At 35.6% G+C, this 72,089-nt stretch overlaps 5 protein-coding genes and 1 non-coding gene across 14 annotated transcripts; 2 read left to right on the forward strand and 4 right to left on the reverse strand.

The window, feature by feature from the left end:
• The first annotated feature begins 12,815 nt into the window (after positions 1-12,815).
• LOC110889857 (probable receptor-like protein kinase At1g49730) lies at positions 12,816-19,603 on the forward strand. 6 transcript variants are annotated; one of them, XM_035985626.1, is made up of 10 exons: positions 13,008-13,140; positions 14,069-14,123; positions 14,842-15,390; positions 15,513-15,806; positions 16,259-16,520; positions 17,509-17,561; positions 17,631-17,698; positions 17,811-17,900; positions 18,801-18,885; positions 18,974-19,574. In XM_035985626.1, the coding sequence occupies exons 3-10, from the start codon at positions 15,054-15,056 to the stop codon at positions 19,489-19,491; spliced, it is 1,707 nt and encodes a 568-aa protein (XP_035841519.1). In that variant the 5' UTR covers positions 13,008-13,140; positions 14,069-14,123; positions 14,842-15,053; the 3' UTR covers positions 19,492-19,574. The 6 variants fall into 6 exon arrangements, with proteins under 6 accessions (XP_021993123.1, XP_021993125.1, XP_021993124.1 ...); XM_022137431.2 differs by lacking the exon at positions 14,069-14,123 and having other exon boundaries at positions 12,816-13,140; positions 14,839-15,390; positions 16,250-16,520; positions 18,974-19,603; XM_022137433.2 differs by lacking the exon at positions 14,069-14,123 and having other exon boundaries at positions 12,816-13,140; positions 14,839-15,390.
• A 6,759-nt stretch (positions 19,604-26,362) lies between these two features.
• LOC110889855 lies at positions 26,363-29,170 on the forward strand. 2 transcript variants are annotated; one of them, XM_022137429.2, is made up of 2 exons: positions 26,363-26,495; positions 27,227-29,170. In XM_022137429.2, the coding sequence occupies exon 2, from the start codon at positions 27,254-27,256 to the stop codon at positions 28,622-28,624; it is 1,371 nt and encodes a 456-aa protein (XP_021993121.1). In that variant the 5' UTR covers positions 26,363-26,495; positions 27,227-27,253; the 3' UTR covers positions 28,625-29,170. The 2 variants fall into 2 exon arrangements, with proteins under 2 accessions (XP_021993121.1, XP_035841520.1); XM_035985627.1 differs by lacking the exon at positions 26,363-26,495 and adding an exon at positions 26,582-26,602.
• LOC110889856 (thioredoxin M3, chloroplastic) lies at positions 29,084-31,260 on the reverse strand. Its single transcript, XM_022137430.2, has 2 exons — positions 30,980-31,260; positions 29,084-29,673 (listed from the first exon to the last, which is right to left on the reverse strand). Exons 1-2 carry the CDS (start codon positions 31,161-31,163, stop codon positions 29,348-29,350), a joined length of 510 nt encoding a protein of 169 aa, XP_021993122.1. The 5' UTR covers positions 31,164-31,260; the 3' UTR covers positions 29,084-29,347.
• A 107-nt stretch (positions 31,261-31,367) lies between these two features.
• Positions 31,368-31,440, reverse strand: TRNAR-UCU. The gene has a single exon. It is a non-coding gene; the product is annotated as a tRNA-Arg (tRNA).
• Positions 31,441-31,969: 529 nt separating this feature from the next.
• On the reverse strand, positions 31,970-40,027 carry LOC110889854 (methylcrotonoyl-CoA carboxylase beta chain, mitochondrial). Its single transcript, XM_022137428.2, has 10 exons — positions 39,706-40,027; positions 38,490-38,609; positions 36,046-36,480; positions 34,924-35,014; positions 34,035-34,276; positions 33,769-33,933; positions 33,298-33,372; positions 33,051-33,182; positions 32,872-32,928; positions 31,970-32,285 (listed from the first exon to the last, which is right to left on the reverse strand). Exons 1-10 carry the CDS (start codon positions 39,928-39,930, stop codon positions 32,082-32,084), a joined length of 1,746 nt encoding a protein of 581 aa, XP_021993120.1. The 5' UTR covers positions 39,931-40,027; the 3' UTR covers positions 31,970-32,081.
• An 8,809-nt stretch (positions 40,028-48,836) lies between these two features.
• Positions 48,837-52,205, reverse strand: LOC110889853 (ABSCISIC ACID-INSENSITIVE 5-like protein 7). 3 transcript variants are annotated; one of them, XM_022137425.2, is made up of 6 exons: positions 52,111-52,205; positions 50,190-51,319; positions 49,856-49,927; positions 49,728-49,757; positions 49,140-49,210; positions 48,837-48,994 (listed from the first exon to the last, which is right to left on the reverse strand). In XM_022137425.2, the coding sequence occupies exons 2-6, from the start codon at positions 51,264-51,266 to the stop codon at positions 48,973-48,975; spliced, it is 1,272 nt and encodes a 423-aa protein (XP_021993117.1). In that variant the 5' UTR covers positions 51,267-51,319; positions 52,111-52,205; the 3' UTR covers positions 48,837-48,972. The 3 variants fall into 3 exon arrangements, with proteins under 3 accessions (XP_021993117.1, XP_021993119.1, XP_021993118.1); XM_022137427.2 differs by having other exon boundaries at positions 48,837-49,210; XM_022137426.2 differs by having other exon boundaries at positions 50,190-52,191.
• Between the last annotated feature and the right edge of the window lie 19,884 nt (positions 52,206-72,089).

The raw sequence follows: 72,089 nt of genomic DNA on the forward strand, positions 1-72,089 counted from the left end.
GAAGAGTCTAGTCCTTAATTAGAGATTTATTAGAGACATAAACTCTAATAAAAACTAATAAATTGACATAAAAACTCTACTTAAGAGTTTATGTTTCATATGAATAGTCTAGTAAATAATTATAATTTCAATAAATTATAATCTCACTAAATTAATATCCATTCATAATATCTAAATTTCCAACAATCCCCCACATGAATGGAGATTGATCAAAACACATAAAGTTTCCAATGGAACCTCGACAGTTGAGTATTGTCGGATAAGTAGGTGTCCCTTTGAACTTTCTGTTGTGAAGCATACTTAGCCTCCTAGCAGTTTGTAGACACGATGTCCTTGAACAAACCCCCATTTGTGTAGACGACAATACACTTCACACAATACTCTCCTTAGCCGGGTCATCCCCTCATAGTCGTGTCCAATAATGGTCGTGGAACACTTTCCTAGTTCTGCGAGAGCTCTAGGAATTGTGCCCCCAATTCCATTCGAAGCGACCCCACTTCTCTCTAACATAGGTGATTCTCCTTAAATCATTAAAAGCATCGTGGTTATCATGATTACGCAAAATCATTTACTACTTAATATGCTTAACCTCATAATTTGTCACTGAATTTCATAGGAATGAACTAGGACGTATTTAAACACCCTTTTATCATTTAGGGAGTGTATATATATAATCATATATACTATCTTGTGCATATCAGCTATGCCCCCATAGTGACAACCCTTAGGCATATGAATTCGTTGTCCTATTGAACTTAGATCTTGGGATCTCCAGTTAACTAAGGTAGGTTTCCTTCACACACCCTTTTCCATGGGCTTTAGTCTCATTCCACAACTTGATCTCTAATAAACCCTTAGGTTGTTGGATCCATAACATTATCTTTGTCTTTGACAAGTCGCTAAAGATAACTTTACAGTTGAGATCAATTGTCATGACGTGTTCGTAACTCGAAAGTTAACATTGCCTATTGTCAACTTCTAAGACTATAACTTCAGTGGCCACCTAAATCTGGTTATAATATTTGTCTTAGAATGATACATTTATCATTTAAGGCAAACACATCTCCATTATGCTCTACGACATTTGTGTCCTCCACTTAGTCATCTATTTGCAAAGTTAGATTGGATTACAAAATCCTTATTGCCAAAACAAATGCAAGACACCCCCACATTGAAGTGTTATTGAATAACATCTAGATGGGTTAATGAGAACCATTTCTAGATACCCTTATAGGGTTGTTTCTTAAATGGATCCTCCCCCACATTTCTTGATTTGATCAACATTTCCATAACACCACTTATGGCGACATTTATACACATATGATTGAACAAGATCAACCTCATTGTATCAGTGAATTCAACTCATATTGCATTAGCTTACATAAGCTTCTGAGCTGACCAAAGCAACACATGCCATTGTCATAAGTTTGTCACCACTTAGAATAATTCTAATTTAACATCTAGAATAAGCTTAGACAATGAGTTCTCCTCATTAGCTTTTCGAACAAACTCTTAAAAAGTTACATGTCTTTTCCTTATAATGAATGAAAATTCTCCCTCAATGTTGTCTATACACAAATTCTTTGTTTTTTTTTTGTTCATACACATTTGAATGTTTAGAGTTAATTAGTCTCCGTTAAGACCCATAATTAACCAAGTACTAGTCTAGCATGCTTTAGACTACAATACTTTAGCATGTGAACAGAAGATGCATCATTCTGATTCTTCACAGCCCTAAGGATATCATAATATCACTTTGCAACATTCATCCCTTGTTAAGACAAAATAATGAGACTTATTCATAATCCTAAAACATCAATATTTAGGAAGGTCTCACAAATTATTGTATATAACATAGCTAAATTTCATCATTCATTTAAGGAACATAACTTGTTTACCTTTGATCTCCAACAATCTACCATTGACTCATAAGTACTTAAAGATAAGTCTTAATCCAAGTCACTTGGTGAACACATTCATCAACAACAAGATGAATGTTTCTCGTCTACAATCACTATTATGTGTGAGATAGAGTCAACTAGATCGACACTCAATAACATGACATTCATAATTTTGCCATAAGTGATTTGCACACAATTATTGTTATTCATTAGGAGATATGTATATTTAGGATGCTCTCCAAAACGAAGGTAAAATCTCCATATAGTTCTAACAATAATCAAGTGGTAGACGCATCTACTTATAAATCTCACAAGATTTATTAAAGGTATACAATAACATATAGTACTTTTACTTTCATATGTTAGAATTCACACTTGTGAATTTTCCAGTGACTTCTAATGAAGTATGTCGACATGAATTTCGTTAGTGTATTTTATCTCAATACACTCACCACGTTCTTTCATTGTTCATTCATGATGTGGTTATACATTTGATGTTTCGTCTTTGACTTTTAGTCAATGTAACAACTCTCAAGTTGTTTATGCCCAAGTATTTTCATGTACTATCCGTTTAAAAACCATATTCTTTTAAACAATGTATTACCGACATTATAATTATTTTCCAAAAAAATAATTTATACGTCACAACCATTAATGATTTATTTCTTTGTAAAAAAATTGCATGTGTTATCTGAAGATATTGAACGCAAACAATAAAATACATTGGAAACTAAATCATAAGTGTCAATCACTTTTGGAATTTAAACGGAAGCATAGACAATATGTAGATATCAAATAGCAAAGTGCTTTTATCTTCAACACTTTGTAATCTGACTGAAATCTTCTCAACAATATCGTCCCATGGCATGTCATGAGGTACTCCCTCAATAAGACTCCATGCACTTGTAAGTACAAGTTCCACATTTCATCTTGAAACTTTAAACTTGGACAATTATGCTCAAAACAACACCAAGTTGTTACAAATACTACATTTAAGTAGTAAACTTGAATAATTAAATTTGTTCACAACAACACCAAGTTGTTTTTCACCAAATAACATTTTCTAACAAGCATGTTAGACAAAAAAAATGTTATAACAAGCATATTATAGAATCGAACGTTTACATAAAACGTTTTCCAAAGATATAGTTTATAAAATAAACCATTTCTCATCATTTTTAATGCACATATAGACAATTAAATGTTTACATAAAACATTTCTGTTTATTATGAACAATCTCTAACCTCGTATTCGTGATACACATTATCTAACACACGTGTTAGAAAATTTAAGTCATTTTATATATACAAAATATGGCCAAATTAAGGCATTACATGTCATCATTAAAACTCATCAAATGTCATCAATAAAACTCTACTCAAGAGTTTCACATATGAAGAGTTAAGAGTCTTAACAATTATAGACTTAAACTCTAATAAAACTCATCTAATGTCATCATTAAAACTCTACTCAAGAGTTTCACCATATGAAGAGTTAAGAGTCTCAATAATTATAGACTTAAACTCTAATAAAACTCATCAAATGTCATCATTAAAACTCTACTCAAGAGTTTCACCATACGAAGAGTTTAATTATTAATTAAAATTTCACTCAAATGGATTTAGAAATCACAAATTAAGGTTGGTGATAAATCCCACACAACTACACCGTCACTTTATGGTGATTTGCATCTTGAAGCCAATCAAACATCAACTTCAATGTATGACCTTTTGTTTCTAAACCATACAAAGAAGAATATAAGTGTTTATATCATTAAAATCAATGCTACAACAAATTACTTATATCAAATGATTACATAAAACATTTCAAAGCATTTGCATTTAACCATTTTTAACAATCATGTTAAAATGAAAGAAAATTCTAACGCGCACGTTAGAAATATTAACATTTCCACAAAATGTTAATTCGACTTGCTATAAACACATATATGGTTCAAATAAATAAGTCATTTCCAATACACACGTTAGAAAATAAACAATTAAAAAATTGTCCAAACTAACACTTTCCATGAATGTTTCTAACACACATGTTAGAATACAAAAGATTACAAAAATCATTTTCAAATTTAACAGTTTTATAACCGTTTCTAACACTTTTGTTAGAAGTAAACAATTACAAAAATTGTTATAAAGTTTATCAATAAATAAGTTATAACAAGCTCGTTAGAAATAAACGATTACAAAAACCATCATAATGATTACAAGAACCGTCATAAAACTTATTAGTTTGTATAAATAACCCAATTCTAACACGCTCGTGTAGAAATAAATGATTGCAAAAATCATTATAAGGCTTATTAGTTTATATAAAATAAAATTATTTTTAACACTCATTTTTTAAACCATATTATATAAATAATATGATCATTTCTAACAAGCATGTTAGAACATGAAACGTTTACAAAAAAACGTATTGCTTATAAAAATAAAGCCGGTCTAACGCACACGTTTGAGAAATTAACGTTTACAAAAAACGTATGGTTTACACTATTAAACCCCATCTAACACAAAGTTAGAAAAATTAACGATTTCCAAAATCGTTTCAAAACCAAACGTTTGAACCAAAACTATTCGTTTTGTACCACGGTATAGGATTTAAGATTGTATCTCAATCTCAATAAATCCAAACACAACAAGTTGTACTACTAACATATTTCCCAAAAAAAAATATATATATATAAGATCATAATCTCTAAAAAATATTTTTTTTTATTATAAATTTTTTCGTGAACCCAAAATCCTTATAAATAAGGTTTTAAGATTGTAGCCACAATCTCACGAAATCTGTTTTAAGTTTGTAGGACATGGGTCACAATTTTATAATAAAAATTATATAAATAAATATAAAAAATTGTAAAGATACTCTCTTTACATAATTTTGGGAAATTGTAGTACATGAACCGTGTACAAATTCAAACGAAAATAAATATGAACTACAACATATTTAATAAAACAATCGATTCAAACCAATATCTTCAAAAGATAAAGTTTTCTACTTGATCTTTAACGGTGTCTACTTGTATGGTTCGTTGTCTTTTCAGTCCGTTGTGTAGGCTTCAACGAGGTCTTGAACCACGTCTTCTTGTACAATAATTTCCTACAAAAAGAACAAACAAATGTTGACGGTTGTGGTTGAGGCACGTGTTCAACACGCTTCCTTTAAAACAGATTTCACGTCTCTACTAAAGACGACGTGTCTGTCACCCAGGGTACAACAGCCGAAGCAGTTTGTATTGCCGGAGAAGGCCACGCGCCCGAGGTTACACCGGATAAAAACATAGTGTTAGACCTTTTGGAAATTAAGAATAGAATTGTAGTTGAATCATGTAGAGAAACTTATCTCTATATGTTCCCAACATATGGGTCATCAAGTACTTTTTCTTTAAGAAATCTTCATGCATAACTTTATGTCTACTTCTTGTATTCTTACTCTTGTAGTTTTATGTATATAAAAAACATCAAGTTAGGCACATAGCCTACTTTTAATACAAAAGACATGGGGTAGAGAAAAATCTCACATAATTAGAGATTTATTAGAGACATAAACTCTAATAAAAAACTAATAAATTGACATAAAAACTCTACTTAAGAGTTTATGTTACATATGAAGAGTCTAGTCCTTAATTAGAGATTTATTAGAGACATAAACTCTAATAAAAACTAATAAATTGACATAAAAACTCTACTTAAGAGTTTATGTTTCATATGAATAGTCTAGTAAATAATTATAATCTCACTAAATTAATATCCATTCATAATATCTAAATTTCCAACAAGATTTTCCAAACATTCTGTAGTTATAGTATGTTTAATATTTTTTAAACAACAAACAAAATGTAAAAGGGCACATTATAAAAACATCTTTCCAAATCTTATGGTTCTATTCTTTTAAAAATGTTTGCTAGAGTAAAATTTATGATTTAGTTAATTCCTAGTTAAAAAAAATGAGCTTTCACCATTTAAAAACTAAAATAATACAGTAGAGATATAGATACAAATTTATAAGATAAAACACTATATGTTTTAAATTTTAAAAATTGTTTTCAACTTCGTTTTTTGCCACCCTTTTTCGTAGAATGTTTGTTATAGCATCTATACTAGCATGTGACGAAATATTCATTCTAAAGTGAGTCAAACTCATGTTAAAAATAGCACATATATCTAGTCATTTTTTACTTTGTCAAATCTATACTATATAATAAAAGAAACCTGTTTTGGGACACTTGTCATTCTCTCATTTAATTGATTAAAATTATTAATAATACTAATAATAATAATAATATTTAATCTAAATTAATACAAATTTTTATTATTAATAATATTTAATTAGATCTAAAATCTAATCTAATACAAATTTTTATTATCAATAATATTTAATCAAATCTAATAAGAATTCATACGAATTATGATTATGATTATTATTATTATGTTTTAAAATAAGTCGTATAGTTCTTATTAGTAGATGGATTATTGAATTAGATAAAGATTAGGAATTAGAGTTTTATATCAAATAAAGTACTTTGGAGCAAGTTATATGCAGTACAATTATATATTAGATTTTATTATAAATAGAGGTTGAGGTGGTAATCTATCTATACTTTATTATATAATAAAAGAAACCTATTTTTGGACACTTGTCATAATATCATTTAATTGATTAAAATTATTAATAATACTAATAATAATAAAAATATTTAATCTAAATTAATACAAATTTTTATTATTAATAATATTTAATCAAATCTAAAATCTAATCTAACACAAATTTTGATTATCAATAATATTTAATCAAATCTAATAAGAATTCATACGAATTCCAAAGTTGATATTAACTTTCAAATAATTAAAAAAAAATCCACCTAACATCACAAATGTTTCTGTTAAATTCGATTAATTAATTTGTTCAACAATCACTATTATCTTTATCCTTCAGTACGGTTAACCGATTTATCATCATACAACCTCCCACCTATTCAATCATATGATTTTTCAATCTTATATTAACTAAATAAATAAAGATTAATATTCAATCTTATCCTACTTTAAATATAAAAAAATCCGTTAGTTCAGATTAATATTCAATCTTATCCTACTTTAAATATAAAAAAATCCATTAGTTTTTTTTAAATATATATTTTTATTATTTGGTATATAAAATCATATTTATTCAACCCACGTAATAGACGGGGGTTTTTAAAAATATAATTTTTTTATTATTTTGTAAACGATATTACATTTATTCAACCCGTGTAATACAATATGGTTTTAAAGATATAATTTTTTTTATTATTTGGTATGTAATATTACATTTATTCAACCCGTACAATACATATGGTTCTTATAGATATAACTTATTTTATTATTTAATATATAAAATTACATTTTTCAACCCGTGCAATAAAGGAGACTTTTAAAAAGATAATATTTTATTATTTGGTATATAAAATTCATTTATTCAACCCGTGTAATACATGGGGTTATAACCTAGTAATATCTATACAAAATCTGAATACTCATTTTAAAGTGAGTCAAGCTCATGCTAATAAATAACATATATCTAGTTATTTTTTACTTTGTCAAATAATATCAATACAAAATCGAAATATTCACATAGGTTGTTGGAGTTTTATAGTATAACTAATATTTAATCATTGAATCTTGTTAGACCCTAACACGTTTTAACCAAAAGAAACGCAGTGGAAATACAGACCTAAAAATTTCTTTCTTTATTAACTGTTTGACATACTTGAAGGTTCATTTATAAAGTGTCGAACGCTTTCTTGGAAAGAATTACGACATCCATTCTTAATTAAAGTATCAAATGTAATATATAAATGCAAACTACATTACCACTCTCCCCATATAATCCTTGCTCTTTGACTCGATCTACACCCGCTTGTCCATGATGGCGATAGAGAAAATCTGTGCAAATCATGCGGTCACCATATACAACCAACCCATTAGTGATTGGTAACATCATACAAAATTAAATACATATATTTAAAGACCATATAACATTTTAACTACATAATTATATTTCATTCAATTATCCTCTTGAATTCACTTGCTCCAAATCCGACATCAATTCCTCAAGGGCCCAACATTCTTATACCTGCATTACATTTCTTTCCCAACGGAACACGATTAATAACACATAATCTCAACATATTGAAAATTCACATCTTCGCATAAACACGTATCATTGGTATACATCCATTCAACTACAACACGTGTATACATTTTCTTAAAACCAATTACATACATACCAGTCCCATACATTTATATCACACATATAAGATCACGTTACTTACGTCAACTTTAATTGCATATATACAACACACATACAAGTCTCGATTGACTTGTTTACATTCGATTATCATACTTATTCATGCATAGAACTATCCACCTATAACATTCCTATGAACAAGTTCTATCCCTTCATGTGTGTAGTACATACTAATGCATTGTTCAACAAGATTCAAATCACACACACACATATATATATAACCCTTGCGAGCCCGAAATCATTATTCGTATTCGTACGACATAATTAAGTTTTTACGACCTTTTTGTAGGTTATGCTACTTTCCGGAAGTTTATCGGGGCTTTTGCATAAGCCTTAGGGGATACGAAGGTTCGGGACGCATAATACACCCAAAAACCAAGATTTTTTTTGTTTGTTGCCCATACCCGTTGTAATCTACGACCCACCTGCTGTAGCTTATGGTAGGGACTTTCAGCGAAAACAGAAACCCTCTGCCGTAAGTTACAGCCGGATGTCGTAGCTTACGGCCAGTTGCTACTGCTGGTCTGCAGCTTGTTTTGACCCGTTTCGAGTTTCTTGTTCGATTAGGTCGCCCCGAGACTTCCAAACACGTCTTTTTCTAATATCTTATTTGTTTTTACTTTTTTCCAAACCTTCCCCCTAACGTTACCCAATCCCCATACTCTCAATCTTAATATCTTTCTACTAAAAGTTATGACCCGTTTACCCTTATATTGAGGTTTTACTGGTTTAACATCATACCAACCATTTCAATAGATATTACCTTAACATTTCTCATTTATTTGTACATTCCACCTTGATTTTGATTATTCAAACATATATATATATATATATATATAGAGAGAGAGAGAGAGAGGAAGGTTAACGTACATTATGGCTTAACGTAGATCACATACGACAGGTAATTACGCACATTCATTTTAAAATCACGCACGTTATAACTCAAAAATCCAAAATCACGCATGTTGAAACACAATAATCACGCATATTGAAAACAGTAATCACGCATGTTATAGAACAAATCACGCACGTTGTCGTACGTGAAGTACGTTAAGCCGTAATGTACGATATATATATATATATATATATATATCTTCATATACTTAAATACGAAGTGAGTGCGGAAGTCACTTATTCTAAGCGCCTGTATTCGTGATCGCTTCCTCGCCTCCTCTTGACACGTTAGCCTTCTGTGCTTGCGTCCTTGACATGATGCTTATCCTTACATGTGTCCATATTTACATTCTTGTTAACATTCATGATATTACATTTTACCAAATCATAACTAATTCATATCTTGCATTTTACTTTCAATAATCAATCCTAACAAGAACAAGGCGTAGACTTATCATACCATCAAGTATAACATATAATGACCCATCATGCATCGCTCGATCCTCCTATTCTTACAATCATATTAGGAATTCTAATAATGTTATTCTCATACTCGTTGACTTTTCATAAGGTCAACGGTCAAGTATACAACTTCTAACTTAGGAACATATTTCCATATCGATGTAGTCGATCATACTAATGGCACTATAAACATTTCATGCTCATGTAGTAAAATACATACAACCATGTAATCACCTAGTTACATATACACACCAAACATATTCGATTTCGTTCATACTAGTAATTCTCATAACTTCATAACTAACACCAACATCATTCGAATTTACTCTTTTTCTAGGATTCTTATATGCTCCACATCTATTTCTTAAATCACATTTAAGACAATCAAACAATCCACATGTGTGCATTACATCACTCAAGCATATAGAACAACTCCTAAAACATACTTCTACTCAATCACACATTAGATACATTAACACATGGATTTCATCAAGAACACATTTCTCATGATAATTTACTATTAAATACATTATGTCTACATTCTATACATATTCATCCACTACTTGCATACGTTTTCACATATTTTTGTCATTTAGACATTTCATCAAATACTTGGCGTGCGTACTACGATCTAAGAATAATGTACAAACAATTCGTGCCTAATCTTCCTAGTTCATACATAACTCATCAAGTTTATTACTTACAACAAGTACCATTCTTATCATAACACTAAACATATCAAACACCACATTTCTTTCAATCCATCTAACAAGAATCCACCACACACAACATAATACATCACCATTAAACAAGAATTGGACATGGATGATATATCTATGTCACCACCTTCACCATAACAAATGGGTTTCGCCTCAAAACATCAATTTACTTGAAATCATGCATAATGTAAGTTCTATTTTGGTGATTCTAATGCACCTACATGCTTAACTCCATACAATTTCAAAGATTGATTACATACTCTTTTTTTTTTTTTTTTGTAATATTACCAAATCAAAATCTACAACATACCTTATGATTGTTACTACTAGATGGTTTGAATTCCTCAATCATGCAAGTATTTGGCTTCAAATCCTTCTTCAATTTCATCAATTTATGGGGTTTTGGGGAAGAACCCCTTTTTCCTCATATGTGTGTATATGTTGACACATATTAACATCCAGTTAAAAATGCTGAATTTTATTACGTTCTCCCATTTGTCACTTTAGGTCCTTTTAATTTTTGTGTCTTTGATTATTTACAACTAACACCGCCATTTCATTTATACTTAATCCTTATGTATTTAACTAAGTTAAATAACTTAGTACATTTCACACCCTACATAAGAAAGCATATTTTTGGAGGCGTTACAAATCTATACTATAATACATTTTATAGTTTCTAGTATAATCAAATAAATATAACACAATTATTCAATAATAGTAGAACCGATAAATTTAAATCTTAAAATGATTACATAAGTTTATTGATTTATTTTATTATACTTCTTTGCAATGATCATGTGTACACTAAGCTATCATCTATTTGTACATTTTAATCCGCACGTCAATATTGACCAAGACAAACATCGAAACGTTGACAAAAATGAGCAGGTCGTCATAGTACTTTCGATTGTTTTATAACGTCACAGTTTAAAAGATATGACAAGAATACATAAAAGAATTATAGTGGATATGAAAAAGTGTAAGTACTACCTAATTATCCATAATTTTATTAAAATTAATGGATTAAAGTGTAATAAGATGAGAAGATTAAAATGTAATTAGTGTTTAAAAGACTAATTTACCCTTATTTTAGGGTTGTACCTTACATATTAAGAAGAAAAAAGTTCTTACTTTTTTTTGTATCCTAAAATGCCTCTCTTTCTTACATCATCTACTTATACCTCTTAATTCACACCTCAATACTAATCAAGACAACTATTAAAACGTTGACAAAAATGAGTAGGCCGTCACGGTACTTTTGGGGGGAGGGGGGGGGGTTGTAACTAATTACCCATAATTGTATTAAAACTTAGAAATTTAAGTGCAATAATAAGATGAATACTAAAATATAATTATTGTTTAATGCATTATATTATAATCTATACTATATAATAAAAGAAACCATTTTTAGGACACTTGTCATCATATTAGGCCATGTATCTTATGGATAATTATTATTTAGTTTAATCTCTTCTAATTAATTATAGATAATCATCCTATTAAATATTATTTAGTTTAATCTTTTATAGATAATTATTATTTAGTTTAATTTTAATTTAATCTCTTCTAGAAAAAAATTCATAATTATTTATTAACAAAACATATTTTTTAATAAAATATCTAACCATAAATTTTAAAATTCGTTTGACGAAAAGGGAACACACTCAAATATCTTATTTATTATGGAGATTTTAATTATTGTCTATTAGTTTATTATAATATAATTAGGTTCAATATATGTTTTCTCATATTATTATTATTAAATTAAATATATAACTTGATTGTTCGTACTTAGGTCCTTAATTGGTTTGTCATATTATTATAACTAAATATATAACTTGATTGTTATTACTAACCACCTATAGTGTTCGTTTATTTTTGAAAAGTTAGAGATTAAATTCAAAATTTTGATAAATCACAGGGATCATCCATATACTTTACTCAACATATTATTTTCATAATTTATTACTATCTAACTTTATATATATATAACAAAATGTTGCAATACGTCGCTAAAATCAAGCTAAAAATCTAATAATTATGTAAATATTTTTTGGATTCAAATTATTTTCGGTAATGTACGAATTATAATTGTAACTTTTTATTTCTTATTAAATATAATGTAGTACGTAAATACAATAATAAGTATTATATAATATAATATATTTTTTTTGTATCATTTTCAACGATTACATGTTTCTTTGATGAATTTTGTAATAGTAACATACATTATCTTTATATTAACGCATTTATGTCAATTTGGTATATAAACGTCTCCATCTTTTGTTTGCATTTACAAGGAATATTTATTATATAGTTTAGATTGTTCACCCCGTGTGTTACACGGGAAACTAATCTAGTTATAATATATATTTAAACATAACGACAAATAATTTATACTTAAACATAACGACAAAAATAATATAAAATAAGTTACATGTTACTGTAATAAAATCCTAAGAAAATAAAATAATAAGGGGGCAAGGGTAAAAGTGTAAATTCGCGAGTGTAACAAACCAACACACAAATGCCTTCTTTCTCCTCCTGCATATCAAGACCCGGGGAGAAAACGGTCAAAGCATACCTCGCTGCACACACACGCATAGCGGGTTTTGCTAACCTACGCATCCACGATTCCACTCCCTTCTCCACTATCCTACGCACTCACGATTCCATTTTCTTCTCTTCTTCTTCTTCTTCATCTCACTCACTACCTTACGCATTCACGATTCCATTCATATCTTCTTCTTCATCTAATCCTCAACAACAATGGTGCGATACAGCTGGATACTACTATTACAGTTACTGCTGTTGCTTGTCGTTACGCGTCTCTCTTCTGCAATGGCAGCTTCAGGTGAATCCTGTTACGAATTTTGTTATTATTCAGAATATTATTCGATTATATTACGAATTTGCACTTGATTGATATTCATACTGTTCGCTTTGCTTGTTTTTGATCAATTTCGGAAACGATAGATTATGTTTTTGTTCATGTAGCGTTTTAGCTCTAATTATTTCTGATTTTTGATTATTTGAGTAGTTAGATATGAATGTTCGTCGTTATTTGTTAGAGTGCGTAGATTTAGTATTAGGAATCAATGCGCATGTTAGCAAATTGTAATCAGTTGCAAACCGGTGAAAAGTTGTGTAGATTACTCGGTAGTGCTTCAGTTAGGGTTTTGAGTCGGTTATAGTGGTTGAATCTGGAAATCTGTGGACTGTAGAGCAAGTTTTGGTGTTAGAGAAGATGCCGGAAAGATCAGATAGTTGTACCGTACAAGTTATTATTTCTGACTGCTGATTATTTGAGTTGTCTAGCTGTGAATGTTCGTCATTATTTGTTAAAATGCGTAGATTTAGTATTAGGAATCATTGCGCATGCTAGCAAGTTATAATCAGTTAGAAAAAGGTGAAAAAAGTGTGTAGATTACTCCGTTGCGTTTCATTTAGGGTTTTGAGTCGGTTATCTGTGGACTTGTGGAGTAAGTTTTGGTGTTAGAGAAGATGCTGGAAAGATCAGAGAGTTGTACAGTACAAGTTGTGATGCGGTTGAGTAAGTTTTGGTGTTGGAGAAGATGCTGGAAAGATCAGAGAGTTGTACAGTACAAGTTGTGATGCGGTTTTGAAATTAGTTGTAAGTTTGAAGTTTTTTGCCCTAGAATTTATGGATATGTGTTTGTGGTTGGTGGTTTAATAGAACAATTTGGTTCGCAATATTGTTTCTCCAATTCACTCTACTTTTATGAATACCTAAACTGATGCATTAATTATTCTCTTTGTAGTAGTAGTACTATGGTGTAGTGGTTGGGGAAAGACGTGGTGTTCCTTGTGACCGAGGTTCGACTCCTACTCTCCCTATTATTTTTTGTGGCATCCAGGTGAAGGGCGAATACTGGTGGCGCCAGTTTGTCTTGGATGGGAGGCAAGGTTTTACCGATTATTCCACTGTCGTGCCTTCGGGCGGATGGAGGTCGGGTTTCCGCGCATCTGGGATAGCCAAGGGGCTAGCGGTGGTCGAGTAGTCGACCTTGGCCACAACGCCGGGTGTCACGGTGGTTGGCACGTCGTTCCTTGCCGTTCAAAAAAAAAAAACTTCATATATGAGCATTAAATACATGTAGATTAGTCAAAGTTGAAATTAATGTTATGACATAGAATGAGCTCAGTACCTCATAAATGGTAGCTCTCAGTTCTGAAGAGTAAAGTCCCTTTACAAACATGTAGAATGAGTGTTTTTGGGCCAACATAGAAACATATACATGGTGAAACCACTGATATATTATAGAGTACAGCAAAGAGACTCTATAAGTTGAAGAAGCAACATGACTTAATTTCCTGATCCTGAAAATGAAAATTGATGACATGAGTTACAGAACAGAATTATAAAATTGTTTCTCTATCCCAATAGATATCTTATGAAAGTTGTTGCATCTGTTAAATGCTGTATCTATAACTTCTTTTGGTGATTGATTTACTTTCTATTTGCATCTTTATGTGTTTAATTTTTTAAACTTGTTTTATAATTATTTGCTCCTTTTTTCAATCATTAAAGCAGGTTGCCCATTAGATCTAAGTGGCTCTAATATTACACGAGCTGCCGTAATTTGTTCGGAACCAGAATCTAGAGCAAGTTGCTGTCGTTATATCAACGCCCTTATTGCAGTATCTATTGCTCGTTATGCAAACACAACTAACAGCCTAGGTGTTTCTCCCGAAATATCCAATACATGTCTCCAAAATATATCCCAAACTTTAGAACTATATGGAATGACAAAACGAGCTTCAGCATTTTGTGGATTTGGGACGAAAATTTCCGCTAATTACGAGTGCCTTGGAATGACAACAGTCAACGAGATGCAGCAATCTCCCAATTTTTCCAACGTGACTCTATATTGCAGCGCACCGTTAGGAGAAGAACGTTGTAAAAAGTGTATAAATGCTGGAATTTTGTTTTTGAGAAATTTAGTGAAAGCGGGGGATAATATGACATTGAGCATTTGTAGGGATGCAACGTTTGTTGCTGTTGCTAGCCAAGTTGATGATGTTGCGGCTGTTGACCTTGCTAACTGTTTTTTTGGAGTTCAAGGACTCAGTAGCACTCCTGGTAAGGCTGTATATGGAGAAACTTTCATGAAACTTTTTTTAAACCTTTTTATATTTGACCTTTTTTTTATTTTGTTGGTAAATAATTGTAATGTTAACTGTATTTGTTGCATCTATTTGCAGTTATTACAGGATCATCTCCCCCTAACTTTTCACCTGCTTCATCTCCAAGCCCGTCTGTTTCTGTAGGCCCAAGTCAATACTCTTTGACCATACCTAGAACTACTAGACACCATTCCTACCATCTGTCATTGGTTCCTGTTGTTGGCATTGCAGTTACAGCACTAGCCACTATGATGCTGGTATTAATGGTTTTCCTTATTCGCAGAAAAAGCAAACAACTTAAAGAACATGAGATGACGACCGATAAAACCTCAATGGAAAGATATTCTCAGCCAACAAAGAAGTTCCAAGAAGGTAACTGACTAAAACAAGTGCAGTTTGTAAAAGGATACTTTTTAGATCAAGTCAAAATGGGTGGGTTGGGCTGGGCTGGGCTGGGCTGGGCTGGGCTGACCCATTAAACCTTTTTTGTCCTTTTTTCTTGTATTTTACAAATAATTGATGTTTTAAATAATTGACCCATAAACCCTTTTTTGTCCTCTTTTTCTGAAAAACTTTAATCAATAACACATGACACTTCATCAGATATTTTGTCTTTTCAAAATATTTAAGGGTATATTCGTCATCCAAATATTATTTTGGCCAAAATCGATAAATATTAGCGATACCAGTTACATACCTGGTTGGCGTATTAAGAAGTTGCATTACACTAGTTGCCTTTATTGTTACAGTAATAAACTAATTTTTGTCTCGCTCTCTCTTTCATTTTTTACGACCTTTTATAAAAGAGTTAGAAGTTTATGCAGGTCCATCATCTATGTTAACAAAGTTCAGTTATAAAGAAACTAAAAAAGCAACCAACAATTTTAGTACGATTATTGGACAAGGGGGATTTGGGACTGTATATAAAGCTCAATTTAGTGATGGTTCAATAGTAGCAGTAAAACATATGGATAAAGTTTCTGAACAAGCTGTAGAAGAATTCTGCAGAGAAATTTTGCTTCTTGCTAGGCTTCATCATCGTCATCTTGTTGCCTTAAAAGGATTTTGCATTGAAAAACACGAAAGGTCATTCATACCCATACGTCACCATACGTTTTTTTTTCTTTTTTATGATTTTTTTCTTCTGCCTATAATTAATTTTGAGGTGGTGATTTTGACCCATTACTCATGTATGGGTCGACTTGGTAGTGTTTTATCTCAAACAGGTCAAATAAAATTTGTTGAAAGGGGAACATGTCAAACGGGTTAAATGTCATCCAATGTCTATTTTAATGCGTACAACTGTGTAAATTCTTTTATTAAAAGATTTATATTGTAATTGTAACAATATGTTTTTTAACTAGAGTAAAATGCCATTTTCGTGGCATTTTTGTGACTTTAGTCCAAAGGTTTGTTTTTTCGCATCTAGATCCAGAAGGTTTGAAATCTTGCCATTTTCATCCGGCTTGTTAACTCCATCCATTTTTCTCCGTTAAGTCAGGGGTATTTCCGTTTTTTTTGCTACCTTAAAGGGCAATTCGGTCTTTTTCAGGGGTATTCGGTCTTTTTACATAAAGGGAAAAAGACTAAGTTGCCCTTTAAGTTTGCAAAAAGATGGAAATACCCCTGACTTAACGGAGAAATATGGATGGAGTCAGTGGCGAAGCTTGAAGTTTTCGTCAGGGGGGTCGAAAACGTATATACCCAAAAATTTCTATAGAACTGGGGGGTCGAAAACGTATATACCCAAAAATTTCTATAGAACTGGGGGGGTCGAAAACGTATATACCCAAAAATTTCTATACAAAAACTACATGCACAACACTACTGAGCGAAAAATTCGGGGGGTCGGGCGCCCCTCCCGGCCCCTTAAATACTACGCCCCTGGATGGAGTTAACGAGCCGGATGAAATGGCAAGATTTTAAACCTTTTGGATCCATTTTCTGCTAATAAATAGCCGTTACAATCTGAACCCATTTCCTAACTTCCCCGACCCAATCTACACTTGCCACCTCAACACCTCTAATTGTCCTTGATATCGCAAATGAATATTCTTTACTTGTTTGTTGGCAGGTTTCTCATGTATGAATATATGGCAAACGGGAGCTTAAAGGATCATCTTCACAGTATGTATCTTAATTTCTTCAGTTTTTTAATTTATTTCTTTTTTCTAAATTTCTTACGCATTTGTGCAGCTCCAGGTGTGGCTCCGCTGAGTTGGCAGACACGAATTCATATTGCAATTGACGTGGCAAATGCTTTGGTAATAATAGCACTAATAGCCAACTTAAAAGAGCTTTGGGAATTATTAGGAAAATGAGTTTCTTCTCTCTAAAAGACATTTATTTTTCCTCATTTTATAATTTTGCATTCAGGAATACCTCCACTTCTACTGTGATCCTCCTCTGTGTCATAGAGACATCAAGTCCAGCAATATATTGCTTGATGAGAACTTCGTAGGAAAGGTAATGACAATTTTGTCCTTCAAATAACTGCATGAAATAGAAACAAACTTTAAACATTTTGATGATTTTAGCACACAACTTTAAATTAGGCACAAAATAGAAGGGAATTTTCAACTTATTTCTGATTTTAGCAACCATCATCATTTTAACTGACTTTACCTGTAATTGTTGACATGGCACTTCTGTAAAGAAAAATTGAAAAATAAATATGTTATCTTTTCAATTTATATTAAAAATAATTGTAATGTCACATAAGATGGCATGTATCATAAATATATGAGTAAAGTACACAGATGGTCCCTATGGTTTACCAGAAATTTGAATTTGGTCCCTAGCTTTCCAAAAGTACACATATGGTCCCTGTGGTTTGCACTTCGTAACACATTTAGTCCCTAGCTTTTTCCGAAAGTACAGGGATGGTTTCTGTGGTTTGCACTTTGTAACGCATTTAGTCCCTAGCTTTTTACAAAAGTACAAGGATGGTCCCTGTGGTTTGCACTTTGTAACGCATTTAGTCCCTAACTTAGACACGCTACAACCTTAAGATTTGTTAGCTGGGGACTAAACGCGTTACAAAGTTTAAACCACAGAGACCATTTGTGTACTTTTGGAAAGCTAGGGACCAAATCCAAAATTTTGATAAACCACAGAGACCATTCGTGTACTTTACTCTAAAGTCTAAACATATATACTAAAATGACATATAAGATGCTACATGAGCAATCTAAAAAATTACTGCAGACCTAACACTTGCTAAAACTGGTAATAAAATGTAACCTGGTTGCTAAAATCGATAATAAAATGTAAGTGGCTTTCTATTTGTGTCTTTTTTTTTTTTTTTTAAGAAATTAAAGCTTCAAAATATGAATAAAGTTTCATGTTCCAATATTTGTGATCCAGGTTGCAGACTTTGGGCTTGCATATGCATCTAAAGATGGATCCATTTGTTTTGAACCGGTTAACACAGAGATCAGAGGAACTCCTGGTTAGAATAAATTTAATTTCTATAACCATAGTTACATACATAAGAGGTTCTAATTTCTTTTTCCTTTTTTTCTTTTTATTAAACTAAGGTTACATGGATCCCGAATACTTAGTCACACAAGAACTAAAAGAAAAAAGCGACATCTACAGTTACGGGGTTGTGCTACTAGAATTAATAACCTCGAAACGAGCTATACAAGACAACAAAAACTTAGTAGAGTCATGCCAACCCCTAATGACATCCGAATCAAGATTCATAGAGCTTGTGGACCCCGCAATCGGAGACACCTTTGACTTTGACCAACTTCAAACCCTAGTCACACTTGTCAAATGGTGTACCCACAGAGAAGGGCGGGCTCGTCCTTCAATTAAACAGGTATTAAGGCTTCTATACGAGTGTGCGGACCCCACACATAATGGGTTTCTTGAAGCTGTAGTAACTGAAAAGGGGAGAAACAGTAAAGGTAAATCGCATAGGAGAGACAACCAAAGTTGGGATGCGCGCGGTTTGGCTTCTTCGTCTAGTACAACGCGGTCTTATTGTAGTAGAAGTTTTCTGCTTGAAAATGGATCACCTCAATCTCCTTCAAATATACCCTCCATATAAGCTGCTTTGCTACTTCAAATTTTGTTCACAAATGAGTTTTACATTCAAAATGTTCATCTTCAATGCTTGCATTATTATATGTACATCCATCAGTATTGACTATTGAGGAAAACGGTGAGCTAAGTGTCCTACTGATCTAAGATATGACTATTGAACAAACCTACTCACATATAGGCGATTGGAAGTGGGCCATGACGACGGCTGGCCATGGTAGGTGGCAGACTGTTGGTGATCGTGGCTGTTAATTGACGTGGGTGGTGAAGCGGTAGGCGGCAACAACTGGCGATGGAGGTTGTAGGAAAAGCCAACTGGAAAAGATCAAGAGAACAAATCAACTGTAATTTACAAGTAATATTAATCAACCATGTGTGACAGGATACAAGCTTAACACATATCGTAATAATAAAAACCTTAGGCCAACCCGCGCCCTCGCCTGCGCTGACGTGTGGTGGTGTTCTACCGTTGCGCCCTCGGACGTGGCCCTGTTTGTACCAGACAAGTGATCTGCTATATATATAAAAAATATAACAAAACTTTTCAACGTATAATATATTGTCATTAAAATATTAAAAATACAAATATTGGGTTTGATGATGGTTTGGTTTAGTTATTTTAGTTTCAAGTAAACATATAAGAATAATTATAATTAAATTAAATCAAATCTTAATAAAGAAAAACTATTATTATATAAGAATAATTATAATTAAATTAAATCATAATAAAGAGAAACCATTATTGAAACAACTCAACTCCTTCCATTTATATCAATATTGTAGCTCCATTCATCTTTAGCGAAGAAACATTTATTCTGTTGCAAGAAAAATCGTTAAGAGTATGACTATGATACTATCCTTGAAAATGCACTATTCCTTCATCTTCGATATTGGTTTGACTTAACTGAAAATAAAGAAATAATGTGTTTTCAAGAGGAGGATCATACTCATAATAAGCTATTTTCTGGCAAAAGAGAATTATGTGTAATAGTGTATGTGGTGGCAAAAGAGAATTATGTGTAATAGCGTATGTGGTGACGACTATGCTACTATGAGATTAGGGCATGTGGTTGCAGCTAGGGTTGTGGCTCACTGCTAGCTAGGATATTGTAAAAATCTATATCTATATCTATCTATACTCTATGATAAAAAAAAAACTAATGGACACATGTCATTTATTTGAGACGTACTTTTTAGTTTTCTCGCCTTTTCTCCTACTTATACTTTTTAGTTTTTCCGTCTTTCTCTTCTATTTAATTATAGATAATGATTTTTTTAATTAAATAATCTAAAACTTCAGAAAACACTTGTATTAAATTACGATACTATATATTAAATAATATAAAACAAACTTATGTTTTTAATTTATTTTATTGGGACTTTCCAGTGCTCGCAAAAATATCAAATAAACAGACCTCAATTGTTTTTAACTAGTGTTTGCCCCGTGCCCGCGTTGCGGGGCACAAAGCTGATTTTTTTCTCTGTTGTGTGTTTTTGTTACTTACACATACTACTCATAACACGATCTCAAAAAAATTACATCGAGTCAACCATTATCAAATTTTTGCTAAAAAAAGATGGAAAAACTAAATTTTAAATTGGGGGAAAAAGTTATAATTTTTCAGGACAAATGAGCGTGTGTCAGGCAGCCGCCTGACACGAATAATAATTACACCGAGTCAACCAATTAAAACAAAACACTACCACAGTTTAAAAAAAAAAACTAAAACAATGAGATGACATGATTGTAATTTTATACTGGGGGCAAAATTGTAATTTAACCAGGAAAACAAACAAAAATGATAGAGAAAATGTAAATTTAAGTTGAGGGCAAAATCGTAACTTAGCTGGGAGAAAAAAACTAATGACAAAACTATAAATTTAAACCGGACAGAATCGTAATTTTCAACCAAGGGCGAAATTGGAGTTTTTAGGTTGGAGTAAAAGCGTAAATTTATTTTTAACCAGGGGTAAAAACAAAATATTGAACTGATGGCAAAATCATAATTTTAAAACCAGATAAAATCGTAAATTTATTGGGCTAATAGGAGAGTGCCAAACAGATGACTGATACTATATCCTTTCCCATGTAAGCCACTAATTTTAAAAAGGTTTAAAAAAAAAAAAAAAGAGGAAAAGGCCAACCGACTTTTTCCACCACTCTCATTCAACAACTATTGCCGTCTTACTTTTTGTAGATTTAGGTAACCGACTTTTTCCACCACTCTCATTCAACAACTATTGCCGTCTTACTTTTTGTAGATTTAGGTAATAGGTAATTACAGAGAACATGGGGAAAAGTAATTTTCGTCTGTAAAGAAAGGGTAGGGTTTATTTTTGTCAAGTTTAAAAGTCCTGACCTTTTTTGTCTTTTTGCGGTAAGATTTTTTTTTTTTAAGCATGTATAAAATAATTGCCCATATTTTATATATTATTGAGCTAGGTTATAACTCCGTGTATTACACGGGTTGAATAAATAAATTTTATATACTAAATAATAAAATAATATATCTTTAAAAACCTCATTTATTGCACGGGTTGAATAAATATAATTTTATTTATTAAATAATAAAAAGTTATATCTATAAGAACAATATTGTACGGGTTGAATAAATGTAATTTTATATACCAAATAAAAAGAATTTTTTTAAAACCACGTGTATTACACAGGTTAAATAAATAAATTTTATATATTAAATAATAAAACAATATATCTTTAAAAACCCCATTTATTGCACGGGTTGAATAAATGTAATTTTATATACCAAATAATAAAAAAATTACATCTTTAAAAATATATGTATTACATCTTTAAAAATATATATATATGGGAAGGTTCTATGCAGAACACTAAATATTGCGAGAACACGCAGAACAAAATGAATCACTCATTTTTTCAATCCCAAAAACCTAAAAAGTAAATGAAAATGTTATAAATGTAAGATTTATCGTTTTCTTACACTAGAATTCAAAATAAAATATGAAAAAACTTCAGCCTTTAAATAACCTACACACATGTAGGTTATGTAATACATATAAAGGGTCAGAACCGAGATATCTAGGGGGTTTGAATCCGCATAAAAAGGTTAGTTTCCACTCGATTGATTCAGATCCGACTGATCTTCTTCTCCGATAACTCTGCAAAAAAAAAAGCACCGTTAGCCTCGCCAAGGGGAGAAAGGGGGTTCTCTCCTTGACCCGACTCTGGTGTGAGAATAAGTATTGGTAATGAAGAAGAAGATGTATTTAGTAAGTGTGTGTAACTTGGATTCATACCTGGGTTCTTTCTCACATTTATAGTCGGGAGTCGTTTTAGGCGGGAAAACCCGTTAGTGAAAAGTTGACGGAAGATGCAAACCCCGTAAGCGGTTACACTCCTTTCCGTCAAACTTCTCGATCCGGTGTTAGAGCACACGGATCGTGACTTAGATCGAAGGCTGGGGATTTGCCACGTGTAAAGTGATTAATTGGAGATTACTCTCCAATTACATGCTTCCGTTGTGAATTCAGGGATGCATGAGATGGTGACACGTGTCCAGACGGTTGTAACCGCCTTGGTGGTGCACGATCGTATTTCTTCTAGAAGATTACTGCTGTAATCTAGTGTGGCACCTTATCGTGTGGAGACAGGTGAATAAATAAATCCCAAGTCTGGGTAAATAATATCCAAGTCTGGATATAAGGGCGGGAGTATTCATCTTAGGATTTTCATCCTTTGTTTATGGGAGGAAGCGCAAGGGTTTATGATTTCCTTTGGGCGCGCAAGTGATTTGACAGTTTGACTGTTCTTTATATCTCTGTCTGTGAGACCAGTGCGCGTCCGCGCAAGGTATAAAGTTGATCAGTAAGGTTTTGGTATGGTCCTTAGCGCTTTTTATGGGGTTTTTGGGACCTTACCCCTTCACCATGTTAAAACATTCGGCCATAGGGTTTTATCCAAACCCGAAACCCGAAAATTTTAATCCATTGAAGCATGCACTCATATAAGCGGCTCTAGATGCCATTGATGGGTTTTTCACATGTTTATCAAAGTTATTTTATCCTTATAAAATAAAAACTCAGCGGAATATATATTTACAACATGTTACTTTGTTGATATAAAACCCATTTTATATGTAAAACCCAAAACCCGGATCCATATATGAACATGCATGCTATCAAAAATTAAAACACAACCATAGAGTGTTTAGAAGACTACCTTCTTGGAGTAAAAGAAATGAAAGGATGATGCTTCTTGAATGGTTGCCTTCAAGTGTAGAAGACCTCAAGCTTCTATACCCCAAGCTTCCAACTAAACACTTTAAGTTTGCTAGGATTTGAACACTTGAATCGGACTTGAAAAACTCTCTTGAACCACTCTTGAGTTAGCCGAAATTTTGAGAGAAATCTTCAAGTCTTGCACATAAAATTCAAAGTTGAAAAACCCTTGAAAACTTCTCTTGGCCGAAATTGTGCTTAGACAAGTTTATGGAGCTTTGCAATCTTTAAATAAGTAAGAGAAAGTAAGAGAGAGAATCAGCATTTAATGAGTCTTGGAAGAGATTATTGCATGCAATTTAAGTGGTGGAAACCCACCTTGGGAAGCAATAAATGGCTGGCCATTAAATGCTTTTTTCTCACCATTAATTCAAAATCTCATTTTAAATTTAGTCTTCTATTTATTTATAACCTTTTATAAATATAACACAATATGTTACAAGACTTATGCAACATATCACAACATTTTAAAATGTTATTTAACCTATTAAATAACACAATAAAATATTCTCTCAAAATAAATTATCCATATAATTTATTAGTTTCTCAAGTGCAATTATTTAGAAGACCAATTTCCAAATATTATAAGTGTTAATATTTATTTGTTTGATCATATCATAAATAAATATTATAAGTGTTTGTCTAGCTTGTTATTGGGTATGACTCGACTTGGATCATAACGTACTAGCCACATCAATATATATATGTGTCTTGGGCATATAGAATCCAACACAAGTAACTCACACACCTTCGTTTACCCGTTTGTAGGGTAACCTCGGTGTTCCAACTCTCACAATCGTCAACTCGCGGATTTAAAAAGGAAAGCTTTGCAAAACCGTGAGTATACTCGACACCCTTTTACTTTTTACACTTTTGGGTGCATACATTCATGTTATTAAACTCACACGAAACACACACACTTTTTGCTTAAAATCACAAACAAACATTCCATCATACATGCTTATACGTTATACGTGAAACATATATGCTAGACTATTCTTATGCTTTATACTTGTCATTAACTTCATACAAGCCTCCCTTAACATGTATAGCACTATAAGAGTAACGCACCGCCCGTATTCTTGAGGTCATGTTAAGTTAAACAAAATGGTCTAGTCATTGCTATGATTAGATTACGCGAGCGGGAATCTTTGGTTTGACTTGTATAGTTGCATGCTAGTGTATTATGTTAGTTTATGTTAGCGAATTTGCCATGTGGAATTGTTTAAACTTTTGAGACTTATGCTAGTAGTTAAACTTGTATACTCGCCAATACTTTTGTATTGAACCATATTTTGAAACGTGTTGTAGGAATTTGATGACGATGATGATGATGATGAAATCTAGTAGGATTGACTAGAAATGCACTTTAGAATTTTAATATTGTTGTTGTATTTGTTTTATGTTCCTTGTTGTATTTGTTCCGTGTTCCTTGTTGTACTTTACTTCAAATGCTATACTCGGATGTTTAGCAATGAAATGAAATTCAATTTTATTAAATATTGTCGCAAATAGTGCTATGAAGTCTCTTCAATCCCGTTTTCATCTTACTCCGATGTTTCTGCCATCGGTTGGGCTGTGACACGCCCACTATGTTATCAAGATCCTCTTCAGCAACATAGTCATCATCCTCATCACTCTCACTTTCATCCACTGCTTCAGTAGGCTCTGATTCCCTCTGAAATGGATTGCTTGAAGAGGAATAACATTAACTTTTTATAAAGTTAGCATTTTAAACAATCACAATGCTAGATAGAACAACTGTCACAATGCTAGTATACTTCAATTGGAACATGATTATGTAATGTCTCAGCATCGTCTAACGAATGCATAGGTCAATAAGCTCATACCCTTTACTAGCTTGATAACACAAATGAGCTAAACCAACATCCATACTCAACTACCTAATTCCAAAATTCAAACAAACATGTGGATTCTTGGTAAAGTAACAAAAACATCATCAGCAGAGTATGCAATGTCTTTCATGATTTGGTCCAACACATAGAAATTCAATCCTTCAGTATTGACATTATCGATATATGTTATCTTACCATTTAAATACTCCATGGATAATCTAAAACTCAACTCCGTGATAAACTTAGGCATACAAAACTTTGATTGATCGGTTGTGAACATTTATAAAGAACTAATTAGTGATTTACAACGAGAATTTGCATCAAAAAATCTGTTTTACACAACAAAAAACTTACGCTACAAATCATCGGGATCATAGAGATCATCTTCAGCACGAATTCGCCAATACATATCCGCCATTACGTGAATTAATGATGAACAACGACTGAAAAGATGGCTTTGTACATGGTCTGGAGTTAAGAATGAGAAAGGGTTTGAGGGTCGCAACAACAAAAATCATATATTGGGGATTATTGAGGTGAAAATTACTAATTTACCCTTGTTACAAACGGTCTAACTCGGTCAATTTAACAGAAGTTAGGCTCAGGTACGTAACATGTAACGCTTCTGCAATACGGAAACTTAACAAGCAAAATTTTCAAAATGGAAGACGCAACTTGACACCAGACCCTTTCTTATGGACGAAAATTGGTGTTTACATTGATTTCTTAGGTGTCAAACACCCACACTCTTTTTTCTTTCATGTCTTCAAAGGCATAAATATCAGAATTAGGTAGAAAAAAAAAAGCAAAAACAATCCCTATCGCTTATATGATATATCTCCTTTCAAAATTAAAAAAAAAAAAAATCACACCGAAAACACCATTCTACTTTCGGCAGGTAATTTCAAATCTCTCCCTCTGTAATCATATTTAATTTGTTATCTTCGGTTGCAGATCTATGAATGTTTATCTTGATTTTCATCTTAAATTTGAATCCATGTCAAGGTGTTATACGTTTAGAATATATTTTCTCTCGTTTTCTAGGTTAATCGGACACTTTGAATACTGATTTCAATTTATCAAGCCTGAATTTGATGTTTGTTTTCGATTTCAATTCATTAGGTTATCACCAACGTATAGCTAGGTTGACCCGTTGACCGTTGATTATTAGATTTCACGATGTTGTGTTAATTTTATTGATTTCGTGTTCTACACGTTTGGTTTATTGAGGATTTAGTTCAATTTATTTGTAGCATATATATATTGAATCTATCATTAGTTTTTCAATTAGTGTTAAAATCTGGACCTTAGATATTAAGTTGTTGACAAATATGTGATTGCTGCTTGCTGATTATATGATATGAAATGCATAAGAGTATTTGTATTTAACGCCTTCTCGCGTTCCTACTGTAATTTGAACTTTGAAAAATGATTGATTGTTAACGGTGATCGCTTCAAGTTATCTGTCAGGTACTCGAGTAGGATTGTGGTGCACTTAGATTATTATTCTAGGGCATTTTAAGTAGCATTTGTGGTTTTGCTTATGCGTAGAACTCGGATATTATAGGTTGACACTATATGAAATTTGAGAGGGATAACAAAAAAAAATATTTTTTTTTAAATCAACAGGTCCCTTGAAGCTTTTGTTATCTACTGATGGCCGGCACAAACGCATCAACGTTGATATTATCTTCAGGATCCATGGAACAAACACAACTGTCCATCCAAAACACAAGCTCACCTCAACAAAACCGTAACGGGTCAGACGGGTCGATTGCCATACTCTGGGACATGGAAAACTGTCCCGTTCCTAGCGACATACGGCCAGAAGATGTGGCCAGTAACATCCGAATGGCCTTACGGGTCCACCCGATAATTACCGGTGCCGTAACAATGTTCTCCGCTTACGGGGATTTCAACGGCTTTCCTAGACGTCTCAGAGAAGGATGCCAAAGGACAGGTGTCAAGCTCATAGACGTACCGAACGGCAGAAAAGATGCTGCGGATAAAGCGATATTAGTCGACATGTTTCTTTTTGCTCTCGATAATCCCCCACCGTCTACAATCATGCTGATTTCCGGTGATGTTGACTTTTCTCCCGCACTTCACATACTTGGTCAACGCGGGTATACCGTAATTCTCGTGATTCCGTCCGGTGTTGGTGTTTCGTCTGCGTTGAGTAACGCTGGTAGTTTCGTTTGGGACTGGCCTAGTGTTGTTCGTGGAGAAGGGTTTGTTCCGGCTCGTGGGACCGGTATGGGTCCTGCTGACATGGCGAGCTTACTGATGAGCTGTCAGATAACCGACAGCTCAGATGTTCAAAACGAAGAAGAAGCGATTGTTTATAGAGGAATATCTCGAACCTACTATAGTTCCAAAGATTTTTCAACAACATCAAGGTCTTATAGTCTTCCATGCGGTTTAAACAACGATATAACGTGGGTCCAGCCTGGAGATTTGACCGGCTTAAAGGGTCAACTCGTTAAGCTTCTAGAATGTTTCAACGGTTGTTTGGAGCTTGCACGTCTTCCCGCTGAATACCAGAGAAGTTTCGGGAGACCGCTTTACGTTTCGGAATACGGGACGTTGAAACTCGTAAATCTTTTGAGAAAAATGAGTGATAAAATAGCCGTTGAAGGTAAGGGACAAAGGAAGTTTGTATATCTTAGGAAATGTTTAGCGGGGACCACTTCGGTTGCGGAAAAGATTGATAGAAAAGGCAAGGGTATACGGGACGAGAATACGTGTGATGACTTCTCGGATGAAGAAAGGGTAGTTTTGGAAGATCAAGATGAAAGTTTAGATAAGTTTAGGTTTGAGCTTCAGGAGATTTTAGTGAGTTATTCGTGTACGATATCTTTGGGGTATTTTGAGGCGATTTATCAGCAAAGGTATAAACGAGCGTTGGATTTTCAAAGGTTTGGTGTGAGTGAATTGGAGGAGTTGTTTGAAAAGGTGGATGATGTCGTTGTGGTTCTTGAAGAACCGGTAAGCAAGAAGAAGTTTTTGGTCGCTGCCGGTTGCTAAACAAATTAACGTGTTGCCATACAAGGTTCTTTTTTACATAATTCCACCTAAGCATGGGTTCGAAGAAGAATCGTCACTTGGTTCGGTTGTGTTGGTGGCCGCTAAGGCTATCACAGGTGTCCCGTCCCAACTTGAACAGGTGCACACGTGGGTTTGATCATTTATCGTACAGAAAAAAGAGATGCTGAGCCGGTTGTATGAGGAAAACAAAACGGGTAGACGTTTATGTACAGTTTGTTCGGGTTCTTCATACGAATATGAGATACGGATCTAAAGAAAGATGAAAACGCTTGATTTCGATGTCTTCATACGGCGGTGTTTTATTGAGACGGGTATCATCTGACATGATTTGATGGAATAAACTTGGATTGCTCGGTTCCAGGCGCATCAGTTGATGAAGAAACAAACAATAAACTTGTAATTTTTCCTATAAAAAAATATATTAAAAAGACTGGCAAGTGGCAACTGAAATGTTTTCATACCATTGACAAAGAAAACAACTCATGATGTAAATTTTAAAAGATGATAACCCTTATTTTTCTATAAGAACACAACCCCCAACCTGAGTTTGTCACATCGACTGTAGTCGCAAAATAAACCGTTTCTGTATCAACGCTTATCAACCCTAAACCGCCAATGAGAAAATCGTCCAAATTCAGATTTAAGCAGAAAACGAAGCTAGCACAAACCACCTAAACAACTTTACACACCCCCTTAAAAAGTTCAAGACGAAGACGACAAGACCCTTTCAATGGCAGCCACATAGAACTCTTTAGGCATGGTCCCAACCACTGACTCACACTTCTCACCGTTCTTGAACAAAACCACTATTGGGACCGCTTTGATGTCGTATTCCTCTGTGATTCGTGGGTCCTTGTCAGCGTTTAGCACGTAACAGTTCACCTTCCCTGCATATTCGGCTGCAATCTCATCGATCACACGGTGCACCATTTGGCATGGTCCACACCAGCTGGCATAGAACTCAACTAGTACTGGGGTTTTGCTTTCGAGAACTGATGTGTTCCATGACTGCCCCGTCACCACTGTTGCTGTAATTATAGATGTAAATAGAAGCGCATGATCAGCTTATTTCATAATCATAGAAACGAAGCAATTAGGCCTTAACGGTCAAAGTCAAACGGCTCACAGTGCATCACATACGGTTTTGTGTTTCAAAAAAATGGCATCCGATATAACTAAACTAAACAAATTTTCTAATCTGAATAAAATCTCCAGGAATATGGATGGGGTTACATAATCCCACCCACCGCAAGATTATATCTGAAGTATGTGCTTTCTTAAACAAGATCAGCCTATTATTAACCAATTCAAGGGGAATAATGTGTAACCTCTATAACTAAACACGGAGAGGGTTTGGATGTGCATTTCATCAGTTGTAAGTAATTGGGGGTAATCACGGTTTTCTGATTATTTAGGGGTCAAAATAACCAGATTCGGAGGCTCACATGTAAGAAATAATCAGATTATACATTAACTAGTTCTTAATGGTGCAATAATCAGTTTCAAAATATAAATCCAAACACCCTTTTTGATCATTTTCTCACATCATTGATCTTTACATCCCACAGACAGTTTTCTCTCTTTTTTAACGGCAAATTAGGATCACTGGCGGACCACTGGAGTATCATCGTGCCACCAGCAGAACCACCCGATCATATCCATCTCCACTAGGCTATAATGCCTATACACCAATTCAGGAGGAAACCCAATAAATCTGGGAAAAATCCCCCTTTGTGAGAATCGAACCAAGGACCTAATGGTCCCAAAACCTTATCCCATCCCAAGATGCCACTAGGCTATAATGCCATGGATAGAAAGCTTTCTCTCTAGTTAAAGCTAATTAAGAGATTACATTTGTTGACAAAGTTTCCATAGTTTTGTGGATTTGCTTCTTTAATCCAAATAAAGAAAGTAGAGCTATTTCTTTATTTAGCAGCCTATAAAGAGTAACCACAAAATGCACAAAATATTAAATAACTTGGACCTTAATGTCATAAATGTCAACTACATTCTACCAATGCTTATCAAGTTAGCAAAATAAAAAACAAGAAAACCCTCTAATAAAAATATGATCGATCACCAATAACAAAATCATGCTAAAACCACAATTAATTGGCCCACATAAACAATAAAATCTTCATATTAATTATCAAATCATACACTCAAAAGGAACAAAATACTAAACAAAAATCACTAATCACTTTAGGAAACAAAATCCCTAATTCGATTCGATCCCACTCTGATTCAGGAAATCTTAATAAAATACGATCCCGCCAATAAACCATAAAAAAACTGGCGCAATAAGATGTTATTAAACATAGAAATGAAAAGTACCTTTAGATGGGCGTTGTTGCATAGAGAGGACTCGAACAGGTGATTTGGTTTTGATCGGACGGAACGAGAAGCCATTATTATTGTGCAGAGGGGATGCAAACAGTGAAGATCGTAATGCGAATTGGGTGTTAAGATGAGAAGAAGAAGAAGAAGAAGGTAAAACAGAAGAAGATGAATTCGCCATTTGTAAACAAAGAGTTTGAGGGAAGAATTGATTGATCAGAGAGATCTGATGGGTGATGACGTGGATATTATTATTATTGAAAATGAGAGTTGAGAGTGAAGCTGGAGAACAAAACAGATGAGGTCTATTTATAGCTCCGTGGAAAACAAGAACCGCATATAATTAAATACAAAATTAAAATATTTAGAAAATTAAAAAAAATTACACGCCCGGTGGGACTCGAACCCACAATCGCCTGATTAGAAGTCAGACGCCTTATCCATTAGGCCACGGGCGCTTCTTTGGTCAATATTTTACAAATATTCAATTTATTTTGTTCAAACTAAATAAATATTATAATTCTGTAAATAAATAAGTCGAGTTTGATACATAGTCGGTTTTAAGTACAAAAGTGGAGAATGGTATAAGAGTTTATGCGTAGTGGTGGAAGATAATTACATGTAGTGTAAGAGTAAAATATAGAATGATATCAGTATTTATATGTTGTGCATGGAAGATAATCACATATAGTGAGAGAAATATGGATGGTTAAAAAAACCTCCGAAACAATAGATATACTTTATCAATATGGTTCGTGCAGTTTTTATGAGTTGCTTTTGTATTAAACATTTCTCTCTACATGTGTGTGTTTACATTCATATCATGTTTAGTGTTCTTGTATGTTAGGCATTAAAACTTGCATTTCAAGTAACTAAGTGCATCTATTTTTTGTAACGGAGGATATAGAAAGTTTTTTTCGCTACCTAAGTGTATCATTTTTTTGTAATGTGCTACGTATCCAAGTGTAGCAGCCAGAGTAGATTTTCTTTTCATACGACAATTTGGGGCGCTTGAAGAAACCCCTTTAAATGGCATTATCTTATGAAGATTATGTTAAAAGAAGTTTCATCGGCCATAACCAATTCATGTAAAACATGTTTACATTCTAAATACACCAAATTTAGTAGTTTGTGTGGGGCGATTTCTAGAAGCAGAGATGCAAAGTCCCAAGATCTTTCGGGTGTCAGCAGGGTCAATTATCCCATCATCCCATAATCTTGCTGTTGAATAATATGCACTGCTTTCTCTATCGTATGCTTCGATAAATTTCCCCTTGAATTTATCGTCGTCTTCCTTTGACCACTGTAAGTCAACCCAACCAGTTATTAGACTCTTACTAGCCAGATTAAACCGACGTCATATCAAAATGGCCTTTTGACCCATAAAGTTCATGCCTAGTCACTCGACTTCACATAACTCTTGCCAATAAGAAGATGACACTTACCATGTTATGCGGTTTTGTTTTCTAAGAATTGGGTAAATTACATCGGCTTTACACCTGATTTCAAGCTAATCGCGTCATCACGAAAAAAAACCCCAATAAAAAGGTGACACGTGACCAAATTACAGGATTTTATATATTGAGAACAGTGTGAATTACAGAATTAAAAGGCAATGTTGTTATGTCACGTAATTTACAAGATTCTCAAGCTACCAAATCACGTAATTTGGACAAGTGTCGTCTTTTTAGTGAGTATGCATGTCGTTTTGTTATTGGTTTTATGAAAATTACAAGTAGTCAAGCGGCTAGCATGGGAACATAAAGTCTTTGATAAATAAGTTGGTCAAAATGGTTATTTGAGAGATTTTCCCTATTTTTAAAGACTAAAAAAAGTTGAGTCAACAAAAATTTATCCCAGAATTCTAAAAAAATATATATTGTCATTACCTGAATTCCCTCTTTTTTCACCTTGCTCTTTTCTATCTGAGACATCACACCAGCCGCCTGTAAATTTGGCAAACACCACAATATATAAGCAAACAATTTCTTCATTTATTTTGACCAACATAAAAAAAGTTGAAATACGTATTTTCACAATATATAAGAGTAAAGAGCATAGAGGAAACCTGAGGACCACCCATGACGCCGATTTTGGCGTTCGGCCAGAAGAACATAAAGTCTGGATTATATGCCCGCCCGCACATTGCATAATTCCCAGCACCAAAGCTTGCACCAACAACGATAGTAATTTTAGGTACCTGTAAATACATAAATAATACAGCTGTTACTCTTAACGGCCGTTTTTTTGGGACATATATAATTTGAACATCAGCAATTGAAGCCAACTGTTGCGTGTTGCTAAACGGAACTAACCTTTGCACAAGAAACAGCCATCACCATCTTTGCTCCGGCTTTTGCTATACCGTTAGCTTCTGATTTCGATCCAACCTATCACAGGAACAAAATTTCCATAACATATGTCCTTAAAGTACACGGATGGTCCATGTGGTTTACTAAGATTTTGGATTTGTTCCCCAGCTTCTCAAAAGTACACAGATGGTCCCCGTGGTTTGCACTTCATAACGTATGAGTCCCCAGCTAATAAATCTAAAGGTTTCAACAGGTCCAAGTTAGGGACTAAATACGTTACCTAGTGCAAACCACAGGGACCATCCATGTGCTTTTAGGCAAAGTTGGGGACCAAATGCGTTACAAAATGCAACCCACAGTGACCATTTGTTTACTTTTGAAAAGCTAGGGACCAAATCCAAAATTTTGGTAAACCACAAGGACCATCCTTGTACTTTACTCCTAAATGTTTACTGGATGAATTAGAAGACATACCATGAATCCTGTAATATTTTGAAGAAACACCAATGGGATATTACGTTGAGAACATAATTCAATAAAGTGGGTTCCTTTTAGAGCGGATTCATTAAATAACACTCCATTGTTTCCCAATATTCCAACAGGCTGTCCATGAATTCTAGCAAATCCGGTTACAAGGGTCTGCAAAATGGAAAGAAAAAAGAGAATTATAATTATATTGAATAGCGTCGTGACAAAAACTTACGTAAGTTAGGGTAAAAAGCGATAAACTTGGCCCTCACAGTGCCATACAATTGTTTGAATTCATCAAATTCACTTCCGTCAACTATGCGGGCAATAATTGACCGAATGTCAAATGACTGTTTTAGATCTGTTGGTGCGATTGACCGAAGCTCGTTGACATCATAAACTGGCTCTTTGTAATCAGAAATAGTGCATTGAAAACCGTTCACCATTCCTTCATTTCCAGCTGTGTGTAAGTTTTTAACAATATTCCTTCCTATAGAGAGCGCATGCGGTTCATCTGTGCAGTTATGAATCATTAAAGATGTCGAATTAGTTTGATTTCATAAAAGAACACTTGAAAGCAGGTTATAAGTCCTAAGCAGTTAATGCGGTAAAATATCGGATATCGGTCAAGGACCGGTATTTGAGATATAGGTTACACGATGGGATATCAATATCATATCAGTAAATTTAATATCATGCAGAATTGATATATATAGCAATTTAACACTAACATTTCAGTATACTCTCCTACCATTAACAAATTAACCTTTTGCAACTTGCAAAACACTAACAATTGTAGCAACTAGGAACTCATTAAGACTTAAAACACTAACGTTTAACACTTAACAATCAAGACTTAATCACTTAAAAACACTAATAGCAGCAATAAGAAGAAAGACAAATGGTAGAACTAAGAAGAAAGGTACTGATATCGGGAAGATCGGTGATATATCGGTTAAATATCGGTCAAATACCGGAAATATCGGTCAATATTGTCGATATTATCGGTATAGATATTTGACACTGATATTTTACATGGGTACCGATAACCGATATATCACCGATATTAATTGCATAGGTTATAACTAATCAGTGATCATGCATAACATGTAGCTCTATTTTAATAAAACCTGTGCTAATGAATATGCATAGGAAGTTTACCTTGTGCAAGATAGTCTGAAACACCTGATATCTTACAATGAACATCTGCACCCCCTAAATCTTCAGAAGACACTTCCTCCCCTGTAGCAGCCTGGAAACTAGTCATTTAGATGCATACACACGGGCCCACATGGCCACATGTAAAAAAAGTCATGAAAAATATGAAATAACAATAAATACAAATTGGGCTGCAAATGAACTTGATGCAGTTTCACGTGCAATCAAATGGCTCAAGAACGATTAGTTAATCAAAGACCATAAATTGAACCAAAGGTTCCAAGAACAAAGTTCTTTTCAATAAAATTCAATCAGAACTCAACTTAAAATGTTCACCAACACCTCTATTTATACTAGACCCTAACAACCTTAGAGATAAACATAAATATAAAAGAGAAAACATAAAACAAACTTTTAAAATTCAAATAAGAAGATAGCCCTGCGTCAGAACTGAACGTTCAGCCGTGAAGTTCGTTTGTGTTCGTTCGTTTAAAAATGAACTAACACAAACAAGAAATTTCGTTCGTTTAGTTAAATGAACGAACATGAACAGAGGTGGCCGTTCATTCGTTTATGTTCGTGAACGTTCGGTAACATGTTCGTTTATGTTTGTTTAGGTTCGATAGTTCATTGGGGTTTTAATTTTTATATTTTATATTTAAATACATCAAAATTCCCGCTAATAAATATTTAACAAATATTAGTATATTGTATTTTATTGAAATTATTTAATAAATATTAGGTTAGTATACTATGGGTGGATCTGCATAATATTTGTGATGAAAGATACCGATTTATTCAAAATTTAATACATGTTCCTTTGTGTTGTGTTCATTTGTGTTTATGAACATTCATATGTACTCATTTATGTTCATGAATGTTCGTTTGTGGTCATGATCGTTCGTTTGCGTTCGTTACCTAAACTTAACTAACGAACACAAACGAACACGTTCATTTTCTTTATGAACGAACAGGAACACAAAATCTCGTTCGTTAAGTGTTCATGAACAGTTCGTGAACACATAATTTCCTTAAAAACGTGTTCGTTCGGCTCGTTTACAGCCCTAAATACAAATATACCACAAAAAATAACATAAAAGTTGCCAAGAAAGAAAGTAAACTAACCTTCACAAGTGGAGGTCCCGCTAGAAATATGGTACCATTTCCTTTGACCATAACACTTTCATCAGCCATTGCGGGTATGTAGGCCCCACCTGCTGTGCAAGAACCTAATACTAGAGCAATTTGGGGAATGCCTTCTGATGACATAATCGATTCATTATAAAATACTCTACCGAAATGCTCTTTATCAGGAAAAACCTCAGCTTGTTTTGGAAGAAAAGCCCCACCGCTATCAACAAGATATATACATGGTAATCTGCAATTCGCTGCAATTTCTTGAGCTCGAAGATGTTTTTTAACCGTAACGGGGTAGTAAGTCCCCCCTTTGACTGTAGCATCATTTGCTATAAACATACAAAGTTTTCCGTGCACTGGTCCTATCCCGGTGATTATACCACCAGATGGTAGAGGCTCGTCGTATAACTCGTAGCCTGCAAGCTTTGATCAATAATGAAAAAGAAATAAACAGAAGAACAAGAAGAAAACACACTGAAGAGTAACTATTGCCTATCATATGAAAGTTCTGTTTTCTAATTATTCTGTAGCAAGTACATAAGTTACAAGCTATTTCTCTTTTTTTTTTTTTGAACGGCAAGTTACAAGCTATTTCTTGCAATGCTGTGTTGTAAAATATCCTAAGCAATGCAGTTAATGCGGTAAAAAATCGGATATCGGGTATTGCGGTGAGATATCGATGGGATATCGGTAATTTTAATATCATGCAGAATTGATATATATAGCAATTTAACACTAACAATTGAGTATACTCTCCTATGATTAACAAAGGGTCATTTACATATATCCCCCCTGCTAAGATCGTTTATTACATATTTATTTACCCAGTCCTTAAAATCAATTACATATTTCCCCTTCCTAAACTATATATATTACATATTTCTCCTTCCTAAACTATATATATTACATATTTACCCATTTCATTAAAATTACTCCTATTAAATTACTATATTACCCTTAATGAACTTATAATTAAATTGTAAAATTAATATTAATCGTTTTTGTTAATAACTAATTGTATATTAATTTAATTCGTGGTACAAATTAATGGTTTCTTATTGTATTTTCTTAAAATCATATCATAACCACATACAGACACCCTATGGTTCTCTCATCTCTTTAACACCGGCACACCCCAAAAGGAAAACCTACCGGGAAAAAGAACATATGCAGACAACGGCGGCGATTGGTGGTGCAAAGCGACGACGACGGCGGTTGATTTCATGTGGGTTTTCACCTCTAGCAGACAAGGGCGGCGGCTTGTAGTTGAAACCAGCTACGGCATGTACAGAAACAGGCGGCGAAGCCCCCTTTCTAGTTCACGGTGGCGAGCGGTGGCTGCTTACACGGGGTGGCAATGAAGGCTTGCGGAGTTGCAATGGTGTTTGATTTGAAGGAGGGTGTTAAAGATGAAGACTAAACTATATTTAATTAAGTTACAGTTGGAAGTTTATTATATATTATTCATATCAATATAAAGTAAATCAAGGTTCCATGTATATCTATAGCAGTGAGTAACAATGGTGGATATGTTAGAACAGAAAGATGAGCTATTGTTTATGTATATATTAGTATGCGAAAGAACCAGATTTTTGTTGGGAAATTACAATGATTTTAACGAGGTTTAATGAGATGCGTCTTTTTCAAGAATATTAGTATGCGAAAGAACCAGATTTCTATTTCCATGGGATTTGATGGTGGTGATTGAATTCTTTAAATTACAATAATGGTGAAGGGTAAGTGGGTAATTTCATAAAAAAAGGGGAAATATGTAATTGATTTTATAAATTGGGTAAATATGTAATAAAGGCTCTTAATAGGTGGAAATATGTAAAAATCCCATTAACAAATTAACCTTTTGCAACTTGCAAAACACCAACAATTCTAGCAAGTAAAAACTAAATTAAGACTTAAAACACTAACAATTAACAATTAAGACTTAAAACACTAACAATTAAGACTTAAAACACTAACAATTAACAATTAAGACTTAAAACACTAATAGCAGTAATCAGAAGAAAGACGAATGGTAGAACTAAGAAGAAAGGTACTGATATCGACTTGGTCCAATACCGGGTCAATATCGGCGATACCGATATTCTGACCCATAAGTTACATGGGGGCCGAAAACCGATATATAACTGCATAGATCCTAAGTCCTAACATGACTTAATGGGTTGATGTAGAGTTTGTTCATCAAATAGATTGTTGGATATGCATTATCAGTGTATAATTGGGTAGATAGCTTGCCTCTGATAAATAAAGAAATCAGAAAAATTCCCCTGTACATCAAAATGTTTGACCCTAAATCCTAATTAAATCTGCATAATGAGCATTGAGCTATTAGTATCGAACTAAGCTACTGAACCCTAAAAACATGTATATGAATCACTAAAAACAAGTTATATATGAACAAATGATTAGTTTCTAACCTGAGAAAGCTCAAGGAACGAAGAAGAAGAATCCAGTAACTGATCGATTCTCTCTCTAGGAAGCAATTTGTTCCTACTTCTATGCCTCTTTACAGCTTCCTCACCTCCACCTTCTGCAACCTTCTTACACAATGAATACAAAATCATTACAAAATATAAACTCCGACACATGCATGTAATCAAAACACAGCCTCTACACTCAAAATCAGCATCTAAAACCCTCTGTTCACAAAATAAAATCCGCAAATTCGTCAACAAGTTCGCAATCATTCAAATACATTAAGCACATTAACCGTTCGATTAACGAGCAAGTTCATAATACAAAATCACTACAAAAATCAACCTCCAACACATGCATGAAATCAAAACAACACTCAAAATCAACATCTAAAATCCTCTGTTTCCAAAAATCAAATCCACAAACTCCTCAACAAGTTCGCAATCATTCAAATACATTAAACACATTAACAGTTCTATTAATGAGCAATTGCATAATACAAAATCACTACAAAAATTAACCTAACACTTGCATGAAATCAAAACTCAACCTCTAAACTCAAAATCAACATCCAAATCCTCAGTACATAAAGTCAAATCCGCAAACTCCTCAACAAGTTTGCAATCATTCAAATACATTAAACACATTAACAGTTTAATTAACCAGCACATTCATAATACAGAATTCTAAAATCAACTCCTAACACGTGCTTAGTTGCATGTAATCAAAACTCAACCTCTACACTCCAAATAAGCATCTAAAATCCTCTGTTCACAAAATCAAATCCATAAACTCCTCAACAAGTTCGCAATCATTCAAATACATCAAACGCATTAAAAGTTTGATTAACCAGCAATTTCATGATACAAAATACAAAATCATCACAAAAATTAATCTCCAGCACTCTCATGAAATCAAAACTCAACCTCTACACTCAAAATCATCATCCAAAATCCTCAGTTTCAAAAATCAAATCCACAAGCTCATCAACAAGTTCGCAATCATTCAAATACATTAACAGTTCGCTTAACGACCAATTGCATATACAAAATGAAATCAAAACTCAACCTCTCAGTCAAAACCAGCATCTAATATCCTGTGTTCACAAAATCAAATCCGCAAACTCCTCAACAAGTTCATAATCATTCAAACACATTAACAGTTCGATTAACGAGCAATAGCGAATCTAAATCTGCATTAAGGCGGATTAAAGCAAACCTGACGAATGCGAGACTGAAGTTGCGCCATTATTGACTCCATTTTTGTACTGTTTTGAATAAACGAATCGGAGGTCCGATCGATACCATCCGGGAGAACATTGTGACCGGAGCTAAAATCTCGACTGATCGACGGCGTTAACACGGCGGCGTTGATAGATAACCGCCATCGACGTGGCGATGATATTGTGGTTGATCTTACGGTTTTCACTAAGAACCCTAACATTTCAGCTTTACTGAGTGTATGAAGAGAGTGATGTATTTATATATGTAAGACACGCGGCAGTGGGCATGATAAGAACGACACGGAAGAAGTCGTTTTGAGTATGCTTGCTGGTCTGGTATTCATATCTTATCTAGCTAAATATTTGCCCATACGCATCTTTTTTTGTTTTCCTTAATTTTAAATAATTTTAGATTTTTTTGAAAGATTACAAAATACAAATCTTCAAAAAGATATCTTTTAATATTGTTTAGTGGCACATGATAAGATTTTGAAACATGAATAATTTAAATCTTACAACGTGAGTGTGTCGTTAAAAAAAACAATAATAAATCATGTTTTTGATATAATTCAAGAAATTATGAAAGTGGTGGTTAAAGTAAATATTATTGAGTTGGTAGGTTTATGTTGAGTTTGTTAGAAGTTGGTGTGGTGGTCCCTTTGTAGTTATGGATTTTATAAATAAATGTGTGATTCTTGTATGTTATTGAACAAGTTAATACAATTTATTGAACAAGTTAATACATACAATTTCATATATACCCCATATTTTATATCTATAAATAAGGGTGTTGGTCTTGAATTTTGTTGAGCAGATCAATACAAATTCATATTTACCCTATATCTTTTGTATCGAAGGTGCCAATAAAGTGTGATAGTTCTGTATAGATTTCGTCTGGTAGAGCACGTGCAACTATAATAAGTGCTTTGACATCTATCTCAAATTTTTTGAAATCAGGCATAGAGTAATCTTCCGGTTTCTTTGGCTCTTTTATACTAGGGTTTTCGACACAAAGTGTCATTGGAATGTATGGTCCGTACATAACTGACCTCCAATATTATTTGTTTTGTTGAGCAAGATAGTGTACCATTTGACGTTGCTAGGTATGATAATTTGATCTGACAAGCATGGGTAGTTTTCTATCACAACCGGAGATAAGGGATTCATAGTTTTTGAGAGTCGTTCTCTTTTGATCTTTTGATAGAAGAACAGAGTATTGTGAAAGATACTCTTGAGTTCTTACACTTTACTACTCTGAGCTACGAATAGCCAATGAATCCTTTAATGAGATGATCTTTTTGTGTTAAACTAATTGTGAAATCGAGTTTAAACGTGATCAAGCTCTGATACCAATTGTTAGGATTGAGTTTGATATTTGCAAATACTGATTATCACAATAAAATTCACAAATAGAGAGACATTATCATAAACTGTTTTCTAATGATTCATATATTCAAAAGTTTTACAGCAATGATTTTACAATCTTCCCTTCAGCCGATCACTCACAAGAGCTATTCGTATAGAAGAGAATGTGTGTGAAGTGATACATAGATCACTAACAGGTGTGATCTATTTCTACAAGTACTAAAGCTTTGTTCGTGATGTTAGCTGACGTCACCCTGATAGTGACATTTAACATTCCTAACAGAAAAGATTCCCAGATGTTAAACATCTGAGCAATCCTATCATCTGATCTTGGCTATACTAAAGCACTGATAAGATAAGTATTGTTACATTGAATAAACATTGTCTAAGTTATCCACTGTTGTAGTTGCCCAAACATCTGTTTGGCCTAACAGATGACTGGTCTTCTTCAAAAGACTTTAGCTTGATCAGGGCTTTGGTCTTCAACAGATGTTGGCCTTCAACAGTTGTTGTATTCTTGAACAGCGGTTCCAAGTCTTCATCAGATGTTAGCCAATCTCTTGAACAGATGTTCTAAATAGGTGTTCAAGATTCATAATCTTTAGGGAGAAAATTGCTTCATTGGTTGTTTATTTCTTGATTTGAGAGTCATGTTTTGGCTTTTAGATACCATCTGTTTTTTGTAGGTCCAACATGCCTTAATTGTTTTTTAGTTTCCCCCGAAACAATTTTTTTACTTCCTCACATCAACAGGAAAACAATCAATTGCGCACCTCAAATGGGTTTAGGCAGTTTCTTTGCCTTTTTTGGTATTATAAGCATAATTTATTACAACAAATAACAACAATTTCTTTAAAGAATAACGATCTCGACTAGATTTAGATCTTAGTGATCTAAACCAGCTTGTAGATGATGTATTACTTTTGGTTTATGTAATATGTGATGGCTGATTCAATAATAAAGGGTTTCATCTTCTACATCTTTCTATCTTGTTTGTTTATGCTGTTTTCACGTCATGAATCAAGTGCAATGTTGATGTTCGCCATTGATCCAGTGCTGTAACAATTTGTATATTGTCAAAATGGTCTACGTTGTCAAAATAGTTTTCTGAGTTAAATGTCATTTTAGTCCCTGTGGTTTGGGTCATTTTGTTAGTTTGGTCCAAAGGTTTCATTTTACGCCTATGGGTCCAAAAAGGTTTCACCATTGCCATTTTAGTCCACTGGGTTAACTTCATCCATTTTTTTCTGTTAACGAGAAGGGCAATTCGAGCATTTTATATGTAATTCTGTTAACTAGAAGGGCAATTCGGCCATATAAAATGACCGAATTGCCCTTCTCGTAAACAGAAAAAAATGGATGAAATTAACCCAGTGGACTAAAATGGCAATGGTGAAACCTTTTTGGACCCATAGGCGAAAAATGAAACATTTGGACTAAACTGACAAAATGACTCAAACCACGGGTACTAAAATGACATTTAACTCTAGTTTCTATTTACTCTTCACAATGTTAGCACCCAACATGTTATATATTTTTTTCTCTAAATCTCATAGGCATTTGACTATTGATAAACATGTGACAGTTGCTTATCTGTATAGATTATCTCATTCGAATATAACCTAAATGTTTATAAATTGAATATAGTGCATCTATATATGCAATTAGTAACACAATAATGAAAGTTTTGAAATGATAGGGGGTCATGATTTGGGTAATGAAAGAGTAATCACGATTTAAAGTTATCAAACTTTTGATTTTTTAATTGATGGGATTTGTATTTGTACTCTAGAATTGGATTTATGATACACTTGTGAATCTTAAGGGTGTGTTTGGTTCGTAGGAATTCAATGGAATTCAAGAGAATTGGAATTTGAATTTCATCTCTTAAGATGTTTGGTTCACAGAATTTGATGGAATTGGAATCTCAATTCCAATCTTCATGTGTTTGGTTGACAATGGAATTGGAATCGAAATTAGGCTTGAATTCCTTAAAATTTCTTTAACTAAAGGAATTCAAAATCCTTCCTATACGTGAAGGAATTAAAGTAAATTCATTGGAATCTTCGACCATTTCGACACGCACCGTTTCGACCCGTACCGTTTCGAATCGAACAGTTTCGACGCGAACTGTTTCGACCAGTACCATTTTGACAAGTACCGTTTCGAACCGAACATTTCGACCCGTACCGTTTTGACAAGTACCGTTTCGAACCGAACCGTTTCGACCCGTACCGTTTCGAATCGAACCGTTTCGACACGTACCGTTTCGATGCGTACCGTTTCGATGCAAACCGTTTCGACGTGAACCATTTCGACGCGTACCGTTTTGACCCGAATCGTTTCGACCCGAATCGTTTCGACCCGTACCGTTTCGAATTGAACCGTTTCGACCCGTACCGTTTCGAATCAAACCGTTTCGACGCGAACCGTTTCGACCCCTACCGTTTCGGCCTGTACCGTTTCGTCACGTACCATTTCCATCCGAACCGTTTCGACGCGAACTGTTTCAACCCGTACCGTTTCGAATCGAACAGCTTCGACCCGAACCGTTTTGACGCTAACCGTTTCGACCCGTGCCGTTTCGACCCGAATTAGTGGTTGTGGGTGCCGGGGTGATGGATTCCAATTCATTTGACAACTAAACACAACATAAATGGAATTGAGATTCCAATTCCAACAATTTCCAATTGGAATGTTTAAATTCTAAATCTAATTCCTTCAAATTCTAAATCCTATACAAATTATAATTTCAATTCCAAATCATTTCGTGAACCAAACGCCCCCTAAAAGTTTGGTCTCATTGTGTTTTGTTACATCTTTTGTGTTCATGATATGAATCCACTTAGCCATTTCAACTTAGATGTTTGTGATTTGAATCAACAAACATGTTAAAATATTTTGCTTGATGAAATAATCAAATACGAATTATATATTTGTGTTGATAATAACTTTTTTTGTGTTGTATGTACACTTGAGTTAAGCATCTTAAAGTTGGGGGGTAAAGCATAATGGAGGATCAGAGACAACAATATAGAAGACGAAAGCAAAGTACATTTGATAATGAGAAGTCACTTCGTGTTAAAGAGTAGGAGGTGTTAAAATATTTCAATAATCGTGTTACAAGAACTAATTGTGAGTATAGTAGCATCTACATATATGTTCAATTTATTAAATTAATAGATTTATAAGAAGTATTTCCTTATACAATCCGTGTAACATATATAAACTTAAACTAGTATAACTATATAACAAAATAAATGACATGACTGGATCATATATTTTTTTGAACGGCAAATTTAGATCACTGACGGACCACTGGGGTATCATCGTGCCACCAGTGGAATCACCCGAATAATCAAAATTTGAAAGTTAGGATCCATTATTTCTCCTTCTAGGTGCATAAAATATACATATGTCTTATAGACATTTGATATAAAGTAGTTAAACGAGTCGTATTCATGTTTAAATTTTTTTGTTAAAGTAGTTAAACGAGTCGTATTCATGTTTAAAATTTTTGTTGTTCGCGTTATCAGATACTTGTTAAACCTGCTAAGACACGATTTGCCAGCCCTACACCCGATCCATCTCCACTAGAAGATTACACCAATTCAGGAGGAAACTCGCGTTATTAGGTACTTGTTAAACCTGCTAAGACACGATTTGCCAGCCCTACACCCGATCCATCTCCACTAGAAGATTACACCAATTCAGGAGGAAACCCAATAAATCTGGGAAAAACCTTCTTGTGAGAATCGAACCCAGAGCCTCATGGTCTTTAAGTCTTATCCCACCCTTAAGATACCACTAGGCTATAATTAGATAATGCATGTGCGAGGAAGACTTTTAAGAATTGATTTTTTTTTTAAACCATGTTATCTTATCATTAAAATTTTTATTCTGCAATTTAATTTTGAAATAATTTATTAATATGATTCATAAAATACCATGATCAAAATTCTAAATAATTAGGGTTGTGCAACGGTTCAGAACCAGACTGAACCGAACCAGAACTGTTAATTGTTAAATTTAAGAACCGGAACCGAACCGTATTATAACGGGTCCGGTTCGATTCCGAACCGGTTAAATGGTTCTAGTGTAAATGGTTCTCGCGGGAACCGATTGATAATTAAATCATAAAATTCACATTTCAATAAAAACAAATCAAACCATTTAAAACATTAACTAAGAGTTGCAACATTCAAAGTTCAAACCAACCAAAGTAAAAGTAGGAAAGCAACAATAAAAAATTTCAAGCCATAAAACAAACTCTGAATAAAACTATTACAACTATCGTGTTAACAATTAAAACAAAGATCTTCAAACTTCATTCGATCTTCACCCTCTCAATCTTCTCATAAACATCTAAATAAAACCAGGTGTTAGCAATTAAAAAAATAAACGAACAATGCATCTGCTGTATTTACCAAGCGATACACTATTTATATACACATTTACAATTTGATCAACATTGATTTGATTATTTTTGTTCAATTTTTATTTTCACATACAGAAACTATATGTGTCAGAAAGCAAACATCTAGAAAGAAAATATATGCAATCATAAAAAAAAGGTCATGTAGAATAGCGTACCTGTATTTGCAGGGTGTTGATGGAGATGAACTTGTATAATAGCAATTAGGGTTAGGGTTGAGAGATGGAGAAGAATTAGAAGATGAAATATGAGATTGTGGAATGAATATAAGAGAGTTTTAAATATGGGGAAATGCACTGTATCACCCCTAAACTATGTAAAATTGGCCAATACCACGCCCAACTTTCAAGTTGGCTCCCACCACCCTCTACTCGACAACTTGGTGTCATTGTCACCCCTTCGTTAAAAAAACACTAACTGAGTTAGTTTTTTTAATCCTACGTGGCAAGGGGATGATGAGGTGGACAGCCTACGTGGCTAGTTTTGCTTCTGAAATAACAAAACGCATATGTCACACGTCTCTGATCTTCGATTTCATAAACCCTAGAAAGAAAGTTTATTTCACTGTAAACCCTCCTTAGTTCAAAAAACCATCATCATCTTCTTTGGTTCTTCATCTTCAAAGGTTTATTATCATTATACAAAATCAAATAGCTTCTTTTTAAAGTCATTATATATCCCTTTACTTCTTCTGCTACACAGCATTCTGCACAAACTCACTCACGGAAGAATCTGTCACCTTCGTTAAAGGCTAGGCAAAATCGATCCTTCCGACGATGATACAACCGCCGTTCACCGCCAATTTCCATCACCGAGCTACCGTAAAACCCTCAAAATCACAGTTAATAATAGTCGTGTGTGTGTTCTGTAGAGAGAAAGAAGAGGGATTTGACCTCTGGCCGCTTTTCTGGCATATGGAATACTCCAGCGAAAGGTCTCAGACATGGTGAATTTTATGGTGGTCTTTATTTACCCGGAAGTGCAGCGGTGGTGGTTCAATCGTGTCTCAGATTCGAAGGTAGGAGTGAGGGTGATTGTTGACGGTGGCTACGATAGTGATTGTCGAGGGTGGAGGTAATCTAGGGTTTCGATGATATCATTTTTATGGTGGAAGAGGCAATAGCGGTGGTTGTGGCTTGAGGAAACGGTTTCGGAAACTTGTCCTAATAAATATCTGGTGGTGAGTGGGGTGGATGGCAGCAGAGGATGGTGGTGGGGCGGATGGCAGGATTGTGGTGTGGGGTGTGGTGGTGGATGGTGGTGGTGTTAAGGGAGAGAGAGGTGAAAATTTTATAAATTGAATTTTGTATGTATTATATATCTATAAACCATATAACTATTTAATTTTTTTTTATTTATAAAATATGTTCGAGATCCACGTCAGCATGCCACATTGGATAAATTGGCCACGTCAGCAAAAACACTAACTGAGTTAGTGTCTAGTTAACGACGGGGTGACATAGCAACCCAAGTGTCGAGTAGAGGGTGGTGGGAGCCAACTTGAAAGTTGGGCGTGATATTGGCCAATTTTGCATAGTTTAGGGTGATACATTCCATTTCCCCTTTAAATATTTATAATCCCAACTGGTTCTAGCAGTTCTTTAACTGGAACCGTGGTTTTAACCGGAACCGAACCGGGAACCGTTTTTACCCAAATTTAAGAACCGGAACCGGACCCTATATACAAAAATAAGGTTTGGATCTAGCGGTTCCGATTCGGTTCCCCGGTTCTGGCGGTTCTGAACCGTATACAACCCTATAAATAATTATTTTTAAATACCAAAAACTTAATTAAAAACCTCTCGTGACGATGACTTAGAAGAGTACAAAATCAGTTTTTCCCGGTCACTTTAATATTATAAGCAATCGTTAACAAAATATAACCCATATTTCTAAAAATATAAACAAAAAACTATGCACTTGTGGTTGCATGATAATGACAACTCCCAAAATTTTGATCTGAAAATACACATAGCAAACTAATCCAACACACACAATTTGGTCAATAATGGTTAAGACCTGCCTTTTATGACCAACTTTAACTTATGGAAGTTTATAGTATTTTAATTATAAAATTAAACAAATAGTCCATAAAGGTCGTCTATTCAAGTTTTTTTTTTAACGGCAATTTTGGATCACTGACGGACCACCGGAGTATCATCGTGTCACCAGCGGAACCACCTGATCATATCCATCTCCGCTAGGCATAATGCCTATACACCAATTCAGGAGGAAACCCAATAAATATGGGAAAACCCCCCTTTGTGGGAATCAAACCCAGGACCTATTGGTCCCAAAGTTTTATCCCACCCCCAAGATGCCACTATGAGATATTGGGTTCAAGTCTCGCATTATAGTTTATTTTGGTTCCATTAAAGTTTTGGTTGTTGAACTTTTCAAAATTGATGTTCTAGTTGCAAGACAAAACTTTTTAAAACACCTAAATATGAGGTATTGAGTTCAAGTCTCACATTATAAAAAAAAATCGTCATAAAAATAATTACAGTTATACCCTATTTCAAAAAAACTATATTGACATTATTAACGTATACGTACCAAAAAAAAGCTTCAGAGGGTGTGGCCGACCCCATCCCTTTTCACCGAGTCCCCCTACTGCCAACCCAGTCAATCTGATTGGTTAAGTTTTGTTTTTCTTATTGCAAAACCATAGTTAGGTGTTGTTTATTTTTAAGAGGTAAAATGTCTGCAGTCTGCGGACCATATCTCCAGACATATATAGAAGAAGAGGTGAACCAAACCTCTGCAGTCTGCAAGAAGAAGGTTGTTTGTTTTTTAACGTATGCAGACTTCTAAAATAAACTGGTGGTGTACGGACGGCGGTGGTGGGTGGTGGTGGTGCTGGACGGTGATGGTGGGTGGTGGACGGTGGTGGTGGTGATGGACGGTAGTGGGTGGTGGACAGTGGTGGTGATGGACGGTGGTGGTGATGGACGGTAGTGGGTGGTGGACGATGGTGGTGGTGGTGGACGGTGGACGGTAGTGGGTGGTGGACGGTGGTGGTGAACTGTGGTGTTGGTGGTGATGGGCGGTGGTGGTGAGTGGTGGTGTTTAACTCTCTGCAGACCTTAGAAGATCTTAGAAGTGGTTGGGCCAAGTCTGCACCAAGAAGAGCTCGCGCAGACGTTTTTTAATGAAACGTCTTCGAAAAAAACAAACAAGTCTGCGCGTGGCAATGTCTGCGCGACGGCGCAGACAGAAGAGCTTGCGCAGAGCTTTTCAGAAAAAACAAACAGCACGCCCAAAATTTTGTCACATCAGCCGAACCACCGTAAACAACCCTAGAACTGGCTACATAACATGCCCAGATTCTTAAAACAAAACACTGAAACAAGGTATTTGTACAATAATAAACTGTCCAACCAAACAAAGATTCATGCCACAGTTTGCATCTGATCAATAACTTACAAATAGGATGCCTCTCAAAAAGAAGTTGCACACAACATCATGTGCTTGCTAATCTGGTCCTATACATACACACAGACACAGTTAACAACATTGCAATCCTATATGCATAGAAACATAACTAAAATATTATTATTATCATTATAATTCTTGTTTTTATTATTTTTATTTTTTTAAAACTAATCCACTATTATGTCTTCAGCCTACCAAGGTCCAGTCAATGTTCTTCGTAAGCATAGTCTTTTGTTTCCCCATGGCAGTTTCAACTTCTCCACTACCTGCAAAATAAGAAACTGAGTTATTAGTTGACTTTTTGGAGTCAAAGATTTGTATAAGCATTCGAGCTTTTAGCGAGCCGATCTCAAGTGACCTTTTAGTGGGCATGGTATAAGGTAATACCATACCGATTACCGAAAACCATCTCATACATTTTTACGCACATCACAACCGAATATATTAATATATCATATAACCCTAAAAAATATAATAAAAAGTTTTTCAAATACTTGTTAAAAACATGAAATTATGAGTTTGAGAAACCCAATGGTTTAAAAACCCACTTACCCGACATGTAACGAGTAATCCGGTACCTGACGGATATGGGACCGGGTATGAAACGGTTTTACAATCGTAATTCAGACTAGAATTATCAAAACCCGTGTCATACTCGCCTTAGTGTGAAATAAATTTGTTTTCAACATGACCATATAACTTCTTAAAACACCTGCTAAATACTAATAACTTGTAACATGACTTTAAGTTGATATGGAGGTTATTATGTGAATACATACATACCTGATTATTCTGCCTCTCCATGATCTCTTCCTGTAGTGACACAACAGGTCAACAACAAATACAGATTATAACAAACATTCAAACAGTTCATGAACATGATAATGATGATTAAAGTGACGGTTACATGCCTGTTTTTTACGCAACTCGTGGTTGATTTCTTTAAGTTTTGCAACTTCAGCTTCCAATTCCAAAGTATACGCCTACGAAATTCAATCAAGTGAACATTAATCGAATATAATAAAAGGAAGATCGCGAAACACAAACGAACTTCGTATTTTTTTTTTTTTTTTTTTTTTTTTTGTGATTTTAACAATTTGGTTTTAAATCAGCTATATCATATTTTAATTTTTAAATTATCTACGACTCCATCCGGTTTTTGGAAGGCAGCCGGTTCGATGATTGGTCCGGTTATGAAAACAATGCTTTAAACAATAACAATGCAAATTGTCCGAAAGAAAATACCTGCTTTCGAGCCCGAGACCGTGCAGCAGACTCTCGGTTCTTAATCATTCTTCTCCGCCTTCTCTCCACCACTTTCTCTAGAGTCCCACTGGTTTTCCGCCCACGCAGATCGCCTTCACCAAATGCATAAAACGGGGGCGACGGAGTTGAATCCAAATTACTTTTCGGAATCAAACCCCGCGGAGAGTTTACCGAAATAGCCCCAAGTGTTTTTATGTTGATCACTCCATTGTCCAGGTCACTTGCTTGAACCACACTAGTCTTAACCGGGTTCTCAAATTTCCCAAGTTTAGCCCCGGGGCTAGCCAGTTGACCGGTCAACGGTGCCGTAAAGTCCAAAGCAGCTTGTTTGGGAAAAATAGGCTGCGGTTTTGGTGTCGGTTTGGGTGTTGGTGTTGGGTGCAGGGTCACCCCTGTTTTAGGTTCCGCGATTCGGTTAACAGTTGGCCCGTTAAACCCTTGATTCTGATTCGGGTTCTGAAACCCAAAAATAAAACTACTGTTTTCGACATTCGGTTGTGAAACTTCGCCGAAAAACGACGCGTTTTGATGTACCACGGGTCGAGAACCCGTTTGAACTTGGTGATCTTCCTTTACTACCCCTGCTTTCAGCAAGAAATCCTCAAGTGTCATCTCACCTAACGTCGGTTCTCTTTCTTGCGGTTGTATATTCGCTTGACCGATCAAATCGCCATCTTTAACCCCATTACCATTACTTATAAGCAATTCCCGCCACACCTCATCGACGGTTTTCCGGCTAAGTGTTCTCGGCAAAGTCAACGACCCTTGTCGTTGAATGTTCCCACTATTCGGGGCATTTGCGTCAACTCCAAAATTCGAAGTTGATGCAACCGATTGACTTTCTTCAGCAGTCCATATGTTCTTTAACAGTTCATCCATGTTCATTGATCCAAAATCTTTCCCACCACCACCTAAAGTGTTTTGCAACTCGTCGAAAGTCAACGAGTAGATTGATGACTGTCGGGTCAAAGGGGAATTTGCAACCATTTGTTTACTGCAATTGAGCTCTGGCTGTGATGTGTCACCATAGTTCTTAAAGTTGATAAATGAACTCATTGTTTGTTCAAGATCAAACAAAATATAATCTTGAATCCCTATGAGCTTGATTTCTTTATACCCATATGCAAAATCAACCCAAAATAGGGAAAAAGTGAGTCAACATTCATAAGTCAAAAATCCAAAATTAGTAACTACAACATCATTTTTTCTAATGTTACTTCAACTTTAATATAACTACAACATACAATATGATAATATTAAATCTTGAATTGATGAAAAAGGTAAAAAAAGTATAATAATGCCTAAGTTAAAAAAAGTCCATGTTTGACTTCAAAGTGAAGCTTGAGATATGAACATTATCTTTACTCATCAAATTTGATAATGACATTAAGTTAAATATTATTAAGCAGATAAATCAAAATCCAAAAGTCAAAAACTTAACAAGACTTAATTTTTATAAAAAAATAAAAAATAAAAATACAGATGAACTGAACTGAACTCTTATGATCTATATCTTGCTTTGAAAGTCAAACCTGCACATCTATGCATGAAATTACTAATCAAGATTGAAACTTTATTAGAACCCTAATCAAATCAAGATAAAAAACACAATCTTTATACAAAAGTAATCATCTTTCCTCTTTCTTTGAACTTATAAAGTAAAAACAAAGATAGATCACACTCCAACAACATGATGACATCAGATTTGCTCATCAATAACCCAAGAAACTTAAAGATCTAGATCTATAAACACCAGGAATAATAATTAGACCAATCACATCAAATGGGTAAGTAAATAACAGAAGTTTAAACAGAAAACTGAGAAGAAATAATAATAAAAAGAGAAGAAAACAGGAGATAAATATCTTCAGGTGAGTGTAGAATTTAAAGACGGATTTACCCTTTTAGAGTGAAAGAGATGAGAAGGTAGAGGTGAAGAGCAGCGTGTCGTATCGTTCTTGTTGGCTCGGTAGAGATGACAAGTGTCTTGTTGCCAAATAAATTTTGTTGATATTTATGCATGTTTTATACAAAAGTTATATATATGCCCTTCTATATTTGGCATCTTTCGTATGTGCCCTTTTATTTTGTTAAACTTATTATAGGCAATAGTTAAGGTTATTTACATTAGATACTCACATGCACATCATTGGCGGCTTGGCGCAACATAGTGGGGGCGGGAGGGGACGGCCGACCCTCCGAACTTTTCGCTCAGTAGTGGAAAGTATGTAATTTTCGTATATAATTTTTTGGGTATATACGTTTTCGACCCCTCGGTCGAAAATCTCAAACTTTGCCACTGATACACATGTTTTAGATCATAACCCTTAGATTATTTGTATGGTAAAGGACATTATAGGTGTGTAAAAGTAAAAGAATAGACTAGATAAAAGGTTAAATATATTAGAACTAAGAAACATGCTACATGGTAATATAGTATTAATTATGTGTCAGGTTTAAAATTGCTTTAGTCTTGTTGGTGCATATTTGTGACGACAGCTTTTAGTGAAACGATAAATGGTTAGCGGGTTTAGCTTTGTATTAGTTAATTAATAGTGATTGGGCCAAACCAAACCCATATTGGGGGTATGGGGGCGAATTAGGCCTTGCCCAATTCGAAGTCCATGTTGTGGAAACCCTAGCCCATGTTGCAAACTTGTGTTATATAAACAAGGCTTTGCATTAGGATTAGGGTTAAGGTTAAGCACTTGAAATCTGATTACAGAAAGTTTAGAGAGAGTAAGAATTCGTGACATAGAGTGGGACGAATTTGGGTGCTAGGATCTTAAGTTGATTGTTTTGTATAATCAATAAAGATCACTTTGTTTGGTTTGAGTTTTTCTGTTTCTACATCTTTCTGTGACAATCTGATCTAGAGGATTCCGCACTCTAGATTAGATAGATAGTTCTGTTAAGATTCATAGGACTAAAGGGACCTACAAGTACTAAATTTTCTTGTATCATGAATCATATGGTCCAGGTCTTGGCCCCGGTCTCAGTATAGTTCATTCTGACTGCCCATTGAAGACACCTTTACGTACCACTTAGCTAATCGTTGGTTGTTGCATGGTTGATTTAGTTAATATTTAATATATTCACATTACACCCAAATCATCTTATCCCAAGAATGATGTATCAATTGACATGGGATTATCACGTTATATGTATAGACCGTCAATGACATTATAATATTTCAACAAGAATTATTACGAAGAATTATCATTATAGTTTGCTTTATAAATTAAATATCGTCTTTTTTTATTCTTCATATATGTTATCCCGTGTAGGAAAATCTATTAACCAACTTTTATAGCAAATTCTATTTGTTTTTATTTGCTATAGGTTAAGGGGGATGCTACCCATATTGCTTAAATGTATAGAGTTTTGATGCTACCTATATATGGAACTTAAAAATATTTTGTTTAGATCGAACTAAATAACAATAATTCGTAGAGGACATGTACAACAAGTCAAAAGTTGTAATCTTTTTAATCATTTGCCAAAAACGCTATGTAATAAAACAAGAAATTTAAGACAATAGAGTCGAAAATATAACTTGTTAAGTGATCTGATTTTGTTGAAAATGAGTCCGGTTTCATAAAATTAGTCAATCTTAAACCGGGCTGCAAACAAAATATAAACTTGGATCTTCAATTTAGAAATTTAAATAGCAAATGACATCATTTTATTCTTGATAAATAGAAACGAAATATCTTAGTAGTTTGGAATTTGGACCACTTTCAATGTTTATGTTTATTTTTTTAATGGCTAACTGCTTTTCACGTGTAAACTCATCATTTCGGAGCTATGTCCAAAGGCCGACTACTCGACCACCGCTAGAAAGCGTAGCACACCCCAGATGCGCAGAAACCCCGTGGAATAGATACCCCCCCCAGACTCGAACCCGGGTAAAACCCCGGGCCAAGTCTTCACCGAGATGGGAACAACCACTGCGCTCAGTGGCGGAACTAACCTAAAAGGTTAGGGGTATCCTAATTTTTTTTAGGATGAGGGGTATCCTTTATATAACAGAAACGAAGTTGAGTGATATTTTTACACTATCGAAAGAGAGTTAAGGGATATTTTTGCACTACGTAGACGAGGTTAAGGGGTAACCCGTGCTACCCCTACTAACACTTTAAGTCCGCCACTGAGAGAGCTGATGTAACTTAAAAAACACCTTAGTTTTTGTATGAGTTATTAGAAACATAAAGGTCCAAACTTTGAAACAAGTATAACGTTATGGTAGTGTTATGTAAATATCATTGGTAATAATAAAAAATTGAATATTTAAATCAGATAGTGTAACGTGGACCAATGATAGTGGTGCTCTGATTGCCCGATGTGATTTCTTAACCAATGAGAGAGTGCAGTCTGGATGAATTGTGACCGTCCGATTTCGCTTTCTGACGAAGAATAACACAATTTTTTTAGTGCTTTTATTTAGAGAGAGAGAGAGAGAGAGAGGAGTAGGTGAGTGGGGAACATGAAGATATGGAAATCCATCATCTTTAAATTCTAGTTTCTATTCCTCGAATCTCAACCGTCAGTTTATATCTAGTACGATCAAGATCGGTTGCAAGTCTAAAATATAATTAATGATGTAATTTAAGTTATGTTAATAATTTCTTAACTAATATTTTTAATTTGACTTTGGTGGTGACTACTAATGTTCATTTATTATTGTTTTCCTTCACATTATCTATGGTTTGTTAGAAAGGTTTCATAATATTTTCAAGTTTTTTTTTAACAGTAAATTTGGATTACCGACAGACTACTGGAGTATTATCATGCCACCAGCGGAACCACCCGACCATATTAATCTCCACTAGGCATAATACATATACACAAATTCAGAAGAAAACTCAATAAATATGGAAACTCCCCCCCCCCCCTTACGGGAATCGAACTCAAAACCTATTGGTCTTAAATACTTATCCAAGTTAAATGAAGGATTTGATACATGAGGGTGAAGATTGTAATGAAATTTTAATTCGTAAGTAGAAGTTGTAAATGCGTGTATAATGCTCGCCTAATTATTATGTTACGCTCTTTTAGCTGAAGATAATGTCTAGACGAGTTTGGCAAAGTTCCTGTGAATGTTAAAGTTAGAATTTATAAAATATCTTTGTTGATATTTTGAAACTTAAGTTAGAATTTATAAAATATCTTTGTTGATATTTTGAAACTTAAAGAAAACGATACATGTTTCATATATGATATCCCCTTTATGTGTCAAACTTTGCCAATAGAATTTGAGAAAGTGTGGATAATTTTTAGTAGTTAACCTTTTATCACTTTCTTCCATGAGTTTAAAATTTAAAAAATGCCCTTTTTTTCCTTTAGAACTTTCAGAAATGCATTTATTTCTTATCTCCTTTCCTTATACAGGGATCTACACCTATATTATCTTTTTACCCCTCTTTTTTTCTTCAACTATCATTTAGTGTAGGGGGCGCCTTGCGGGAAAGGGGAGCGGTGACTATTCAGTATTCACTGCACGGTAATACCGCCACCAACCCTGATTGTGAGGCGGTAAACACAATTCAGCGGGGATGATTCACCGCATGCCAAAATCAATTTTTTGACCGTTGGGATTATGTTATTATCTTGTTGGTTGTTGAGAAACAGAGAGAGAACAAAGAAGGTGGAAGATGCAAAGTTCTTTTGAAATAGAGTTAACTGTCATTTTCATACCTGTGGTTTGGTGAAAAACACCACTTCAGTCAAGAAAAGAATTTGCGCCCGTTTCGTCCTCAATGTTTTTGAAACGTGCCACTTCGGTCTAAAAAGATAACGTCTTGCTCCAGTTTCGTCCTCAACGTATTTAACAACACAATATCTTTTGGAATGAAGTGACACATTTCAAAAATGTTGAGGACGGAACTGGTGCAATTTTTCTTTTTGAACTAAAGTGGCATTTTTCAATAAATTAAAGGGAGGAAAATGGAAATTAACTAGTTAACTGTTTGAAATATTAGGGTTTCATCGGATGAGATAAGGTTGTGTGGGTTTGAACTATTTGGTGAATTCAATTTAATATTAACGGTTTAAGTCTGATCTGGTTTGATTTCGACATGATATAATTTATTAAAAATCAGAATAGGGCAAAAGAAATATTGAAGGAAAAGGTATCATACTTAATGATAAACGACTGTTTTATTTCGGGGTTTTCAAAAATTGTTAATTTAAAAATTAGTTTAAATTATGTTGTAATTATTATGCATAATTTTTTAGAAATAAAAAAATGAAATGGACTACTCCAAAGAGCGGAGCACTCCTTACGTTGAGTGTAATATGAGAAGTGAAAAAGAGAGTTAACATGACAGAATATGATTGGCTGGGGCGGAGAGAGGACTATTTCTGGAGGGCCCCTTACACCCTTATCTCAATATCTTTTATCTATGTCGCTAAATATGGTTTATGACTAGTTACTAAGTCTAAATAGTTCACAACTGATGACACGATAGATCACGATAGGGGTGTTCAAAATTATCCGTATCCGAAAATCCGATCCGAAATATCCGATATCTGAATCCGAAATATCCGAAAAGTCCGATATCCGCAATAATTACCAGCCCAAGGATAATCTTTTTCGCTTTTTTTTCCAACCTGAAGAGAATTATGGATATCCATTAAATCTTTGAAGTCGAAAGTGAAGATAGGGGGAATGTTGCACCAAACACTGACAGCCGCCCACACCCAAATAACCATCGAACATGTAGTGAATAAATGATCCATCGTTTCCTCATACCCATCGTAGAAAGGGCACATAACCGAAGTAATATCACCTTAGTTTTTATATGAGTTATAAGAAACATAAAGGTCCGAATTTTTCGGATTCGGATAGTGATTTTCAAAATTTTCGGATATTCGGATATCCAAAAATTTAATTTTCATTTTTTTCGGGTATCCGAATATCCGAAAATATCCGAAGTATCCGAAAATATCCGAAATATCCGAAAAATATCCGAAAATATCCGAAATATCCGAAAAATATCCGAAAACTTATATTCGGATATTCAAAACTATCCAAACTATCCGTTTCCGAATATGAAAAAATAATAAAAAAAATAAAAAATAAATAAAAAGTTAGATTTTCGGATATCCGATTCACTATCCGAATCCGTATCCGAAAGTTCGGATATCTGAACTTTCGGATACGGATTCGAATAGTGAAATTTGATTTCCGAAAATTTCGGATATCCGGTTTTGAACACCCCTAGATCACGATATGGTTTATGAAGGGTTTTTTTTTTTTTTTTTTTTTTTTTTTTTTTTTTTTTTTTTTTTTTTTTTTTTGCTTTTTTAGAAATTCATAACTGATCAATTTTGTTATTGAGAAAGGTGTTTCAACTAATTCATTTTTATTGTTGCCAAATAAGGAGGTTTTGATATAATAAAAACTTTAATCAGGTTTTCGGATAATAACAAACAACAACGTCATAAAATCATGAATAACGCTTAGGTTGTTTTAGAGCATATGTAATATGGTTCGTTGACCTCACGCATGTTGATTTGTGTTGATGAGAGAGGAGGCCCTTGTATACGTGGAAGAGAGAGGGAGCCCACAAGGTCATTGGCCACATATCTACAACAACAATCGCCAAGCCAAATGACGACCAAAATTGTAACAACCTGCACGTTCGTGCGTTGTTACTACTCGCTATACTCGTTACGCCTAGCACTAGAGATTCGGATCATAATGTAACTATGTCGCTTACATCGCTATATCGCAGTATTTTCGCATATTTCGCATACTTTATCGCTATAACACATCACATCGCACATACTAACACTCATGATGACATTGAGCGAGGACCTATTCTACCCTCCTCGATAGCCATGTTGTGTCGCAACGCAGCGCATATTCGAAACACACAACTCGATTGTCGTAACGCAGACTTTGAAATATGGGATATTTATACGACCCTTTGTGACTAATTATAATAAATATATAAAGGTGTGTATGAAAATCGGTAATCAAACCATTGCAACGCTCAACGCACAGAACGAAACATCGAATCGCAATTCTCCGGAGACCACCGATCGAATGACCGTTCGACCGAATGGCCATCCGATCCATGGCACTACATCACCTTCACTCCACTTCACCTATAAATAGCACTTGTCACATCACTTGAACAGTGATGTGACAACTCTCGTTCGACCAACACGCTTTTGGACCTTTTCCACTCGATTCCTCGCGATTCTTGTAAGTTTTCAACTCAAATCTTGTACTTCTTTGATCTATACACACTTCTTCATCTTTTTCACCTTTGAATCTCAACTTTTAACCGTGAAATCAACAGATTTGTGGTGTTCTAGGATGATGTCATCATGGAGTTCTTATGAACTTCAAGTTTTGACCTCATTTCACCAAGAATAACTCGGATCTGAATGATTTCCACATGATTTCACAACGATTTTGCATAGATCTAAACATTTTTAAGTTAAAAGGATTGAAAGAAGCTTTTCCAACTTTCTTTCAACTCTTTTACACTCAATACACTCAAAAACCGATAGAAACGGAGCTCGTTCTGATCTTCTACTCATTCTTAGTGAAGAGTTGGTTCAAGATCTGATTTCTATCTGAGAGACAACTGATTTCGGGTTAAACATGATCAACCATCACGAACAGTTAACTGATCAGACTAGGGTGATTCCTGTTTAATCGGATAACTTTGGTCATGATGGGGTTTCTATTGTTTAGTGCGCTGTCATACCGTCTTGAGCAAACCGTAAAACTTTTCAAAATAATCAAGTCAAGACGATTAGATTCGTTGGGACGGATTGCACTTGAACGCCCATACCATCCGATCGAACTGCAATCCGATCGGATTGCACTTGAACGCCCATACTTAGTCAACTTTTCAAAGACCATCTGAATGCCGAATGGATTGACGTCCGATCGTATTGCCATACGATCGAACGACCATCCGATTGGTTGATATTGGACTTCAACCCTTAATCATCTGCACAATCTTCAAAGTTCATCAGTAACTAACGGATTGCCATCCGTCCGGATTGCTATCCGATCGAGTGACAATCCTGCTGTGAACTTGTTCTCACTAAGTGTCCTGCCAATCGGATCGTTATCCGATCGAACGACCATTCGATCGACGACTTAAAGGTAGAGATACTTCTCTGTTTTCAAAATGCTACAACGAAAACTTCAAAGCCATCATACACAGACACATCCTTACAAACGAATGTCAATCCAATCGAATGGCCATCCGATCGAATGATCATCCGAACGGATTGACATCTGATCGAATGGTCAACTGATCGGATAGCCATCCGATCGAATTGCCACTCGACACTTGGTTCACTCGCCACCGATTAACGCACCATTCATCGCTTATGCTATCAATCTGTAACCAGGCTAATCTCAGACGCGCTCCCTTCAATCCAACCAAGTTGTGTTTACTTGCTAAACACCGACGGTGAGTATACTCGACCCTTTTTATCGCACTTTGGGTGTAACATACGTTCCTATCAAAACAAACTTATCAAGATGAATTATACAATTAAACTGTTTATCACTTGCGAATAACTATTATGCATATTTACACGTGATGCTAGTTACATATGTGTTAGGACTTATACTCGCAAGGTCCCGCCTTAACTAGTATAGTACTATAGTACCCGACGGGGTCTAGTTAGGATGAATAGCAATCACAATCGCAGCTCGAGTGACTTAGCTGGTAGTATCTGTCTTTTATGCATGTATGTTGAGGTATCCCGTTTATGTATTTGGTAATTCGCAGCGCTTTTAACTATTTACGCTACACTATCAAAACTTGTATACTCACCAATACTTACAAACCTTCCTGTAAACAAAGCCTTAAATTTCGGGACGAAATTTCCTAAAGTAGTGGAGACTGTAACAACCCACACGTTCGTGCGTTGTTACTACTCGCTATACTCGTTACGCCTAGCACTAAAGATTCGAATCATATTGTAACTATGTCGCTTACATCGCTATATCGCAATATTTTCGCATATTTTGCATACTTTATCGCTATAATACATCACATCGCACATACTAACACTCACGATGACATTGAGCGAGGACCTAGTCTACCCTCCTCGATAGCCGTGATGTGTCGCAACGCAGCGCATATTCGAAACACACAACTCGATTGTCGCAACACAGACTTTGAAATATGGATACTTATACGGCCCTTTGTGACTAATTATAATAAATATACAAAGGTATGTATGAAAATGTGTAATCAAACCATCGCAATGCTCAACGCACAGAACGAAACATCGAAACGCAATTTGCCGGATACCATCGATCGAATGACCGTTCGATCGAATGGCCATCCGATCGGGTGACCATCCGATCGGATTGCCATCCGATCGAACTGCCATCCGATCCATGGCACTCCATCACCTTCACTCCACTTCACCTATAAATAACACTTGTCACATCACTTGAACAGTGATGTGACAGCTCTCGTTTGACCAGCACGCTTTTGGACCTTTTCCTCTTGATTCCTCGCGATTCTTGTAAGTTTTCAACTCAAATTGTCTCACCCCAACCGATGGCAGAAACATCGGGGTGCGAGCACTAAGCGTTCAGATTGCTCATGAGATTTCCATAACACTAAAGTTTCAATAGAATTTAATTTGTTTCAACCATTGTCTAACAACATTCACAACCAAACATAAGAATCAAGTACATATCATCAAAACATTGTTTACGTTTCTAGATTTTAACTAAATGATGTTTCTAGCAGCAATCCTAGCTTGATTTCCTTGTTTCAGCATCCTATCAGCCTGCAACATGTATTAAAATATCAATACAAAAGTATTGGCGAGTATACAAGTTTGATAATAGAATAATAGATTAAAAACAACTCATATCCATAGTGTAAGAAATAAAATAGTTTCATCCGTGCTAGTGTCGCAATCCACGCAGTGATAGCCCAAGTATCCCGATGCTTTAGTGTTTACCCAAGACTCAAGGTAAACTAGAATCCTCCTAACAATACCCCCCGAGAATAATGGGAGAGGTGCATCTCCTATAGCGCTACTATTGTTAAGGCGGAACTACACACTCTGGATTAAACGTCACATTGCACAAAGAATCAAGAATCAAGAATCACAAGTTTCACGTACACATAGGATAGAGTTCAAATTTCAAAAGATTCAAGTTTAAGTTTCATAGAATACATGTTGCACCCCAAAAGTTTAAAATAAAAAGGGGGTCGAGTATACTCACAGTGATTGCTTAACAGTATAGACTGCTATTGGATCAAAGGGAGCTCTTTTAGAATTAGCCTGACTAGATTACAATAGGATAAGAGTCGGGCAGAATAACGAGATTGCTCAAAGTGTCGAATCAGTCACATGATCGGATGGCTGTCCGACCGGATGGCTATCCGATCGGATTGCCAGTCGATCGGGTGACCTAGTGTAAAAGGAACGAGTGGCAGTCCGATCGGATGGCTGTCTGATCGGGTGGTCACTCGATTCAAGTGTCTCATGTTTAGCGTACTGGTGCCTTTGACCGGGTGGCTGCTCGATCGGACGACTGTCCGATCGGGTTTCCATTCGGTTAGGGGCTCCAAGTTTCAAGTTTCAAGTGCCTTGGTCATCTCAATCAGATGGCTACTCGATCGGGCGACTGTCCGATCGAGTTGCCACTCGGTCAAGTGATACTTGGTCGAAAACCAGTGATCGTAATTGTTTAATTTGATGTTTTACACATGTTTTAATTCCGAATAGCCTACTTTTGATTAGATACTTGTTTTGCAGGTATAGCAGAGTTTAAGGAGTTTTTCGGGAGCTTTACGGGCCACCGGAGTGAAAAACGAGCCACCGGGAAGCGAAACGGGTCAACCGGGAGCAAGGAACGCGAAAAACAGAAGATATGGTTTCTGGGCACCGTCGCCGACGCCCATATGGGCCGTCGCCGATGGTTGGTGTAAATAACCGTCGCCTAAATCGTCCGTAAACAGCAAGTTAGTCCGTCGGCTTCATTTGGAAAACCATGCACCGTCGTCGACGGACACATCCACCGTCGGCGACGGTCCCCCTATGTTGCAGACGTGAAAGTTTGTTGATTTTGGTGATTTTGACTAATTAAAACCAATTTTGACCAAGCATTCGGGGGTTACACATTCTTTGGAGGTTTGAACTTGATCTTGGAGCCAATACTCATCATCATTCACCTACCAATTCCATCTATCATCTCTACAACCCGAAATCATCATCGAAGAATCACCATCACCATCTTCACAATCAATCATTCCATAACCCTAATTCTCCATATCATCATCTTTCACCAAAACTCATCATTCACCATTCTCAAGGCTTCAAGATGTTCAATTTCGAGTTCTCAACATCCGGTGATCAAGCTTCTTCAACCATAAGCGGCTAATCATCTCGGTTTCACCCCGGTGTAGGTAGTTGTTAATTTTAGGGTTTCGAATTGTTCTTGTTTCAACTTAGTGACAATTTGTGTTTGATTTTTGAAACCTTTGACAATAGTTTGCATTTGTTTCGTATTCGTAAATTGTCGAACGATGATAAAAGTTATGACTTTACGAAATGGTTATGTGTAGTATGCATTGTCTTGGTTAGGTTTTACTTGTGTTGATCATAAAGTGTATTCTTGTCCGTTTCTCGAAACGTTAATAGTTATTAGCACCTACATCACGGTACACTAAATCCGCTAATCATACACACTTGAGTTGGATCTAAAAACTTGTAGAAACCCTAGGTTGACAATTACCGAAACCGGGTGTGAACCCTTTTTCTCATTATCGTTTATTAATCAAATTTTTGTGCAATCGTTAAATTTTAGTTGTCAATCAATTACACCAATTTCTTTAGATTAAATTCACATCTCTCAGTTAAACAAAAATATAACAACATTCTAGTAAGCTTCATAAATTGTGACACTCTTGATAATTCAATCGAACCCATTTACAAACCACATACTCTTCGTGGTTCGACCCCTTGCTACCATTAACTATTTGTTAAGGGTAATTTGGGCTTATAAATATTATCTTTGACCGGGGCGCGACACTCCGATCAAATACCAAGTCGAGAGTTTACCGGAGAGCATTGATACTAAATTGAAGCCGTCATTAGTAGAGCCTCCGGAGATCGAGTTGAAGGCATTGCCGAAGCATCTCAAGTATGCGTACATTGGTGAAGGCAATACACTCCTGGTTATCATTGCATCTAACTTAACCGCAGAGCAAGAGACGAAGTTGATGGATGTTTTGGTCACCAATCGGGCGGCGATTGGATGGACCATTGCTGATTTGAAGGGTATTAGTCCCTCGGTGGTGATGCACAAAATCATCACGGAAGAGAATGTGACTCCCGTTCGAGATGTACAACGGAGATTAAATCCGAATATGCGGGAAGTAGTGAAGAAGGAAGTGCTGAAATGGCTCGATGCGGGTATCATTTACCCAATATCGGATAGTCAATGGGTGAGCCCAACGCAGACGGTTCCTAAGAAAGCGGGTATACAAGTCGCCAAAATGACGCAGGTGAAGAGGTAGCCACTCGTCCGGTAACCGGGTGGCGAATTTGTATTGATTATAGGAAGTTGAATACCGCAACTTCCAAAGATCATTTTCCTTTATCGTTCATTGATCAAATAGTTGAGAAATTGTCGGGGCAAAAATTTTATTGCTTCTTAGAAGGCTATTCTGGTTATAACCAAATTGCCATCCATCCAGAAGATCAATCAAAGACCACGTTTACTTGTCCCTATGGCACCTTCGCATTTAGGCGAATGCCGTTTGGATTATGTAACGCCCCCGCCATCTTCCAAAGGTGCATGATAAGTATCTTTTCAGATATGGTGGGGAAGTCTTTGGAAATTTTCATGGATGATTTCTCAATTTTTGGGTCATCATTTGAGGCTTGTTTGGACCAACTAGATAAAGTGTTAAAAAGGTGTGTCGAAACTAGTTTGGTCCTAAGTTGGGAAAAGAGCCATTTTATGGTTCAAGAGGGAATTGTGTTGGGACACGTGGTGTCAAGTCGTGGGATAGAGGTTGATCGTGCAAAGGTACAAGTTATATCTACTTTGGCGTATCCCACGACTGTCAAAGGTGTTAGGTCATTTCTGGCTCACGCAGGGTTTTATCGGCGGTTTATTAAGGGTTTTAGTGACATAACCAAACCTTTATGTAACTTGTTGTTAAAAGATCAACCGTTTGATTTTAACGAAAATTGTCAAAACGCTTTTAACAAATTGAAAGAAAAGTTAGTTGAAGCCCCAATCTTGCAATCGCCTAATTGGTCTTTACCTTTTGAAATTATGTGCGATGCAAGTGATTATGCGGTGGGGGCCGTGTTGGGATAAAGGGTTGATAAGAAACCCGTTGCCATGTACTACGCGAGTAAGACTCTTTCGGGTGCACAATTGAATTACACCACTACCGAAAAAGAGCTACTCACGGTGGTATATGCATTGGATAAATTTCGGTCGTCTATATGGGGTAGTAAAGTGATTATTTATTCTGATCACACTACAGTTTGGTACCTCATGGAGAAGAAAGATGCTAAACCGAGATTGATACGATGGGTATTGTTGCTCCAAGAGTTTGATTTGGAGATACGGGATAAAAAGGGTATTGAGAATGTGGTAGCGGACCACTTGTCTCGATTGATGGTCGAAGAGGATCCTAAGTCATTAGAGATCAATGAGTCTTTTCTCGATGAGCACAATATGAAATTAGATAAATTACCATGGTATGCTAACATTGTAAATTATCTTGTTACAGGTGACATGCCAGCACATTGGGATAGACGGAAGAGGCAACACTTCATGTCTCAAATCAAGTATTATCGGTTGGAAGAACCGCACTTGTGGAAGGAATGTGCGGATCAAGTGATAAGAAGATGCATAGATGATGACGAAATTCCAAGCGTGTTGCAGCATCTACACTCATTTGCGTGTGGTGGCCATTTTAGTGGTCACAAAATGGGTCATAAAGTGTTGAATAGTGGTCTTTATTGGCCAACTATTTTTAAAGATGCAAATGAGTTTTCAAAGAATTGCATAGAGTGCCAAAAACTAGGGGGTATTTCAAAAAGGGATGAGATGCCCATGCAACCAATCCTCGTAGTCAATGTTTTCGATGTGTGGGGTATTGATTCCAATTCCTATGGCAATTTGTATATCTTGGTGGCCGTTGACTACGTGTCGAAGTGGGTCGAGGCGATAGCCACCAAGACAAACGACCATTCCGTAGTTTGCAATTTTGTTCAAACCAATATTTTCTCAAGGTTTGGGATTCCTCGTGTCATCATAACTGATGGAGGATCTCATTTTAAAAATTTCCGGTTTGGGAAACTTTTGAAACGGTTTGGTGTTGACCATAGAATTGCTACCCCCTATCACCCGCAAACAAGCGGGCAAGTCGAGGTGTCAAATAGGCAAATCAAAGAGATTTTGCAAAAGACCGTGCGGGCGGACCGTAAGGATTGGTCAATTAAGTTGAACGATGCTTTATGGGCCTACCGTACGGCACATAAGACACCTATTGGCACTACACCCTGCCGGTTGGTTTACGGTAAAAATTGTCATTTACCGGTTGAACTTGTGCAGAAATCATTATGGGTTATTAAAGAGGTTAATGTTCAATATGATGATGCAGGTAAGGAAAGGAAACTCAAGCTATGTGAGTTGCAGGAGCTACTGGAAATGGCATATGAATGCGTATCCAAGTATAAGGACGGGATGAAGAAGGCGCATGATGCCAAGTTGAGAAAGAAAGAGTTTGAGGTTGGGCAAAAAGTGTGGCTTTACAATTCGAAGCTCAAGTTCTTTCCCGGAAAGCTCCGGAGCAAATGGATGGGACCTTATGTTATCACCCGGGTCGGACAATTGGGTGATGTTACAATCGAGGACCCGAAGGATGGGATACGGCAAACGGTAAATGGTCATCGGCTAAAACCATTCCTTGATGGTAATGAGAAGGTGGATGAAAACAAGGAATTGGTGAACTTCGTGGCAAGCATCCCGATTTATGGGGTCGAGTGATAAGGACCGATAACATTTTGTGTAAAGTTATGTATAATTATTTAATTGTTTGTGTGTTTTGGATATAATCGTTTTCGTTTCATACTAATCTCTCTTGTTTGTGTGAAGTCTGGACATTCCGAACGGGTCATGAAGACACAAGGTATGTGTTTAGGCTTTGTTATGTGCATTGAGGACAATACACGACTTTTCGGGGGGTGGTAGGGCCGTTAACGATTTTCGTGTTTTAAAATTTAACTTATAAAAATTTACAAAAAGATTTTTAATAATTTTTAGGAATTTTTAATGTATATAGCCCCTTTATTAAAAGTTCATAAAATTCTCTCTATTTTTCATAAAAAATGGATTTTCGGTGCACCGTCGCCGACGGTGACCTTGTGCGTCGCCTACGGCCTCTAAAAATCATCTGTCGCCCATTTTCACCGTAGGCAGCAAGATTAACCGTCGCCCGTTTCCAACAATTCCAAGCACCGTCGCCGACGGTGGAGAGGCCCATTGGCGACGGCTCCTCTAAATGGGTCCGACGCTGTTTTTTGCAAACATAGAGGATCGAACTCAAAACCCCTCTTAGCCCTAAAAATTCAAACAAATTCGATTTTAATCATACACAAGACCCAAAATCCGTACTACTCATTCTCAGTTACACCCAATCATTCAGATCTATACGTTATATATTTGCTCTCCCAACTTCATCTTCTTCACAACCTCAACCAAGAACCCTAATTCTTCTTCTTCTCATAACTCCCTCAAATCTCCACCAAATCCAGTGATTCTTGAGCCTAAATTGTGTAGTTTTTCAAGAGGAACAAAACCCCCATAACGGTTTCCATCAATTCTTGCTCGTTTGCAAGATTTCTTGACGTGAGTTTTTAGGGTTTTGAAGAGTGTTCATCCAAGTTTTTTACTTTGCACTTTTTTTAGTTCTTCTTGTCATCTAACATCAAAGGTATGGAATTCCAGTAAATTTATGCATGATTTTCATATGTATTGTTGATTTCTTTTGAAATTTTAAGCTTATGGTTTAAGAGTAGGTTGTTTATCATAATATATGATGTTTTAGCATAAATTTAAGGGTGTTTGGTTGATTTGGGTGGGATTTGAACATGCTTTGGTCTTGGTGATGTGATTACACTAGATTTGTGCATGATTGAACATAGTAGTGATGTTGAATATTGTTGAAACCATGAATTCTTGAGAAATTTTATGATTAAACATGTTTAATTGATATAGATGATAAGATGAGCGACTTTGGAAGTTTAAAAAGGTGATTTTACATCTAAATTTTGATTGAAATTCAACATTGCATATTATGTTCAAGGTTTGAGATTGTTTGAAGGTTTGGGGTATACTAATTGTTGTTCTTTGTCTTTTGATTGTAGCCATCTTTAGAGGAAGCAAGAAAGCGAAAACCTCCGGGCAAGGTTCGTCTTCGGGAGCCGGTTCAGGCTCAGGGCAATATCAAAGGCGTTGGGAACAATTGAGTAATGTAGAGGAAGGTGATGGGCAACTTGGTCGACAAGATTGGGATTGGGAGGAAGCCAAGAATAGTAGGTCGGCTTCGGTATGGAAAGACGACAAGTTGAAAGCTCTTTCTCGGTACCGAAACAAGAAATTGGAAGCGAAGATGTGGAAGATGAAGATGGTTACGGGTGTCTCAAAGCCCGTACACGAGAGGGCAGTGTGTGAACGTACCGTGAATGTCGAAGAGTTCCGAAAAATAGGCATAGTTCAAAGGTTCGAAAAGATTGGTTGGGAACGAGTGCTTGACTGGTGCGAGGATATCACCACTCGGGTGTATTTGAGGGCTGTTTGTGAGTGGTTGTCTACTCTCCGTTTTGAGAATTCTGATGGGCCGGCTCCTACGTGGTAGTTGGTTGGCAATATTGGAAAAAACCAAATGATCATGTCATTCGAACACATGAATGCTATAGCAAGGTTTGATTCGCTTGGGATTGAAGCGTATGATTACTATGGGTATGATCAGTTTTTGGATAATAAAAGAAACGACGCTGATCCGGTACGAATGTTAGCATCCATATTGCCAGGTTCCGGGGGTGCAGGGGATTCAAGAAACGACTTGTCTTTGGAGGGTAAAATACTTCAAGGCATTTCATTAGAGAATGTTATGGTACGGTTTGGGGACCGTGGAACGGTGAAGGCACCCGACTGTCGGGTTTTGCATGCGTTGTTATATGGGACGCCCAAGCTATCATGGCATCAAATTGTGATGATCAATACATGGGACACAAGGGAATCATTCAAGCGGAAGATGATTCCTTATGTGAGGTTGATTAGCGCAATGATTCTGCAGCAGAATGCATTGCCTCAGGAGTCACTGTGGGTGTCTAAGCCCATCGATCAGTTCAACTTCGCCACCATGAGGCGACATTGGAAGATAACTGTGAAAGCTTTTGGTCACCTTCACACGGTTGAAGATGAACTAGGAGATAGTTACCGATTCAATGAACAGAGAGAAGGTGATGAAGAGGGTGACGAAGAAGAAGGTGATGAGGAGATGCCTGATGTTGAGGAGGAGACGGATCCTTCCGGTCAGCGGGGACCGAGGCGGAGGTACAGGAAGCAGCATGGGGAAATCTCTGCCAATGTGGCAGACTTTGTGAACTAAAGGCAGATACCGTCATACCGGTTGTGGACCCGTGGGCAACAAGCGGTTTATGATAATGTATCGGCAGGAATTGGTGAAGCGAGAGAATACCATGCGAGCATGAGAGAATGGGAAGAGGCGCAAGGGGGGTACTCGCAAGAGCAATGGGGTTTCCAAACATCCTTCCGTGAGAGGGTGGAGAAACAGATGGAGGAGCAACAACTGCACCAAGCGTTACAACAGTCACAAATGGAACGCTTGCTACAGTTGCAAGAGGAAGAAAGGGCCCACATACGGGCATGGGAAGAAGAGGAGGCTAGGCGTCAAAATGCACAAAGAGAATTGGAGCAACGCCGATGGGGAGCATTGGTTTTCTCTAACCAAATGGCGATTAATAACGCCAAGGTGCTCCACGATCAAGAGCGCCATCAAAGAGATTATCAAGCCGGTCTCCCTTTTGCCGAACATTCGGGGTGGACCGATTACCCCAACCTTCCTCATCCGCAAGGCCCATCCGATCCAACCCCTCATTGGCCTGAGGCAGTCGGCTCTAGTTTCATTCGGATTCCTTACCAACCGCCACCTCAGGGAGAATCGAGCCCACTAGATAACTACAGGGATATGTTTGAGGCCCTCACTGGTTATCCATACCAGCCGAACCCGCCAGTGAACCCTAACGAGAGATATCAGCGGTAGAAGCAAGGTATGTTTTTGTTGTTGTTGTTGTATATTATTTTGTTTTCGTTATTTTCATTTCGTTTTATTTAAATTTTTGCCTAGTTAAATGAACGTTGTGGGTGTGTTCCCTATATAACCCTCACGAGACCTCTCGTCCTCCCAAGCTATTGGGGGGTTTAAAAGGGCTTGTTGCATAAGCTAAATGCAACCGTGATTCCTACGGAAGTGAGTTAGGTTTGTTGTTGTTGTAAATTATTTTCCACATAAATCAAAGTATAATAAGGTATGACTTGGTAATAATTTCATAAAAGTGGTAGAACTAGGTAACTAACAAATTTTGATGGTTGTGAGAAGCATGCTTCTACACAAGGGTTAAGATTTGTAGGTACATTGGGTTCGTGGGACAACCACTTTCATGAAGAGAAGAGGAGCACACGAGGAATGAGCTCAGAAATCAGGTGCATACGTTTCTTTTTTACTTCTGATTTTTAGTTAGCAAATAAGTGGAATGTAAATTGTATATTATTTTTCTGGGGTGAAATTTTGGGGGAATTAGCCTTGTCACATCCTTTGTGCGTTTAATACTCTAGTTCTTACACATTGAGGACAATATGTATTTCAAGTGTGGGGATGGGGGAGTAGTAAAAATTTTCGTTTTTTGACCCGTTCATTTAAACACTACACATTGAGGACAATGTTTACCTCAAGTGTGGGGATGGGGGAAAATTTCAAAATTTTTTCAAAATATCTTGTTTCAAAAGCGATCTTCAAAGCACAAGTAACTAAGTCAACGAGGGATGTCATAACCCATTTGGTCTTTTGTCATGGTCAAGTTCAAGTTAATAGCATGACGAGTATTTAGCGGGTGGTTATTTGGGAATAATCCGCCTAAGAAACTAGTATTTTATGCATGTCACATACCATACCCTTTTAGATATGTGAGGTTTTGAGCCACTTTTATATCATAGATTACATACCTAGGTCTCTTTGTTTGAGTGGACCATTAGTCATATATTGTAGAACTTGCAACTTTTGATACGTTTGAGACTATAGACCGAATACAAGCACGAGAATGATTAAGGCATTAGGTAAACCTTTTCTCTTAAAACCATTTATCTATCCTTACCCAAATAAATCCCCTAGTCGCCCATTTTGAGCCTAAACCTTTCGTTTGACTACCCTATAGCCCATAACCGTTAAACCTTTTCTTTTAAACCCGTGTGATGAAAATTCGATTATAGGAATCGTATTTGTATAGTTGCTTTTGATTGTTTACATAAAAAAAATCAGAAAATGTTATGAAAAAGAGTTGAAAAATCATTGAGAAAAACACAAAAAGAAGTGTTAGTGGTTGTCGAATAAAAGGGTGAAATATTATTGCCTATAGTTGATGTTTATATTAAGTTAGTGGTTTGTAATAAACATCGAATTTTCATCGCCTTAGCCACTTTAAAAATATCCTAATTCCTACCCTTAGCCTAGCCCCGTTACAACCCTTACAAGACCTTATGACTTGTGCTTAGTGTTCGTGATCAATGGTGGAGAATGATTGAGTTACAAGCTTATGCGGGTATGTGTTCTAATCGGTTTTGAGTGAATATCCTTTGAAGTGCTAATACATTATAAATATTAGCCAATTTACAAGCCGAGTGGAGAGAACATTGTGAGGGATATGCATGAATTGTTGGTTTCACGGGCGGGTTAATCTTGGGTAACCATTTGTGTATTTGAAATCACATTACCGTTAAATATATTGAAAATTGTAAAGAGTTTGAACTTTAGAATGACATTGGACCTTAACCTTCATCTCGGGAATGGGGAGTGTATTCGTTGTTCGACCCACGTGAAAGTGAAAAACAGATTTGCTTGAGGGCAAGCAAAAGACAAGTGTGGGGATGTGATACGTGGTCGAAAACCAATGATCGTAATTGTTTAATTTGATGTTTTTACACATGTTTTAATTCCGAATAGCCTACTTTTGATTAGATACTTGTTTTGCAGGTATAGCAGAGTTTAAGGACCTTTTTGGGAGCTTTACGGGCCACCGGAGTGAAAAACAAGCCACCGGGAAGCGAAACGGGTCAACCGGGAGCAAGGAACGCGAAAAACAGAAGATATGGTTTCTGGGCACCGTCGCCGACGCCCATATGGGCCGTCGCCGACGGTTGGTGTAAATAACCGTCGCCCAAATCGTCCGTAAACAGCAAGTTAGTCCGTCGGCTTCATTTAATAAACCATGCACCGTCGCCGACGAACACATCCACCGTCGGCGACGGTCCCCCTATGTTGCAGACGCGAAAGTTTGTTGATTTTGGTGATTTTGACGAATGAAAGCCAATATTGACCAACCATTCGGGGGTTACACATTCTTTAGAGGTTTGAACTTGATCTTGGAGCCAATACTCATCATCATTCACCTACCAATTCCATCTATCATCTCTACAACCCGAAATCATCATCGAAGAATCACCATCTTCACAATCAATCATTCCATAACCCTAATTCTCCATATCATCATCTTTCACCAATCCTCATTATTCACCATTCTCAAGGCTTCAAGATGTTCAAT

Source organism: Helianthus annuus, chromosome 16 (genome assembly GCF_002127325.2).
Source record: "Helianthus annuus cultivar XRQ/B chromosome 16, HanXRQr2.0-SUNRISE, whole genome shotgun sequence".
NCBI classification, from domain to species: domain Eukaryota; kingdom Viridiplantae; phylum Streptophyta; class Magnoliopsida; order Asterales; family Asteraceae; genus Helianthus; species Helianthus annuus.

Coding starts and splice junctions, on each gene's coding strand:
- LOC110889854 (XM_022137428.2), bottom strand. CDS start 39,930: ATGTTAGGGTTCTTAGTGAAAACCGTAAGATCAACCACAATATCATCG. Junction 33,183..33,297: donor TGGCTGTTTCTTGTGCAAAG/GTTAGTTCCGTT, acceptor ATGTATTTACAG/GTACCTAAAATTACTATCGT. Junction 32,286..32,871: donor TGAAAAAAGAGGGAATTCAG/GTAATGACAATA, acceptor GTTGACTTACAG/TGGTCAAAGGAAGACGACGA.
- LOC110889856 (XM_022137430.2), bottom strand. CDS start 31,163: ATGGCGAATTCATCTTCTTCTGTTTTACCTTCTTCTTCTTCTTCTTCT. Junction 29,674..30,979: donor GCAACAACGCCCATCTAAAG/GTACTTTTCATT, acceptor CTATAATTACAG/CAACAGTGGTGACGGGGCAG.
- LOC110889853 (XM_022137425.2), bottom strand. CDS start 51,266: ATGAGTTCATTTATCAACTTTAAGAACTATGGTGACACATCACAGCCA. Junction 49,211..49,727: donor TGGAGAGGCAGAATAATCAG/GTATGTATGTAT, acceptor CTTATTTTGCAG/GTAGTGGAGAAGTTGAAACT. Junction 48,995..49,139: donor AGAACATTGACTGGACCTTG/GTAGGCTGAAGA, acceptor GTGTATGTATAG/GACCAGATTAGCAAGCACAT.
- LOC110889855 (XM_022137429.2), top strand. CDS start 27,254: ATGGCCGGCACAAACGCATCAACGTTGATATTATCTTCAGGATCCATG.
- LOC110889857 (XM_022137431.2), top strand. CDS start 13,056: ATGGTGCGATACAGCTGGATACTACTATTACAGTTACTGCTGTTGCTT. Junction 13,141..14,838: donor TTCTGCAATGGCAGCTTCAG/GTGAATCCTGTT, acceptor CAATCATTAAAG/CAGGTTGCCCATTAGATCTA. Junction 18,886..18,973: donor AGAGATCAGAGGAACTCCTG/GTTAGAATAAAT, acceptor TATTAAACTAAG/GTTACATGGATCCCGAATAC.